Raw genomic sequence first — 72089 nt, forward strand, 5'->3', positions numbered from 1 at the left:
CATGAAAGAAGATGTTTGCAAAGAACAACGTTCAGCTGATACCACCAAGAAAGGCTGCCCTGGAGCAACATGTGAAGAGGGCAGTCTATCAGGGAGGATATGTGGGGCGCCAGATGCTGTTACCTGCACCAGAGTTGCCTTCACCAGACAACTGGGGTTGGACGAGGAACCAGGAAGGAATGTTGGAGCTATATTGGTCAGAACTACCCGAGGCCTCCCACACCTGCCATGAACTGGTATCATGCAGGTGCAAGAATAGCTGTGTGAAGTGCTGCAAGTGCAAAAAAAGCAGCGCTTGAATGCACTGCCGTGTGAAGGGGAGTGTTAACACAGTTAACTTTTCAAGTGAGATTGAGACGTTTGAGATCGAGAGCCAGTTGATAAGCAGTTACTTTTGTAAATAAAAAAACAATAAAAAAAACAATAACCTCTGTTGAAGTACTGAATTGTGTATTGTTTCCTGCAATCGCTGGTTCTAACCCTCGCCCAACAGAAGAGGGGTGTTTAAGTATAGATGTATACATAGTGTATAGATGAATAATGTCTCAAAATTGATTGGGAACTTAGTTTTTTCAACATGCATTGGTGACATCCGATATGTAAAATGGCATATCTTTGGTTCTATTGGGAAAAAAGTTCAATATTTTTTTTTGAGTCAGAGGTTACCAGCACATGACTCACCGCAGAGGCTCAGTCTTTACCACTGGCCCCATACAATATCGGCGATATCTTCTATCTGTCGATGGTACAGCCCATGGAGGGGCTTGGTTGCTTGGTCTTCCGTGATACATCCTCTTCTTCTTCCTCCACACTCTCTGTCTTCTGCTGCCTGGGGTACTCACTCAGCAGTTCATCCTGGGGGGAGGGGGGGCTTCTTTCTGATGTACTCATGGATATTCCTTGTTTCATCCTGGATAGTTGCCCTGACACTCACTAACCCTTGGCCCCCATCTTTCCGCTTATCGTACAGTCTCAGGCTGCTGGACTTAGGATGGAAGCCTACATGCATTGTGAGGAGTTTCCATGTTCTGATATACGTATATGTGCCCTTTATCTCCTCCCTTAGACAACTTATTATTCCAGCTGGGTATCTGATGACTGGTAGGGTATATGTGTTGATAACTTGGATCTTATTCTTCCCATTGAGCTGGCTCCTCAGGACCTGGAGGTATTTGGCTGTAGCTGACCTTTGGCTGTAGCTATCTTTCCATAGTGACCCCTCGTAGTCTAAATGATCCTGCTTCTCTATTGTTTTCTCTATGAAAGTTACTATTTGCAACGTTTCTCCTATCCATTGTCTATAGTGAGCAACATTTCCATTGTTGTTGTTCTGTGTAAATAGTTGTTGATCAGCACAGTCCTCTTGCCTTTTCTCGTTCGAGATAATTCTGATCTGATATCTTGTTATATAATTTCCTAAGTTAAGACAGTGTCTCATAAATACAATACACAGCCTTATGTTGTCATGCTACTCCTTCGCATCGAAAGGAGGCAGTTGAGATGCTTCAAGCATCTGATTATGATGCCTCCTGGGCACCTTCCTTTGGAGGTTTACCGGGCACGGCCAACTAGGAGGAGACCCCGGGGTAAACCCAGAACTCACCGGAGGGACTACATGTCCAATCTGGCCTGGGAACGCCTTGGGATCCCCCAGGATGAGCTGGAGGGCGGTGCTGGGGTGAGGGACGTCTGGAGTGCCCTACTTAGCTTGCTGCCACTGCGACCCTACACCGGAAAAGCGGCATGAGATGAGATTCCACGTTTTGTAGTCATTGTTACGTTTGTTAGATTAGCAATATACACTCACCAGCCACTTTATTAGGCACACCTGTCCAACTGCTCGTTAACGCAAATTTCCAATCCGCCAATCACATGGCAGCAGTCTCCTGGTGTACTGGCCTGTCTCCTGGTACCTCCTCCATGCTCTGGACACTGTGCTGGGAGACACATCAAATCTTCTTGCCACAGCACGCATTGATGTGCCATCCTGGATGAGCTGCACTACCTGAGCAACTTCTGTAGGTTGCAGATACCGCCTCATGCCACCTCTAGTGGTGAGGGCACTAGCAAAATGAAAAACTAACCAAAGATCGGCCAGAAAAGATGAGGACAGGCAAATGGTCTGTGGCCACCACCTGCAAATCCATTCCTTTTATAGGGGTTGTCTTGCAAATTGTCTAACTTCCACCTGGTGGAAATTAGACAATTTACCAACAGGTGAAATTGATTCACAAATCAGTGTTGCTTCCTAACTGGACAGGTTGATATCTCAAAAGTGTGATTGACTTGGAGCTACATTGCATTGCTTATGTGTTCCATTTTTTTTTGAGCAGTGTATGTTGTACATGATACCACGTTAAATGACCGCCGCTCTTTTACTAACGCGTTACCAACCGAGCTCGTCGTCTGGGATTAACAATGTTGTTTGTGTATGAAATCAAAATATGTTGTACAATGATACCACGTTGAATGACCACTGCTCTTATAGAGCGTTCATGCACAACACTGACAATAACACTCTGTATGTAACTAAAATATTACACACTAACTTTTTTCTTTTAGCCTATTTACATTTGAAGGCTAAGCACAGAAGTGGAAATTGTGTTCTCTGTTTGAATTGACAACCTGTTGTCGAGTTCATGTCAGACTGACGTGTGTGTGGGAGGGGGAGAGAGACGGAGAAATTAATATTACGGAGGGGTGTTGTTACTAACGTCATGGCACGCTTTTCTTACCAACCGAGTGGGTTTTATGGCAACTGGCATGCTCCTCTTACCTTAGGAAAGTGGCCCGACACTTCGATGCTTCTCTTCTGTGTTTGTGTTGTTGGAGTGAGTGTTGCGCTGTGCTGTGCTTCATCAGGAGAGTGAAGGCTGCGTCGGAAGCACGCATGTTGCGCAGCGGACTTTTTTTTTAATCGGCTGGCCGATGAAAATATGCCGATAACGATCATATGAAAAATGACAAATATCTAAGCCAATAATCGGCCAGACCGATAATCGGTCGATCCCTAGAATGGACATTTGGTGAAGGGTTTGAAACCACAAGGAAAGAAGAATTACAACTAATTCAAGATACCGTGGCCGTGAGTAAAGTTCAATTCTCAACTCTCCCTAAAGGTGCCGTCTGTTTTCAAGTGTTAGCGAGCGGACTAGCCCGACATCATTGAAAAAGGAAATATAGTTTCTTGCGGTTAGCCATGCTACTTTCTGAATTGTAATTATCAGCATCTGAATCATCACACCGTCATCACATTTAGCTATTTTAAGCCAGTTGGTGCATAAAGAATGGAGCACGGAGTTGAAGATTCAGCTAAAGTTGTGAAGCCAAGGGTGGTGAATTTCACTGCTAAGGCAGTGGAAGAAAGGTTGCAAGGGGCCGTTAGTGCATGGAAGGCCAAGCTCGCTAAGCTAACAGGTAAAATGAATCAGAGACACTGATTAATGGACAATGGTGATGATAATAGCTTAATATTAATTCAAACCAAATTAATGGTGGAGTTCAACAGGCTGCTTGGGGAGTTTTGTGATCTGCGTGTCAATGTTAAAGGGATATTTCAACAAACTTCTGAAGAAGAAATGAACAAAGATCAAGCTAACTGTTTTGAACCCAAGGCTGATGCCTTTAGGGATTTTGTAGTGAGGGCTAGGGATTGGGTAGATGAGGCTCATCTATGCATTGTAGAAGCTACAAAATGCAATGAATAGGTGTAGCCTTCAGATAGCGTATCCATGACGTCTTTCTCATTATTAAAACATGGTTCCAATGTAGCTTTTGCGCATTCTTCTCGTGCATCATCTTATTCTTCATCTACTCATCTAAAGACAGAATTGGAGTGAGTTACATTGCTGGCCAAAGCATCCGCTCTAAAACAGAGACAAATCTTAGAGGAACAGGAAGCTAAACTAAAAAGGGAAAGAGAGGGGCTGGGGATGCAAACTGCTTTAGCAGCATCTGATGCTAAAATTAAGCTCTTGAACGAGTTTGAAGGGTTTGCTATCTCATCCAGAGCATCAGTTCATTTTGGAATGAACTCGCACTTGTGTTCAAACAAATCTATAGAATTGCTAGCTCACAGGCAAGTAGAGTGTTCATCGCTCACAAACAGGCAAGTAGCGCATAGTAATGACCTTCTACACAATGTTCGAAGATCAACTGCTCCAACTACTCAGGCACGGGCAGAGACACCAGAGACTTTACAAGGTATTGCTGAAATGCTAGCTAAGCAGCAAAGACTAGCCATTTTGCCCCCTCAAAACATTCCTGTGTTTAAGGGAGACCCCCTAGAATATCGGCTTTTCTTAAGGGCATTCAAACATGGAGTAGAGGAAAAGACAGAAAGCAGTAAAGACCGGCTCTACTTTGTGGAGCAGTATACTAGCGGACAGCCCAGGGAGCTGATAAGGAGCTCTCTCCATATGGAATCAAGCATGGCTATCGTGAAGCCAAGATACTCCTGGAAGAACATTTCAGAAACGCTTACAAGATTTCAGTGGCATATATCAACAAGGCCCTGAACTGGCCTACCATCAAATCAGATGACGGGAAGCTCTCCATTCATTCGGTCTCTATCTCACAGGATGTCGTAATGATATCACTGATCTGGAGTACATGAAAGAGTTGGACAATGCAGCTAACATGCATGCAATCATTATCAAGCGCCCGTACAAGTTGAGGGAAAGGTGAAAAAGTGTGGTCTGTAGTATTCAGGACAGGGAAAATCACAGAGCCAAGTTCAGTGACCTTGTGGACTTTGTCAACAACCAAGCAAAGGAAGCCTTGCACCCATTATTCGGTGACATAAAGGACTTTGCCTCAAAGAGCCAAGCTAAAGGTCAACTGGATGAGAGGTTGCACGGGAGAAGTGGTAACAAGAGAGGTTTCATAAGCAGTGGTTTGGCCTGGATTCGCCTTTTCACAAAAGTAGCGAGGCGTCTCCTTCAAGACTGCCGGCCGGAGAGATGCAGTTGGCGAACACATGCAGTATGAGGGTGGGTGTTTGAAATAGAATAGGGAGCGATTGGCCACTAAATTGGGAGAAAAAGGGAAAAATCAGAAATAAGTTTATTAAAAAAAAAAGAGGTTTCACCACAGCCGCAACTATCGCCAGTAATCAAGCAGTGAGTTCCCAGTGTAAGTCAGAATGTAAAGTCACTGGCAGCCAAGTTTGAGTATTTCCCAAACCCTGTCTCTTCTGTCAGGGTGGAGAACATGCTATGGGATAGTACAAGAAGATGAAGAAGTCTCTTCATAAGGAGAAGATTGACTTCTTATGAACAAAAGGCCTGTTCTTCAGCTGCCTAAAACAGGGGCATGTGAGTAAATCATGTAAGGAGAAAATGAGCTGCCAAGTCTGCACACAGTCTCACCCTACAGTGTTACACATGAATTCCAAAAACAATGTTACGAACAAGGAGGTAGGACTTGAAGAGGAGTCATCCAAAGGTGAGGAAAGACTGTCCGAGTCAGTTGTAAGTGGGTTTGTGGGTACAGATACAATGACTTGTGGAGTGACAAGTGCTAAAAACACAGAGAGCATCTTAGCAATAGTTCCAGTTCAAGTCAAGACCAACAAGGGCCAAAGAGTGACAACAACTTACGCTCTCCTCGACCCTGGTAGTACTGCCTGCTTTTGTACGGAGGTACTAATGAAAGAACTCAACCTCTTAGGCAGAAAGACACGCATCTTATTAAAGACCATTGGGCAGAAAAAGTGGATGACTGTCTTAAATCAGTCCACTCAGAAGAAGAGGCAGTGTTGTTGTACCACACCTTGCGAGCTGTATGTGAAAAGGGCGGATTCAGGCTCACTAAGTGGGTAAGCAACAGCAGGGCCATGCTGCCTGCCATCCCAGAAAAGGAGAGGGCAACAGAGGTTAAAGACTTTGACCTGGATCAAGATGTGCTTGTCATAGAGTGAGCTTTGAGAGTTCACTGGTATATCCAGTCCAACAGCTTCAGGTTCAAGATCATCACACCAGACAAAGCACCCACCAGGAGAAATATCCTATCCATCAGTTCTGTTTACAATCCATTGGGTATCTTGGCACCAGTCATGCTCCCAGCAAAGGGAATCCTGCAAAGGCTCTGCAGATTAAAGCTAGGCTGGGATGTCCTGATACCTGATGAGTTTGCTCATGAGTGGTCTGCTTGGAGGACAGGGCTTCACCAGCTAGTGGACCTCAGTGTCACTAGGCGTGTCAAGTCCAGAGGCTTTGGTAAAGCAGTATTCAGCCAACTGCACCATTTCGCCGATGCTAGCAAAGAAGTTTATGGGACAGTTTGTTGTGGTTTCACCACCCCGAGCCACTCCTCCAGCTCAGATGCGCCGGGAACTTCCGAGCACTCGGCTCGCGCTCAGAGACGAGCACTGCGCTGCAGCAGGTGTTTGCCATCATCTATCAGGCACACCTGCAGCAATCAGGCCGCCCTCTACAAGCCTCCCAGAACGCCTCTCTGTGCTTCGACGTACTGCACCCTGCAGTAAAAGCTCTGACAAACCTATTCCAGTGATTCCTAGTAACTCATTTCTCGTGTCTATTCCCACCCTGTTTTGTTTCTCCCTGTGTCTAAATCCTGTGTTCCTGTTTTTCATCTCACTGTTTTTGTTTCCCTCAAGACCCTCCCTCCGCGACTTCCACGGCTCCCCACGTCTCACTCGCTCCTTGCCCCCGCGACAATCATGTTTCCCCGGACCCCTTCCAGCGATCTACCTCCACATCTCTCTCCCTTGACCCCTCCCTTCGGATTTGACTTCCTGGATCACGGACTCGAACTTCCTCGGACAACCCCTCACTCAACGGATTTGGACTTTGGTAGCCAGGTGCACGCACATCATCAAAACACCCCGCCAAACATATTTCCATTATTACACGTAGGTAAGATTTTGCAAGTTAGACACCAGCTTTCATTAGACACACGTGGTATAGCACATATCTCACAAACAGACCCCGCCATCTGCACCATACATTCCCCCCACCTTAGATTCCCGTTATTATTTTTTGGCAGTTTGTTTATTTTATCCTGCACTAAAATTGTCTTCGGGTTTCTCAGTACTCTGTGTCCGACTGCCTTTGGGTTTCGCTACACTGGTCTCTGATCTTCATTCGAGAGATGTAACACAGTTATTTGCATGCTAGTGAAGAACAGCAACAACAAAGTCCACTGTGCATTTTTCATGGGGAAGGCCAGAGTGGCTCCACTTAGGCCCATGACTATCCCTTGCATGGAGCTCACTGCAGCCACCATGGCTGCCCACATGGACACAACGCTGTGGGTGGAACTGCAGCTGAAACTCCAAGAGTCTGTGTTCTGGTCAGACAGCACAACTGTGCTGAAGAACATCAGAAACAGAAGAAGCAGATTCCACATTTTCGTTGCTAACTGAGTGGAGACTATCTTGAAGATCTCTAAACCATATCAGCGGAGATATGTTAATATCTCACAGAACCCTGCAGAGTGCAGACTAAAAGTCAAGGGAACTCAAGGCAGAGAAACTCATCCAAAGCCATACTTGGTTGCAGGGACCGGACTTTCTCACCAAGCCTACAGAAGACTGGCCCGAGAAACCGGACCACCCTGGGGACCTAACCACAGAGGACCCAGAGGTAAGGAACGCCATGGTCAGTGCTACTGCAGCTAAAGATCAAAGGGATGCAGTACTGGAGTTCATGCAGTACTTCTCCTGGCTTCACCTTAGGAAGGCGGTCGCTTTGATGCTTAAGGTTAAGAGCACTTTGCTGAGCCTGTGTCATGAGAGGAAGGACTTGGACGCTACTCCTTCTCCACTCAATGTCGATAAGGAGATAAGGAACTTCATTGCAAGTCTCTCGAGAGCAGACACTGCTCTCAAGAGACTTGCAGCTCACAGTGGCAGCTCACAGCGGGCAACCTTACAGAAACAGAGCAGGAGATCCTTTGCTATTGTCAAGGAGAGACATTCTCCATGGAAATCTCTGCACTTCAAAGGTGTGAGGCAGTGAAGAGAAGCAGTACCCTTTCAGGCTTAATCCAGTCCTCCAAGAGAGCATCCTCAGAGTAGGAGGAAGGCACAACAGGGCCGCTATGCCTGAAGAGTCAAAGCAGCCAGCGATCCTAGACAAGGATCTTCATGTCACAAAGTTTATCCTCAAAGAAATCCACAAGAACTTGGGTCACAGCGGTCGCAATCATGTGCTCTCCAAGTTGCGGTCCACGTATTGGATCCCCGGAGCAAACTCAGCTATAAGGAGAATGCTATCCAAGTGTCATGTTTGTTGACACTCACATAGAGCTCCAGGGCAACAACAGATGGCCGACCTACCTCGAGACAGAGTCCTGCCAGATGAGCCTCTATTTACCAACACTGGAGTAGACTACTTCGGCCTGTTCGAAGTAAAATGTGGAAGAAGTATGGTGAAAAGATACGGCATCATTTTTACATGCCTGGCAATCCATGCAATACATTTAGAGGTAGCGTCTTCACTGGATATGGACTTCTTCGTAAATGCTCTTCATCGTTTCATAGCTAGACGAGGCCAGGTAAAAATCATCCGCTCAGACAATGGAACAAACTTTGTTGGAGCCCAGCGTGAGCTGAAGAGAGCCATTGGAGAGTGGAATAGCTCCAAGATCGAGAACACTCTACATCAGAGTGGCATCCAGTGGATGTTTAATCCTCCCACTGGCTCCCACAATGGGGGGATCTGGGAGAGGTTGATCGGGTCTGTAAGGAAGATCCTGAGCACCACCCTTAAGTTACAGACACTCGACGAGGAGGGCCTACACACCGTGTTATGTGAGGCAGAGGCCATCATCAACAGTCGGCCTATAACCAAGGCGTCCAGTGATCCAAATGATCTGGAAGTGCTTGCCTGTAATCACCTCTTGCTCCTCAAGACCAAGCCATCTCTACCCCAGGCCTGCTCGATAAGCTGGATCTCTATGCAAGCAGGATATGGAAACAGATCTAGTATATGGCAGACATATTCAGGAAGCGATGGACAAGATACTATCTACCACAGCTGCAAGAGCACCACAAGCTGTCCCATCCATCTCGCAACTTCACCATTGGAGACATCATGTTGATCATCGACGACTCAACACCATGCAACTCCTGGGTCATGGCAAAGGTCATTCAGACAGTCCCAGACACGTTTGGACTGGTACGTCCAACCTTGGGGGTCATCTCGGGTCATTCTCTGTGTACACTTTGCATGTTCTCCCCGTGTCTGCGTGGGTTTCCTCCGGGTGCTTCGGTTTCCTCCCACAGTCCAAAGACAAGTAGGTCAGGTGAATTGGCATTACTAAATTGTCCCTGTGTGTGTGTGTGTGTGTGTGTGTGTGTGTGTGTGTGTGTGTGTGTGTGTGTGTGTCGGCCCTGTGTGATGACCTGGCAGCCTACCTAGGGTGTCTCACCACCTGCCGCCCAATGACTGCTGGCATAGTCTCCAACATCCCTGTGACCCTGAGAGCAGGATAAGTGGATCGGATAATGGGTGGACGTAGTACATGGGAGGATCAAGCTACTCCCCCCAGTTCCCCCTCCCCCTGAACAGTTGCCCCGAACGACCAGAGGAGGCGCCAGTGCAGCGAACAGGACAAATTGCCACATCCGGCTTCCCACCCGCAGACATGGCCAATTGTGTCTTGTAGGGACGCCCGACCAAGCTGGAGGTAACACGGGGTTTCAAACCGGCGATCCTTGTGTTGGTAGGCAACGGGATAAGACTGCTACGTTACCCGGATGCCCAAGATTTGACCTACATTTGTTTGTCCTTCTTAGGAGCAGTGAAAGAGTCATACATTCATGTCTTGTAATCCCCTCGGCAGGGCACAACAAAAGACCTAAGATATAAATCGCCCTGACATTTTTGTGGAAAACGAGGGGTCTACCTGCACCTGAGGATATATTAATTAATAGATGGTATTTTCCTATCATTTGTTTCACTAAAGCTCAAACCTGTGTGATTTTCATTAAATATATTATTATAAGTGTAATAAGTTCATTCATAAGGACCTTTTGTGAGATTCTACATTATCAGACATCAAGGACTGAGTTGATTTGAAAAATCTGACTGCAAAGTTATTTGCTTCAGTACAATTGGACTTCCATTTGTATTGCTGATTCAGTTAAGGGCTGGTGTTCATTGACAACTATAATTCCAGTATTGAGCACCACACATTGTTAAAATAAGATGAACATCGGGTTATAACATTTATTTGACAGCCAAAATGAACATGTAGCTTTTCTTCTAATATGTCGGTGTTTCTGTGGACCTAGCCACCGAGGATGCACAATCCAGTGCATTCTTAGTGCCACTCCCAAGCCCGGATAAATGGGGAGGGTTGCATCAGGAACGGCATCCGGCATAAAATCTTTGCCGAATCAAATATGTGAATCATAAATAACATTTCCATACCGGATCAGTCGAGGCCCGGTTACCAACGACCGCCACCAGTACTATAATCAGCAGGGTGCCTGTGGAAACTATGCTACTGTTGGGCAAAGGAGAAGGAGAGGGGGAATGCATTTCCAGAGACAGCGAGAGGAGGAAGGGTAGGAGTGTAGAGGTGAGAGTCGGAACTTTGAATGTTGACACTATGACTGGAGAGAGAGCTGGCTGATATGATGGAAAGAAGAACGGTAGGTATACTGTGTGTGCAAGAGACCAGATGGAAAGGGAGTAAGGCCAGGAGCATCGGAGGTGGGTTCAAAGTCTTCTACCATGGTGCGAATGGGAGGAGCAATTGGGTAGGGGTAATTCTAAAGGAAGAGTATGTCAAGAGTGTGCTGGAGGTGAAGAGAGTGTCAAACAAAGTGATGAGTATGAAGCTGGAAGTCGAAGGTGTTTTGATGAATGTTATCAGCGTATATGCCATGCAAGTTGGGTGTGGGATGGAAGAGAAAGAATAATTCTGGAGTGAGTTGGATGACGTGGTGGAGAGTGTACCCAAGGACGAGAGAATGGTGATTGGAGTGGACTTCAATGGGCATGTTGGTGAAGGGAACAGAGATGATGAAGAGGTGATGCATAAGTATGGTGTCAAGGAGAGAAATGTGGAAGGACAGGTGGTGGTGGATTTTGTGAAAAGGATGGAAATGGCTGTGGTGAATACATATTTCAAGAAGAGGGAGGAACACGGTGACGCATAAGAGTGGAGGAAAGTGCACACAGGTGGACTATATCTTATGTAGAAGGCACGATCTGAAAGGGATTGGAGACTGCAAGGTGGTGACAGGGGAGAATGTAGCTAGGCAGCATCGGATGGTGGTCTGTAGGATGAGTTTGGAGACCAAGAAGAAGAAGCGAGTGAAGGCAGTGCCGAAGATCAAATGGTGGAAATTGAAGAAGGAAGACCGTTGTGTGGAGTTCAGGGAGGTGTTAAGACAGGCACTGGGTGGTAGTGAAGAGTTGCCAGATGGCTGGGCAAGCACTGCAGAAATAGTGAGGGAGACAGCTAGGAAGGTACCTGGTGTGACATCAGGACAGAGGAAGGAAGGCAAGGAGACTTGATGGTGGAATGAGGAAGTACAGCAAAGTATACAGAGGAAGAGGTTGGCAAAGAGGAACTGGGATAGTCAAAGAAATTAATAAAGTAGACAGGTATACAAGGGGATGCAGCGTAAAGCGAAGAGAGAGGTGGCAAAAGCAAAGGAAAAGGTGTATGGTGAGTTGTATGACAGGTTAGACACTAAGGAAGGAGAAAAGGACATGTACCGATTGGCTAAACAGAGGGACCGAGCTGGGAAGGATGTGCAGCAAGTTAGGGCGATCAAGGATAGAGTTGGACATGTGCTGACAAGCGATGAGAGTGTGCTGAGAAGGTGGAAGGAGTACTCTGAGGGACTGATGAATGAAAAACATGAGAGAGAGAGAATGTCGGATGATGTGGGGAATGGGGATAGTGAATCAGGAAGTGCAGTGGATTAGCAAGGAGGAATTGAAGTGTGGAAAGGCAGTTGGTCCTGATGACATACCTGTAGAGGCATGAAGATGTTTAGGAGAGATGGCAGTTGAGTTTTTAACTAGATTGTTTAACACAATCTTGGAAAGTGAAAGGATGTCTGAGGATTAGAGAAGAATCATACTGGTACCAATTTTCAAGAACAACGATGATGTGCAGAGCTGTAGCAACTACAGAGGTATAAAGTTGATCAGCCACAGCATGAAGATTTGGGAAAGAGTAATAGAAGCTAGGTTAAGAGGAGAGGTGACGATTAGCGAGCAGAAGTATGGCTTCATGCCACGAAAGAGCATCACAGCTGTGATGTTTACTTTGAGAATGTTGATTGACAAGTATAGAGAAGGCCAGAAGGAGTTACATTGTGTCTTTGTAGATTTAGAGAAAGTGTAGCGTGGTTCTCTGCGTTGTGTAGTTTGAAAACATGTATATTGACAGCAGTGAATATACAGGTCTCCTTCCGTATACAGTGCCCACAACCATCTCTTTCAAAGTCCAGAGCAAAAGGGGTGACAAAACTTCACACACTCACGTAGTGAGTGTGACACTGAATTATTTTTTCTTTACAAGTTCTTTTTCTATTAACGTAATTGATACAAAACCCCTCTAAAACGGTGTACAAAGTAGCTTGCAATTCTCCTTTAGAATAAAGAAATAAAATAAAATCAAAATAACCCCCCATACCTGTATGAAAATAGTACACAGCAGTAAATATACAGGTCTCCTTCCGCATACACTGCCCAAAACCTGTAATTAATTCACCAACAACGCTATGTTCAGAACATGTGTGGGCAACAGCACACTCTAGTGGACATCCTAACAATACACTCCGACACTAGAACGACATGTGCGGGGAGTTACCATCACATTTTCTATACTTTATAGCCACGTAAATGAACAAACAGAATACTTGGTAATTGCAAGACAAAACACAAACTAGTTAACGGTTATTACCATTACCGTCGATGGTAAATGAGAAACAGGGTAATTTACCAAAAACTTAACAGCACACAGAACATATACCCTACCTATCAAAGTCCAGAGCGAAAGGGAACGCAACAGGCGTGAACGAAGAGCTTGTTCCACAACGGAAGAGTCCATTATATTACAGCTTCTTCATAACGCAACATATCAGCTTTAAAATGTTACGAACTGATTCTATCAACTTTATAATAACTTTCGAAATGGACTGTGACCATTACATATGTACTAGTGCGTTGTAAGAAGTTCAAATGAAACCAAGAAGTCACCCACATAAACAAAACCAGTTGGTATCGTCCTTTGCGGTAGAACTTCCGCTCTGTCACCTTTCACAATAAGAGACCAGTCATTCTCATAACGCATATCAAAATAACGACTCTGTCCACAATCTAGCGTAACAACATCTCTCTGCTACATCCGTCCTTATATTCTTTATTGTTAATTATCGTTTATATAATTCGATTTGTATTTGGTTGCTTGCTTGAATAAATCACATCATGCACGGCGCGCATACTGAAATTTCGCTATGTAGTCTATCTAGCCGTAACAACATCACTCTGCACCAAAAGCATATGAAATGGTGCCGAGAGAGTTTGTATGAAGAAGTCGGGAGTTGCAGAGAAGCATGTAGGAGTGGTGCAAGATATGTATGAGGGAAGTGTGACAATGGCGAGGTGTGCGGTTGGAATGACAGATGAGTTCAAGGTGGAGGTGAGATTACATCAAGGATCGGCTCTGAGCCCTTTCTTGTTTGCAACGGACAGGTTGACGGACGAGATCAGGCAGGAGTCTCTATAGACAATGATGTTTACAGATGACATTGTGATCTGTCGCGAGAGTAGGGTGCAGGTTGAGGAGAGCCTGGAGAGGTGGAGGTATGCACTGGAGAGAAGAGGAATGAAAGTCAGTAGGAGCAAGACGGAATACCTATGCGTGAACGAGAAGGAGGACAGTGGAATGGTGAGGATGCAAGGAGTAGAGGTCACAAAGGCGTATGAGTTTAAATACTTGGGGTCAACTGTTCAAAGTAACGGGGAGTGCAGGAAAGAGGTGAAGAAGGGAGTGCAGGCAGGGTGGAGTGGGTGGAGAAGAGTGTCAGGAGTGATTTGTGACAGAAGGGTACCAGCAAGAGTCAAAGGGAAGGTTTACAAGATGGTTGTGAGACCAGCTATGTTATATGGGTTGGAGACAGTGGTACTGATGAAAAGACAGGAGGCGGAGCTGGAGGTGGAAGAGTTGAAGATGCTAAGATTTTCATTAGGAGTGACGAAGAAGGACCGGATTAGGAATGATTATATTAGAGGGACAGCTCAGGTTGGACGGTTTGGAGAGAGGCAAGACTGATATGGTATGGACATGTGTGGAGGAGCGATGCTGGGTATATTGGGAGGAGGATGCTGAGTATGGAGCTGCCAGGGAAGAAGAAAAGAGGAAGGCCAAAGAGTAGCTTTATGGATGTGGTGAGGGAGGACATGCAGGTGGCTGGTGTGACAGAGGAAAAGATGCAGAAGACGGGAAGAAATGGAAACGGATGATCCGCTGTGGCGACCCCTAACGGGAGTAGCCGAAAGTAATAATAGTAGGTGTGGTCTAGAATAAACAAACCCTTTCAGAGCAACTGGGCCAAAAGAACCTTACCTGTTCAGTGGTATGAAACAAATTATTACTGGGAAAAACATTCATAGAAAACAAAAGGCAAAGGCAATCGTATCTTGACTGGTCACATCACTTGTAAGTTTCTATCAGAATGCAACTCTCCGAGCCAGACTGGAGGAGGAGTTTATTCATTTCACTCAAACATGTGATATCATGTTGCACATTAGTATTCCATACGTAGCTTCGCCCCTAGGCAGGCAATCACTTTGTCCACGTAAGTGGCACGTCTTGATGCATGCTCAAGGTCCAGGTAAGAACATCAAAGAGATCAGTTTACTGTTTATTTATTTATTATGATTCCCCCCCTCCATCCTTTTTTTTCCTCCCCAATTGAATTTGGCTGATTACCCCACTCTTCCGAGCCGCCCCGGTCCCTGCTCCACCTCCTCTGCCGATCCGGGGAGGGGGCTGCAGAATACCACATGCCCAGACCAATCGACCAGAGGAGGCGCTAGTGCAGTGACCAGGACGCCCGACCAAGCCGAAGGTAACACGGGATTCGAGCCGGCGATCCCTGTGTTGGTAGGCAACGGAATAAACCGCTACGCTATCCGGACGCCCAAGAGACCAGTTTAGACTGAAGAGGTCATTTAGATGAATGATGAAACGTATGTCAATAAACGTTGTATCCAGATGAACTGATTCAACCTTCTTTGAAATAAGAGACACGTTTTTTCAAATGGTTAATTTCTCTGTTTGGAATGGATTGCCTAATTTTAATAATCTTCCTTTAAAGCACCACGTAAAAATGAGCTTCACTTGTAATTGAAATAAAAAACAAAAAGGGAATCATCTGAAAGTCTTGAAGAGAAATGCAACCTTCGGGGTCATTATGTCGTAATCAGCTGGAATGAAAAGCAGCTGGCTCAGGCCTGTGCCGTTCTCATTGACCACTGAACAAAAATGAATACCAGCAATAATGAAATCCTTCTCGTGACTTTTATTTCAGTACCATTACTCTTTTTGACATTTGAAGTCAGCTGTTCTCAAAAAACATTTCACACTGAAGCTTATGATGGCAGTAGTAACAATAAGACAATTTGTCATGAAGGGAACATGTCTCTTTACATTCAAAAGGAGCCTTTTGCCCATCTTCCATTTGCCATTTATGTTCAAGGTAAGTCCACCGTATAGCTGAGTCATTGCTAACATTACACTGGAATTCAAATATCACTTCGTGTTAACAAACGCAGAATCGTGATTTGTTGTAACTTGTGAAACACTTCATGCCTTTTTTAACAATCGTTCAGATGAACACGGCAGATATTATCAAGCAGTGGCCATCGCTCAACAATGTCACTACCTCATAAGAGAATCTGAGAGATGGGTTATCATCACAGTTGCTTACCATGGCTGTTTCGTGAGTGAACAAGTAGGCAGAACACCTTTCTTTGTGTCTACTATTGGCTTTGGTGCAAACACAGACAAATAACCATATTTCTTAATTAGTTATCGTTTTCATTTAGCAGGGATACACTTCAACATTGACTGTTGTTATCTTGACAGTTACGGATAAGGGCAGGTTTCGGTTTATCAGGTCAGTTTCTCTGATCTGTAAAAGACAAATCAAAGGTAACAATCTTATATGAATAAGATACGCTATATGGGAAAAAGTATTGGGACACACCTTAATCATTGAATTCAGGTGTTTCATTCAGACCCATTGCCACAGGTGAATAAAATCAAGTAGCCATGCAGTCTGCATTTACAAACATTTGTGAAAGAATGAGTCGTTCTGAAGAGCCCAGTAAATTCAAGAGTGTTACTGTCATAGGAGGCCACCTTTGCAATAAGTCAGTTTGTAAAATGTATTCCCTGCTAAATATTCCACGGTCAACTAAGTGGTATTATTGAAAAGTGGAAGCTTTTAGGAACAACAGCAATTCAGCCACAAAGTGGCAGACCACGTAAAGTCACACAACGGGGTCAAAGAGTGCCGAGTTGCAAAGTGCGTAAAAATCGCCAACGCTCTGTTGACTCAATAACTGAAGAGTTCCAAACTTCCTCTGGCATTAACATCAGCACAAAAACTGTGCGCCGGGAGCTTCATGGAATCTGTTTCCATGGCCGAGCAGCTGCATGCAAGCCTTACATCACCAAGCACAACCCAAGCGTCAGATGGAGGAGGGATAATGGTATGGGGTTGATTTTCAGGGGTTGGGCTAGGCCCCTTAGTTCCAGTGAAGGGAAGTCTTAATGCTTCAGCATACCAAGACATTTTGGACAATTCTATGCTTCCAACTTTGTGGGAACAGTTTTGGGAGGGCCCTTTTCTGTTCCAGCATGACTGTGCCCGAGTGCACAAAGCAAGGTCCATTAAGACATAGTTGGGTGAGTTTGGTGTGGAAGAACTTGACTGGCCTGCACAGAGCCCAGACCTCAACCCCATCGAACACCTTTGGGATGAACTAGAATGGAAATTGTGAGACAGGTCTTCATGTCCAACATCAGTGCCAGACCTCACAAATGCTCTTCTGGATGAATGGGCAAAAATTCCCACAGACGCACTCCAAAATCTTGTGGAAAGCCTTCCCAGAAGAGTGGAAGCTGTTAGAGCTGCAAAGGGGTGACCAACTCCATATTAATGCCTATGGGATGTCATAAAAGCTCCTGCAGGTGTAATGGCCAGGCGTCCCAATACTTTTGTCCATATAGCGTAGCTCATGCTATCATGTTTAATGTGAAGATCAGAATTCGGTGCATAAGTCTCAGTTGTCCCAACAGAGGAAATCAAAAATGACAATCAAACACTCTCAAGAAAATATCCAGAGCTGTGTAATAAGGATGGATTCAATATTATCATCTCCCGGAATGCCACCGTCCCACCTCTGAACCTGGACACGGTATCGATCTCTAGTCAAAGCAGAAACTGTAAACCCAATACCAGATCTGCTGACACTGTTGGGTTCAACTTTCCATTTGGGGACTGTGGCACCCAGACTGAGGTAAAAAAAAAAAAAAAAAAAAAGTTGCTCAGCAAAAGATTACTGAACGTATTCTCTACATAACTATATCTGTGTGGCTAAATGGATATCTTTTTTCAGATAACAGATGGGAACATTACGTATTGGGTCAATATTGAAGCAGAGCACGTCTTGTACGAAGGTTCTGTATTCAGAGATGCTCCTTACCGGTAGAAATTACTATTATCAGCGTATGTTCTTTCATAGTTTTATAAAAGGAAACTGAGCCTGCAAATTTACAAATTGTATTTTGTCTTTTGTTAGACTTACTGTGAGTTGCAGTTTTGCACTGGCCAGAACGTCTCAATTGGATATGAAGATTTTGCAAGAAAAAACACAGTACTATACAGCATTGAAGAGTGAGGGAGTACTGAGAGCTGAACTAAGGTTTGCTAAAGGTCAGGCTTGCTTGCATTTTTTTATTTTCATTCCCCCACAAATCTACAGAAGTGTAATTAGTATGCGTATGATTGCCTCTCCATCCACGTAGATTTTGTCACAACCTTTTAAACAGTTGAACTCACTTTCCATAGCACCATGCATGCATGGAGAAAAAAGATTTTTTTTTTCTCCATGCATGGAGAAAAACATATTTCTTGGCCAAAAATACCTTGATGGATATGTATGGCCAAGAAATATGTCGCAAGCCTCTTTTTTTCTGCAGATTCCTCCTACCAGGACTTCTACTCTTCTCACAGTCCTACAGTAGTACTGGAGCTGAGCCAGCCTGTGTATGTAGAAGTCAGTGTTATGAAACATGAAGATGAGGACCTGGTGCTCCTGCTGGACGACTGCTGGGCCACACCAACTCAAAACCCAGACGACCTCCATAAATGGGACCTGCTCATCAAAGGGTGACCTCACTTGAAAATAATTTGGATCATGCTGTTTTTTTAACACATTATTGCTTAGTGAAACAAATATGTTGTCATCTGCACCGTGATGAGAGAGCGGAACGATTGACAGTTCCATCTTTTTATTTCCAATCTAGGTGTCCCTTTGATGGAGATGGCCACAGGACTGTTTTGTTAGCAATTGTGCCTAGGAAGGAGCTCAAGTATCCATCTCTTCACAAACGGTTTGTGGTCAAGATGTTCTCATTTGTGAAGCCCCCTGAGTTTAAAAGCCAGGTAGGTTGTAATAAAGATAAACAATGTCAGGTGGTATTCAGTAGAACCTGTGTAATTGCTCCGGTATTCAGCGAGAAATTACTATATTTTTGGAATTACCTATTTTGAGAGGACAGAGCCTGATGAGAACCCACTGTATTTACAATATTTTCTTCTACAGGTATATTTTCATTGCAATACAGAGTTCTGCAAAGGGGCCAGTTGCTCACAAACCTGTAACGATAGTGAGTTTGTCTATATTTTCTCACTTTAAACTAAAACGACCAAGGCTGTCATTTTTACGGTTTTGGATTTTCTAATAACTGGGGGGGGGGGTACAGGCCTGCCGCTCCCTCAATGCTCCTAAATTGCATATATTTGCATTAAAATTAGTTTTAGATCAATTGCACAAATAAATTATAAGATCTACCTAAAACGACCATGAGCCGTCGTAATTTGCGTGCGATCATGCGGGTCATGTCACTATTTATGACGTCGCATCATTTACTTCACGAAGTTAATTGCTTTGTCCTATAGCGTTCTCCAATGCAGAGTAATAGTCAAATTTTTATTTTTGATTATGACTACCACCGACGCATTGCAGTATTTACAGGCGTTGGACAGCGGCGATTTTAAATTGTTTGAAAAATACTATTAAAGTTGTTAAAAGGTTAATTTCGGTGTCAGTCGTTTCTTAACAGACATGCTGACATATTGTAGCGAATTCGGGGGAGCAGCCCGGCTACCGCCGCAGCCGGGACGCGAACCCGAGTCTCCTGCTCCACGGGCGACAACGTTAACCGGTCGGCTAAGGGTCCGACCGGTTAGCCGAGGGCTAACGTGAGCGGCGGATGCCGAGCTGCCCCCCGAATTCGCTACATTGGTGTCAGAAGTGGGATGGTGAGATCGCGAAGGACTGTGAGGCCGTTGGAAGCGTTTCCCGGAGGATGTGGGGGGGGGGGGTAGTGTAACGTACACAAATAAGTAGACACGGGTCGGACCATTTAGTCGACTGGTTAACGTTGTCGCCCATGGTGCGGGAGACTCGGGTTCGCGTCCCGGCTGCGGCGATTCCTGACTGCCCTCTGAATTCACTACAATATGCAATGCATTAATGTCTCAATTGGGTATTTATCTTGACAACCGTTGTGATGTAGTTTGTGTTTGTCTGTTCTGGACACTTCCCTAGGGTGCCGTTAGAGAGTGCCAGTGTTTATATATTGGGCATCACTATTTCCGGGTTGTCTTATTCTCCACTCTCTGGAATAAAGTCGGATCACAGCACAATGAAAGTGCGCTTCACTCCTGTTATTTTATTACGTACTTCAAGTTTAGTACAGAGAAGTCGGTGACTTCCATCTGAGAATCTAACAAATTTTCGATGAGTACGGTACACCTGGCGTTCCCTACAACGCTGTGGTAACGAAGAATCCGCGTTAGCAAGTTGGCAACGTGTGGCTAGGTTAACAGTGCTAGTTATCAGTGCTGGTATCATTTCAGAGAAGAGATGGCGGGGATCATCGGGCATATTGATGCCTTTGACGAGGCGGCGGAGCAGTGGTCAACATGTGGAGAAGTTTGAGAGGTTTTTGTGCTGGCAAATGGGATTAAGGGGGAGAAGAAGCTGTCGGGGTTTTTTTTTTAAGTGTGATCGGGCCGACAATTTATGGACTATTGCGCAGCTTAATTGCCCCAGACAAGGCAGGAGGGAAAACATATGATCAGACATTGTGGTCGCCGAAAGATATCGCTTTCACAAAAGGAACCAAGCGGAGGGGGAAACAATAGCACAGTATATTGCTGATATAAAAAAAAAACTGGCGGAGCACTGTGAGTTTGGGGCTTATTTACATGATGCACTGAGGGACAGGTTTGTTTGTGGCCTCAACAGCGAATCCATTCAGAAGAATCTGTTAACGGAGCCTGCCCTCTCCTACCAGAGAGCACGGTGGCAAGGGAGTCCCAGCAGCTCAGCGGCTCCTTGAAAGTGAATGCCATGTTTCTTCCAGTCACTCCGGGGAGGAGTTGCACTTGATGTGGCAGGACAAATCATACTTAAAGTGACTGTTTCTACAAAGATCGGCTCTTCCACCACTGCGGTAAGAAAGGCCACATTTCGCACACATGCAGAGAGAGCAAGCAGGGAAATAAGGCAAGTAACACAATGTTGAAAATAAAAGGGCAGAAAGGGAAAGATCGTTCCAAGAGACAGTTAAATAAATTGGACACCAGTGCCAAGCCGAGTGACACTGATACTGACTCAGACGCTGAATTAGCCCTGCACAAGGTAGATATAGCTGTGAGTGAAAATGTCATACAGCAGGACAATCCAACCTATTCAGTAATGTGGGTCAGGCCAGAAGTAGAGGGGCTAACAACAGAGATGGAACTAGACACTGGTGCAGTAGTCTCTGTTATTTCAGAAGAGTTGTACAAAGCAAAATTCAGCCACATTACCCTGCGCAACACCCACATCCTGCTGTAAGCCTACTCAGGTCAAGTGATCCCCAATGTTGGGGTCCTGAAAGTTAAGGTGCAGATAAACAAACAAAGAGCACGACTCCCCCTATATGTGGTGAATGTAATGCACCACACTGGGAGTGGCTAGGAAGATTGAGACCGAACTGGAAAGCCGTAGAAACTGTCAGATCCATACATCACATGCGGGGAGACACATTGGAAGCCGTGCTACACCGACATGCAGATTTATTCGAAGATGAACTGGGAACTCTGAAAGGCTGTGAAGTAGCACTGACACTGAAGCCAGAACATCAACCGAAGTTCTGTCAGGCTTATGTGGTCCCATATGCACTCAGGCCCAAAGTGGAAGCAGAACTGGAGCGCCTGCAACAACTAGGTGTTATTTCCCCAGTGCAATTCAGTGAGTGGGCCACCCCCATTGTGCCGATCATGAAGAAAAAGGGGGATGTATGCATCTGCGGGGATTTTAAGGTAACTCTCAACCCCGCCCTTTGTGCTGAACATTATCCTATTCCACGGATAGAAGATCTGTTTGCTTCCCTGGCAGGGGGGGGCAGCGTTTCAGTAAACTGGATCTCTCCTATGCTTACCTGCAGGTTCCAGTTCAGGAGGGCTCTCGCAGTTACCTTACCATCACCACACATAAGGGAATGTTCCACTAAAACCGACTGCCATTTTGAACAACGTCAGCTCCATCAATCTTCCAAAGAGTAATGGACCAAGTTCTTCAGGGGCTTCCCAATGTGCACTGTTTTCTGTACGACATTTCAGTGACTGGACGGGATGATGCTGATTATCTAAAAAAACTTGGAGACAGTGCTGAATCGCTTGGAGAACTTTGGCCTCCGGGTGCAGAAGAAAAAGTGTGAGTTTTTCAGGAACTCACTGGAATATCTGGAACACACCATCGACACCACAGGCCTCCACAAATCCCCAGAAAAACTCAGGGCTTTTGCCAAGGCCCCTGCCCCAACGAATGTAAGCCAACTCCGCTCCTTTCAAGGACTGATAAATTATTATGGCAGATTCGTCCCAAACATGGCAACAACACTCAGCCCCCTGTACAAACTACTGCATGCAGGGGCACAGTGGGAGTGGTCCCCAGAGCATGAGAAAGCGTTCTGCTCGACAAAAGAACAGCTCCTCTCTGAGAGTGTTAACTCATTATGACCCCCAACTGCCAATTGTACTGGCATGTGATGCCTCGCCGTACAGAGTGGGCATGGTGATTTCTCATGTGATGCCTGGTGGTAAAGAGAGGCCCATAGCATTCGCCTCCAGAACCTTGAGCAAAGCTGAGCAAAATTATGCTCAAATTGAACGGGAGGCCTTATGGATCATATTTGGTGTATGCAATTTTTTTGTGTATCTGTTTGGGTGCCATTTCACCCTTCTCACGGACCACCAGCCACTGATGACAATATTGAGACCCAGTAAAGCCATCCCGTCTATGGCAGCTGCAAGGCCGCAGCGAAATGGAAATGTGGATGGCCTCTCACGCCTGCCATTGCAGGTGGATCACAAGGACAAACCAGGTTCTGTGGATATCGTGCTGTTACACCACCTGGAATCCATGCCTGTGTGCAGCACAGATATTCGCAAAGAAACAAGGTATGACCCAGTGCTCTCTCACATGATGTACATGGTCTTGTCAGGGCAGTTTCCAGTAGTCAAGGAACGGGATGATGCACTGATGCCCTATTGCTCAAGGAGAGGAGCTCACTGTGGTTCTAGGGTGCCTTCTGTGGGGCAACCAGGTTCTTGTACCCCCAAAGTTGATACCACAACTGCTGAAAGAGCCGCATGTGGGGCACCCGGGACTGGTTAAAATGAAAGCCGTTGCTCGCGGCTACTTCTGGTGGCCGGGGATTGACACTCAGATTGAACAGCAGGCCAAAGTGTGGCATTCGTGCCAGCACAACCAGAAGTCTCCCGTCCTCTCCCCGCTTCACTTGTGGCCGGGCATGCCGTGGCAGAGGGTACATGTGGATTTTGCTGGGCCGATAGAGGGGCATGTGTTGCTAGTGGTGGTTGATGCTCACTTGAAGTGGCCAGAAGTGGAACTGATCGATTCCACCACAAGCTCAAAGACTATTCAGGCTTTAAGGGGGTTGTTCAGCTGTCATGGCCTGCCTGAGGTTTTGGTCAGCGACAATGGTCCGCAATTCACCTCGAGGGATTTTGCGGATTTTCTCAAAGCATATGGGGTGAAACACGTGCGCTCTGCACCCTTTCACCCAGCCACAAACAGATTGGCGGAATATTTTGTGCAGACACTTAGCGGTCGTTGAAAGCTTCCAGGGGGCAGACCATGCTGCGACATCAACTGGATTCGTTCCTGCTCAGCTATAGAAATGCTCCCCATGCCACAACGAATGAGTCTCCAGCCATGCTCTTCCTTCGCCATCGGCTCTGCTCCTGCTTCGACCTCCTCAAGCCAACTGTGGTGGCCATGGAGGGTAAGGCACAGACAGGCTGAGAGGGCCGCAGGGCCCCATTCGCCAAGGACAAAGACTTCATGCTGTGGGACTCTGTTCTGGTGCGTGATTATAGTAGATGGCGGGAGGAGAAGTGGATGCTGGGTGTGATGGTGTCTCAGGCAGGGCCAGTGTTTTATATGGTAGATGTGGGGTCAGGGCTACACTGGAAACACCACACAGATAGATGAGGACCTGTGACCCGGAAATGCTCACGTGTGGAGAGCCATCAGAACCTGTCTCATTGGAGCAAACAGCTACTGCCCCCACGAAAGATCCAGTGCCAATTCCCCCAGCAGGTAGGCAGGATCCCTCCCTCCAAGAGTCACTCAGTCCCACAAACGGAGCCAGTAAACTCAGGGCCAACAGAAGTATCAGTTGAGGCTGATGCTCCCCCATAGACTGTACCCTCAGAGACTGATAGGAGGTACCCTATCAGTGAAGAGAAAACCCCCAGACCGCCTCAATCTGTAATGGACTTTGGTTTAAAGGGGCACTCGCCACATTAGGTTAGTTATTGAGTTGGGCAGTTTACCACAGCTCACCCAGGTTGTGTAACATGTGCCAGTCCTGTTTTTTTTTAATGCAAGTGATAGTAGGATGTTTTGAGTTATGTTATCTGTTTTAAGTATTCCGTGTTTTTCTGCAGGAATATTCGGGTGTTATTCAGGACATATAAATAGGCATCCAGGTTTTTTGGGGAACTCCGAGCTAAATAAGTGGGGAGGAGATGTAATGTATTTTGTGTTTGCTCTGGTCACTTCCCTAGGGTGCTGTTAGAGGGCGCCAGTGTTTATTATTGGGCATCACTGTTTCCAGGTTGTCTTATTCTGCACTCTCTCTCTGAAATAAAGTCGGATCACAGCACAATGAAAGTCCGCTTCGCTCCTGTTATTTTATTACGTACTTCAAGTTTAGTACAAAGAAGTCGGTGACTTCCATCTGTGAATCGAACAATCGTGATCTTGAAAATCCATGGGCGGTCATTTGATGGCCCATGGTTTTTAAGTTCCGATCGTTGTTTGGGACTGTTTGCATGGTTATTTTCTTTTTTTTTTATTTTAAGTTTCACGAGGCATGAGTTGTTACCTCAAGTGAAGGAGTTCAAGTATCTTGGGGTCTTGAACACGAGTGAGGGTAGGATGGAGCAGGAGATTGACAAGGCGGATTGGTGCAGCATCAGCAGTAAGGCGAACGTTGTACCGGACCGTTGTGGCGAAGAAGGAGCTGAGCCGGAAGGCACAGCTGAGCCAGAAGGCACAACTCTAAATTTACTAGTCAGTCTTCGTTCCAGTCCTCACCTATGGTCATGAGCTTTGGGTAGTGACTGAAATGGTGAGATCGCGGATACAAGCGGCTGAAATCGAGTTTCCTCCGTAGGGTGTCAGTGCTCAGCCTTAGAGATAGGGTGAGGAGCTCGGACATCCGGAGGGAGCTTGGAGTAGAGCCGCTACTCCTTCGCATCGAAAGGAGGCAGTTGAGATGCTTCAAGCATCTGATTATGATGCCTCCTGGGCACCTTCCTTTGGAGGTTTACCGGACACGGCCAACTAGGAGGAGACCCCGGGGTAAACCCAGAACTCACCGGAGGGATTACATGTCCAATCTGGCCTGGGAACGCCTTGGGATCCCCCAGGATGAGCTGGAGGGTGGTGCTGGGGTGAGGGACGTCTGGAGTGCCCTACTTAGCTTGCTGCCACCACGACCCTACACCGGAAAAGCGGCATGTGATGAGATTCCACGTTTTGTAGTCATTGTTACATTTGTTAGATTAGCAATATACACTCACCGGCCACTTTATTAGGCACACCTGTCCAACTGCTCGTTAACGCAAATTTCCAATCAGCCAATCACATGGCAGCAACTCAATGCATTTAGGCATGTAGACATGGTCAAGAGGATCTGCTGCAGTTCAAACCGAGCATCAGAATGGGGAAGAAAGGTGATTTAAGTTACTTTGAACGTGGCATGGTTGTTGGTGCCAGACGGGCTGGTCTGAGTATTTCAGAAACTGCTGATCTACTGGGATTTTCACGCACAACCATCTCTAGGGTTTACAGAGAATGGTCCGAAAAAGAGAAAATATCCAGTGAGCGGCAGTTCTGTGGGCGAAAATGCCTTGTTGATGCCAGAGGTCGGAGGAGAAAGGCCAGACTGGTTCGAGCTGACAGAAAGGCAACAGTAACTCAAATAACCACTCATTACAACCGAGGTATGCAGAAGAGCATCTCTGAACGCACAACACGTCGAACCTTGAGGCAGATGGGCTACAGCAGCAGAAGACCACACCGGGTGCCACTCCTGTCAGCTAAGAACAGGAAACTGAGGCTACAATTCGCACAGGCTCACCAAAATTGGACAATAGAAGATTGGAAAAACGTTGCCTGGTCTGATGAGTCTCGATTTCTGCTGCGACATTCGGATGGTAGGGTCAGAATTTGGCGTCAACAACATGAAAGCATGGATCCATCCTGCCTTGTATTAACAGTTCAGGCTGGTGGTGGTGGTGTAATGGTGTGGGGGATATTTTCTTGGCACACTTTTGGCCCCTTAGTACCAATTGAGCATCGTGTCAACACCACAGCCTACCTGAGTATTGTTGCTGACCATGTCCATCCCTTTATGACCACAGTGTTCCCATCTTCTGATGGCTACTTCCAGCAGGATAATGCGCCATGTCATAAAGCTCGAATCATCTCAGACTGGTTTCTTGAACATGACAATGAGTTCACTGTACTCAAATGGCCTCCACAGTCACCAGATCTCGATCCAATAGAGCACCTTTGGGATGTGGTGGACCGGGAGATTCGCATCATGGATGTGCAGCCGACAAGTCTGCAGCAACTGCGTGATGCTATCATGTCAATATGGACCAAACTCTCTAAGGAATGTTTCCAGTACCTTGTTGATTCTATGCCACGAAGGATTAAGGCAGCTCTGAAGGCAAAAGGGGGTCCAACCTGGTACTAGCAAGGTGTACCTAATAAAGTGGCCAGTGAGTGTATGTTTTCCGTTTTGTTTTTCAGGTAATATTTTCAATTTTGCTATTCAAGTTCGACCGTGTCTCTGAAGTCTAAATTGTTTAAAAATAGTATTATAGTTGTTAAAATTTTAATTTTGGTGTCAGTTTTTTCCTAACAGACATACAAACATATTGTAACGTGCATGGATAAGTAGACACGTTAGTCCTTGACTAACGGGTCGGACCCTTTAACGTTGTCACTTGTGGTGTGGGAGCCACGGGTTCGCGTCCCGGCTGTGGCGGTTCCCGGGCTGCCCCCTGAATTCGCTACAATGGTGTCAGAAGTGGGATGGTGAGACTGTGTGGTCATCGACATCCCGAAGGAGGGGGGGGGTAGTGTAACGTGCATGGATAAGTAGACACGTTGGTCCTTGACTAACGGGTCGGACCCTTTAGTCGACTGGTTAACGTTGTCGCTTATCCATGCACGTTACATTAGCTCCCTCCTTCGGGAAGCGCATCCCCGCGCTTCAGCATATCCGCTCCCTCACACCTCGGGGCGCACACGCTTCCGCTGACCTCACAGTCTCATCATCCCACTTCTGACACCAATGTAGCGAATTCAGGGGGCAGTCCGGGAACCGCCACAGACGGGACGCGAACCCGTGTCTCCCGCTCCGCAAGCGACAACGTTAACCCGTTGACTAACGGGTCGGACCCTTTGGTCGACTGGTTAACGTTGTCGCTTGCAGAGTGAGAGATACGGGTTTGCGTCCTGCCTGTGGCGACGGTTCCCAGACTGCCCCCCCGAATTCGCTACATTGGTGTCAGAAGTGGGATGATGAGACCGTGAGGTTATCGGAAGCGCATGCGCCCAGAGGCGTGAGGGAGGTGATATGCTGAAGCGCGGGGACGCGCTTCCCGAATGAGGGGGCTTAGTGTAACATGCATGGATAAGTAGACACGTTGGTCCTTGGCTAACGGGTCCGACCCTTTAGTCGATCGGTTAACGTTGTCGCTTAAGGAGCGGGAGACACGGGTTCGCGTCCCGTCTGTGGCGGTACCCGGACTGCCCCCCGAATTCGCTACATTGGTGTCAGAAGTGGGATGATGAGACCGTAAGGTCATCGGAAGCGCGTGCGCCCAGAGGCGTGAGAGAAGTGATATGCTGAAGCGCGGGGAAGTGTAACGTGCATGGATAAGTAGACACGTTGGTGCTTGACTAACGGGTCGGACCCTTTAGTCGACTGGTTAACGTTGTCCTTGCGGAGTGAGAGATACGGGCTCGCGCCCCTGCTGGGGCGGTTCCCGGCTTCCCCCTGAATTCACTACAATATGCAATGCATTAATATTTCAATTGGGTATTTATCTTGACAGAATGTAGAGTATAATATATAGAATATAGATAAACCGGCGGTCATTTTGACGGCCCACGGTCGTTTTAGGGGGAATGAAATCCCAGTCTTTGTCACAGTGATTCATGCACACTAAGTTTCTTCATAATGGATTTCTCATTAGACCATGTGTTCCATTCTCGAAAAACTTTTTTATGTGAATGTGAGCCTTACACATTTTGTTCTATTTGTCCTAGGTCGGCAGAGAATGGGGAGAATGAAACCATGGCAAGGACGCAAAAATCTTAATGTAGTCTCTAGTGGACCTCTCATCTTTATAGTTTAAGTACTCTCAGAGACACGCGTGGTTGTTTTACCACTGTTTTGTTTAGAAACTTGGAAAAAAATGTCATCTGTGGCTTTGAAAAATAAATTACTGTATATGCACCAAAAATAACATACTTTAACTAATTTCAAACAACATGTTCGTAATATTTGCACCACTGCTCAAATAAAGCTTAAGGTTCCATTTGCAACGATGAAATCTAGGATTGGCCTTTTTCAACCAAGTCTAAGTTGACATTTTAGTATTCATATTTGCCTGATGGTTAAATTATTTACCCTGTCGGAATCGGTAAAGCATATGATTCGAATTCAAGCTGTGCCACAGGCAACAGTCATGATAACCTATTTTTCTATAAAGTTCTGCTTTGAGTTCACACCATACGCTCCAGTTATCATAACCTACTGAAATGCTCAAAAACATAGATCAAAACCGAGACTATATATTTGAGAAATTATGAAAGGAATTTTTAATACTCAGACAATATTTGAACGAGAATAAAATTGTAGCCAGTTTAATTTTTCTTTTTATATTTCAATTGATCAATTAATTATACTCGGTCTGTTCTAAAAAAAATAAGATTTTTATTTGTGAGGCCATGAGTAAGAGGAAATGACAAGAAATGAATGCTGAGATACGACTGCGACGATGTAAAAGGAATAGCAAAATAAATGGTAAATAATGTAACGTGCATGGATAAGTAGACACGTTGGTCCTTGACTGACGGGTCGGACCCTTTAGTCGACTGGTTAACGTTGTTGCCCGCGGTGCAGGAGATACGGGTTCGCGTCATTCATTCATTCATTCATTCATTCATCTTCAGCCGCTTCTCTGGGGTCGCGTCGCGGCGCCAGCAACCTAAGTAGGGCGCTCCAGACGCCCCTCACCCCAGCAACGCCCTCCAGCTCCTCCTGTGGGATCCCAAAAGGCGTTCCCAGGCCAGATTGGACATGTTAGTCCCTCCAGCGAGTTCTGAGTCTACCCCGGGGTCTCCTCCCAGTTGGCCGTGCCCGGAAAACCTCCAATCGAAGGTGTCCAGGAGGCATCCTGATCAGATGCCCGAACCACCTCAACTGTCTCCTTTCGACGCGAAGGGGCAGCGGCACTACTCAGAGCTCCCTCCGGGTGTACGAGCTCGTCACCCTGTCTCCAAGACTGAGCCCAGACACCCTAAGGAGCAAACTCATTTCAGCCGCTTGTATCCGCGATCTCACCCTTTCGGTCACTACCCAAAACTTTTGACCATAGGTGAGGTTTGGAACGAAGACTGACTGGTAAATTGAAAGCTTTGCCTTCCGGCTCAGCTCCCTCTTCACCACAACAGTCCGGTACAACGTCCGCATTACTGTTGGTGCTGCACCAATCCGCCTGTCGATCTCCCGCTCTGGCCTACCCTCACTCATGAACAAGACCCCGAGATACTTGAACTCCTTCACTTGAGGCAGCTCATCCCCAACCCGGAGGGAGCAATCCCTAATTTTCCGGTAGGGAACCATGGACTCAGACTTGGAGGTGCTGACTCTCATCCCGGCCATTTCACACTCAGCTGCACGTTAAATATACTGATACAACATGAACAGTTGTAAACATCATTTATGTAGTCAATGACTATTTACATGATCACGGAAATGACGAACTGCACATAGTGGGACGGATTTTGGGGGCGGGCTTAGAGTCACATGATCCATCCTCACCAACTGAAATGCGAAATTGTTTGGCAACACGGAAGTTAGCTGTCCTTATGTCGTTCCTGTGAGTCAAAGCTACACGAGTTGGGAAATGGCAGTGTTTATACATGCATATTCTTATAAGGGCATTTATTGCATATAGTTTGATATAGTCTATGAGCTAAGATATCGGTCAGACTGTACTGCACATCGTTAGTCTTGCGTTTTTTTGTCTTTTTTTAATTTTTCTATTTTTGCCTCGTAGTAGTTGTACGTTTTGGTAAAGCCTCGCGCTGACTTTAACAACCAGGAATGATGTCAAAATCAACCAAGTGGGACAGAAACGATTCGGATGAATCAAAAAACCTACCGATTTATCAACACAAGACCAAGCTCATTCAGGCCGTCAAAGACGGCACATTCCTTGTTGTAACTGGAGAGACTGGGAGTGGGAAAACTACACAACTTCCACAATATTTGCACGAAGCAGGTAAGATAATAATTCTCTACGTGTCGAATAAAACAAGATGAACAAATGGGCAAGAAAAGTGCCGCGGTTATTCGCAATGTTGCTGTCTTGCTTGTTTAGGTTATTGGGGAGCTGGTAAAATTGGCGTCACCCAGCCCAGGCGGGTGGCAGCTATCACAGTGGCTCAGAGAGTGGCCAAGGAGATGAGATGTACCGTTGGAAGAGAGGTTGGCTACCAAGTACGCTTTGATGACTGCACATCTCAGGTGAGAAAAGGAACAACCAACGCAGTATTTTATTTTTGTGTCTTGAACATTTCATATGAAACAGTTTGGACTAAATCTATGTTAACCTTGTTGCATCCAGGACACGGTAGTGAAGTACATGACAGACGGCTGTTTACTCAGAGAAATCCTGGCAGACCCTGGGCTTTCACAGTATAGTGTTGTGATTTTGGATGAAGTCCACGAACGGAGTCTCAATACAGTAAGTTCACCAAGAAGCAAATTCATGAGATTGATGGTACAATAATAGCATCCGTAATGTCTTAGGTTGACCATGATATGTTTGAAGTATGTCAGTTTCCCGGATGGGCAACATTCATTCTTTCCAGGCTATCACTCAGTGACATCAATGAACGGATGTCTGATTCATGTATGTTGTCATGAAAAAGTAATGTCAGAAATGCAGGGTCTAACTGATGTCAGTCCAGGAGAATGACGTGCTGTTTTATTAACATTCTAAACTTAAGGAAGCCAGTTCTGCAGGGTCGGTTGCACAACATTGCCACTGGAGATGATAGGGATACCGTGTTATTTTGAAGAATGCTTTAACAGGTTAAATGCTATTTGACACACAGGGTATGACCATGGATTCTCTGAAATGGATTCTCTGGATGTACTTGTAAAAAAAAAAAAAGGAGGGGGAAAATGCAGAACGACACAAGTAATTCTTAACAATTCTTATGTTTTAGGATATTCTCCTCGGTTTATTGAAGAAAGCCTTTTCCAACCCTAAAAAGGGCACTGAAGGCCGCTCACGCCCACTGAAAGTTGTGGTGATGTCAGCCACCTTGGAAACTGATAAACTTTCTGCCTTCCTTGGCCACTGCCCTGTCTTTACTATTCCTGGGAGGACCTTCCCTGTCAAATGCAAGTTTGGCTCTGCCATTGGTCCCAAAGACAAGGACAGCTCCAGCTATGTTAAAGAGGTGGGTTGTGGCTTTTTGTTTATTAACTGAGAAAGAGAACACCATTCAGTTGGTTTTAGAATTCAAGAATCAACAGTGGTTCGCATGTTCAAGATGGTTAGATTATTTGGTGCATTATCACCTTTTTATTCAACAGGTTGTGAAGGTGGCTCTTGATGTGCACACCAGTGAAGTAGCTGGGGATATTCTTGTGTTTTTAACAGGTAAGAAATATCATTATCTTAAGATCTCTTGAAAGCATTTACGAAGCTTGACTAAATCCAATTTAATAAAACAAAAACCCATCCATGTTTGACAGGTCAGTCAGAGATAGAGAAAGCCTGTGACATGCTGTATGAGAAGGCAGAAGCCATAGACTACCGCTATGATGTACAGGACCAAACTGTGGATGGTCTTCTTATTTTGCCCTTATACGGAGCCATGCCCACTGGTGAATACAAAAGAGCAACACTTGAAGCTGATTTTGAACTTTCCTCATAGCACCACTGCAATGCTGTAAAGGAAAAGTCAAATGGTGTGTTAACAATCATTTGTGCTGTCCTTATAGATCAACAAAGGCAGATCTTTCAGCCTCCTCCTCCTGGCATAAGAAAGTGTGTGGTAGCTACCAACATCGCAGCAACATCTCTTACTATCAATGGCATTAAGTATGTCAGGCCTGTAGTTGTTATTACTAAGTTTTGTTTATAACAAATTATTATCACTACTAGAAGTTTCTATTATGGCTGTGAAGACAAGCATCTCAACAGCAATGCTGTTTTTCTCACAGGTACATTATTGATAGCGGGTTTGTGAAACAGCTCAACCATAAATCGAGGGTAGGCATGGATATCTTGGAGGTGGTGCCTATTTCAAAGTGAGTGTCAGAAAAAAACTGTACCATTACACACATTTAATTTGACTTTATGAAATAATATGATAAAAAAAATATTTTCTGACATTCATGTCAATAAGCAAGAAAGGTGCTAAGGCATGGATTTGGATAATTTTGTGATAAGGAGTGAGGCACAGCAGAGAGCAGGCAGAGCTGGGAGAACTTCAGCGGGGAAATGCTTTCGAATCTACAACAAGGAATTCTGGGAGAAGTGCATGCCAGAATATACTGTCCCAGAAATCCAGAGGACCAGCCTCACTGCAGTAGTACTCACACTCAAGTGCCTGGGAGTTCATGATGTCATCAGGTGAATGGGTATATGTTTGCTGTGTAGCTGAATGTGTTCAAACCTTTTGTTCAATATATTTCTAGTCGCTTTTTTTTTTTTTAGATATGGCTATTATTTTCAAAAGATTGCTTTCCATATCTTGGAAATAAATGGCCAGTGCTTGATAAATAACTTTTTTTTTTAGGTTCCCGTACCTGGACCATCCAGAGGAGAGGTTTATCCTAGAAGCGCTGAAACAACTCTACCAATTCGATGCCATTGATAGGTGAGTAATGGCACACCTGGACCTAATCCTGACTTTCAGTTGTACAAATCCAAATGTATTAAGAATTTGAATTTCCTGTCCTCTGTCTGTTTGGCATTTGGGTACAGGAGAGGTAAAGTGACTCAGTTGGGGGAGCTGATGGTTGAGTTCCCCCTCCATCCAGGGCTCGCCAGGGCCTTACTCAAAGCAGCTTCTTACGGCTGCCATGACCTGCTTCTCCCAGTAGCTGCCATGCTGTCTGTTGAAAACATCTTTATTCGGCCAGGTGTGCAGCTGTTCATCTTTTTAATAAGGTTTAAAAAAAACATTTAAACTTTATCCTCACTGCATGTTTGTCCATCTAATTAAAAATGCATTATTTTTCAGTATGACTTGTGCATGTGGTCCGTTCAAGTCAACATCTTTGACATTTATAATTTCGTTGTCACTCAGCTCATTATGCTGAGCAACCTTCAGGTACAATAAATACATTAATGGAAGAAATAATGATAAATAGATAAATTGATATACAAGTAAACAATTGTATATTAAAAATTATATATCACAAGATTTGTGAGGAGCCAAATGAGGCATTTAGGTGGATTAAAAAAACATCTAGAACCGAAAATAAGTAAAAATTCCTGTGTCATTTGAAAAAAAATTTCCCGAAATATTGTCAACAAAGCACATAATCATTTAAAGAATAATTCAGAATATATCTCCTGTCATTGAAGTATAATCAACAGAAGGAAAGAGAACACGACGTTTTCAGTTATAGGTATATACAAGAGAAGTGTCCTATTCAACTTGAAAATACATTTAGATGAGATTGGTAAGTTGAAGTCCTGAAGAGTTGCGTTTTCAGTTTACTATGCTTTGACTGACTATTCTTCAGGCCACCCAGAGAAGCAGAATGAGGCAGATGAGAAGCACAGGCAGCTGGCTGCCGAGGCAGGCAGTGTTAATGACTTTGCCACACTACTCAATGTGTTTCAGCTGTGTAAATTAAGGTACTGTATTTCACCCATTATAGTTGATAGATGATGCTTGGTCTTTTTGTTTTTATTTTTTGTAAACGCCATAAGCAATGAGTGATGGAAATATATCCAGTCTCCTTTTTGGTTTGTGTGCTGCTATTAGATAAACTTTGTAAGATAGATCAACTATATTAATTCCCCATTGGAGGGTTATCTTTATGCATGCTCAATAATCCAGGTAAGGAAAACACAGGAAGTTGAATCAGTTCATCTGGACACAGTTTATTAAAAGAAATGTTTCATCACTCATCTAAGTGACTAACAGTCACTTGGATGAGTGATGAAACGTTCCTCCCACTAAATGCTGTGTCCAGATGAACCGATTCACCTTTCTGTGACATAGGGGGGACTGGTTTAGCAAACCACACATAAAAACAATGGACACATGGAAACGCCAAATTACAGACCATTAAAACCGATAAAACATTGTATTCCACAGAGGCGTTGATGATAATTACCTAAAATTAAAGCCTGTGAAAGGCAAAAGTATATCATTATTCACGTGATTCATGACTTCTTCAGGGACAAAAGACTTAAAAATGTCTGGAATATTATGGCGTTACTAACTGGTCACTAAATGTGTTTACTGGTCACTATGTGTTACTTTTTGCTTTAAAAATCAGACATGTTATTACTTCTGGTGCATGCATCAAATATACACTACCGTTCAAAAGTTTGGGATCACCCAAACAATTTCGTGTTTTCCATGAAAAGTCACACTTATTCACCACCATATGTTGTGAAATGAATAGAAAATAGAGTCAAGACATTGACAAGGTTAGAAATAATGATTTGTATTTGAAATAAGATTTTTTTTACATCAAACTTTGCTTTCGTCAAAGAATCCTCCATTTGCAGCAATTACAGCATTGCAGACCTTTGGCATTCTAGCTGTTAATTTGTTGAGGTAATCTGGAGAAATTGCACCCCACGCTTCCAGAAGCAGCTCCCACAAGTTGGATTGGTTGGATGGGCACTTCTTTGAGCAGATTGAGTTTCTGGAGCATCACATTTGTGGGGTCAATTAAACGCTCAAAATGGCCAGAAAAAGAGAACTTTCATCTGAAACTCGACAGTCTATTCTTGTTCTTAGAAATGAAGGCTATTCCATGCGAGAAATTGCTAAGAAATTGAAGATTTCCTACACCGGTGTGTACTACTCCCTTCAGAGGACAGCACAAACAGGCTCTAACAGGTACTATTTAATGAAGATGCCAGTTGGGGACCTGTGAGGCGTCTGTTTCTCAAACTAGAGACTCTAATGTACTTATCTTCTTGCTCAGTTGTGCAACGCGGCCTCCCACTTCTTTTTCTACTCTGGTTAGAGCCTGTTTGTGCTGTCCTCTGAAGGGAGTAGTACACACCGGTGTAGGAAATCTTCAATTTCTTAGCAATTTCTCGCATGGAATAGCCTTCATTTCTAAGAACAAGAATAGACTGTCGAGTTTCAGATGAAAGTTCTCTTTTTCTGGCCATTTTGAGCGTTTAATTGACCCCACAAATGTGATGCTCCAGAAACTCAATCTGCTCAAAGAAGTGCCCATCCAACCAATCCAACTTGTGGGAGCTGCTTCTGGAAGCGTGGGGTGCAATTTCTCCAGATTACCTCAACAAATTAACAGCTAGAATGCCAAAGGTCTGCAATGCTGTAATTGCTGCAAATGGAGGATTCTTTGACGAAAGCAAAGTTTGATGTAAAAAAAATCTTATTTCAAATACAAATCATTATTTCTAACCTTGTCAATGTCTTGACTCTATTTTCTATTCATTTCACAACATATGGTGGTGAATAAGTGTGACTTTTCATGGAAAACACAAAATTGTTTGGGTGATCCCAAACTTTTGAACGGTAGTGTAAATGTCATAATTAATCCTTATCCTTATTTGTGCATTCTGCAGTGGTTTTCCCTCAACATGGTGTAAAGATAATTGGATCCACTGGAGGGCACTCAAGACAGCATTCAGTGTGGAGACTCAGCTCCGAGAGATCCTCCTTCGACTCCAACAGGTAGCTGACAGTCCTTAGACTTTTATTCCTGGAAGCTTGTCATGTATCCAAGAGATATAAATATTAAACAACATTCATAACATAATGGTTATCTTGTTTTGCCACTGGTTGTGATAGATATCCAAAGGAATTGAATTGAGTGCAACTGGACTTGGTATATATCCAGTTGCACTCGATTCAATTCCTTTGGATAACCATGACCTGGATGAATGAGAACATTCACAGACATGTTGTGATAGATGGGTTGTCTCCTCTGTTGGTTAGGCTAGCCCCACACTTGCATACATGGGAGTGGAGTTCTTTGCAGTTATTTGTAGTTAAACATTGAGCATAGTCATTTTCTCTCCTTTTTTATCAAACACTTCTTTTTTTTTCTACTGTTGTTTATAATTGTGTTGAAATAAGCTCATGGATGCATCCTGTTTCCTTACAGAAGAGAGATTTCCCATCAGAAGTGTTTACTGGAAATAAGAGTGAACTCTTCAGACAATGTCTCTGCACAGGATACTTCACTAATGTTGCCAGAAGGTAGAAATTAAAGTTGATAATCAAAAATATTCACTCACATTTCACTTTTACATTCCTTTAACAATTATTGTTTTGCATTATGGCCTATTTTCTGGTCATGAATAATGGTTTACTAATGTTTCATATGCCACTTGGTAGGTCTGTCGGAAAAGTGTTTTGCACAATGGATGGTCATGGATCCATGGTTCATATTCATCCGTCATCATCGGTAAATGTGCATCTATTAATTTTTTAAAATAAAATTTGATTTCTGAACAAGACACTTTAAAGGGTAGTTTTGATATTTTTAAACCTATGCCCCATTTTTCCATCATTTGGGGTCTAAATGACTAATAGGGACAAATTCTTTTGGAATTGGTTTAGTATTGAGTGAGAATGCTTAATCTGGCAGCTGCGAAAGAGGCTGCAATGTAATCTGCCGGGGCAAGTGCACCCACTAAAAGTGCTCGTTTTTGCCACTGATAAACTCAGATTGTCTGACAACATTACTGAAAGGATCCCTACAGAGATAGACCTTTTTCTTTACATTTGCTTCTTCCAGTCTCTGTTGTAACGTCCCTGCTACTGCTGCTGCTATTTACACATGGGGCTTTGGTTTTGGATGCTTACAAAACAAGAAGTCATGCCGAATTTAATCAGAGCTGAGGTAGCATAGCCTGAAACAGGGAAACTGCTAGCAATGATTTATTTCCAAATTCATGGCTGAATATTCATAGCTGAGTATTTGGCTAATTTCGGCAATGTGGATGAGGCATTTGAACTTGATGGCCACCCATATATATGTGTGTGTGTGTGTGTGTGTCTATACAGTTAGTTTCCAAGAACCAGGAAGAGAGGCAAGCAGCCATATCACGGGCATGATGTAGACAGTCTGTAACTACTTCGCTAGGATGTGTAGATCGAAGAAAGTGCACGCAGTTGATGACGATGATGTCACAGATCAGAGACCAAGTCTGGTTGTTGGTGTAGTGCAAATGCAGCCGCAGATGGATGAATGGACAGTTGAATTGAAAATGGCATGCAAATGTGTAAAATTTAAACTGGACACTGGTGTGCAAGCCAACATAATTACTTACAGCCTGCTGCAGAGAATTGGGAAAAAGAATGTATTTAGACACAAAAATATGAAGCTGTCTACATAGACAGGAGACAAAATACCTGTGAAAGGAAAGTGTAACTTGACAGTAAAATCCATTCATCCATCCATCCATTATCTGAACCGCTTATCCTGCTCTCAGGGTCACAGGGCTGCTGGAGCCTATTCCAGCAGTCATTGGGCGGCAGGCGGGGAGACACCCTGGACAGGCCGGCAGGCCATCACAGGGCACGTGTAGTGGAATTCATTGTGGTAAAGACAGATGCTAAACCAATCTTCGGAATTCATGCATGTGAGGAAATGAGGCTCATCCAGAGAATGATGGTATTGAATAAAAGTGAACATTGGATTGTTAGATTGTTGTCAGATAGTGCCTTGAACATCATCCACTTCATTTTTATCATTTTCAAATATGTTCTATTAAATATATGTTCATTTGAAGGCAGCCTTGTGTTGGGGTTAGTGTTGCTGTAAATTTTGGCACATTTTTTACATTTTACTGCAACTGAATATTGGCCACAAATATCGGCTGTCGGCCTCCATAACATTAACTCCATAACTACATTCTCTCAACTGCAGAACATCCATCTGGTTCTGCTGATGTGCGGTGTAATAATGTGCACTGCAAAGGTGTACTTATGCAAAGGAATACAGACATTCTGCGGTTGAGAGAATGTAGGTCCATATGGGAGGGTTTTGTCCGTGTCCCATTCCTCAACTTCCGTGCTGGCTACTCCTGCTGAATCTCCAAACTGGGAGCGCACAGACTCCCATCTACTGCAGGTAATACACTTATTATTGATAAGTACCTCATGCAACCCCACTTCAAAAAACCCGAGCTATCGCTTTAAAGATGAGAGAAAGGGAACATAATTACACTAATGTACATATTTCCATTCAGTTCAGTCAAAGCCTGCTGGGAGCACTTTAACCAATTTATGTGGACTTAATATTATAATTATTCAGTTTGATCAGTTTACTTCCTGCTGTCCATGCTGTTTAATTCATTCCATTTTCATGTTTTGGAAATTATTTGTTTTTAATTAAAAAAATAATTCCACTCAGATTGTTATCTAGTGCCTTGAACATCATGCATATTTTTTAAAGTATTTTCTGTTTTGCACAAAATTCAATCAAACATATGTTCATTTAAAGACAGCCTTGTGTTGGGGTGTGTGTTGCTGTAAATTCTGGCACAATTTTTTTTTTTTTACATTTACTGCAACTGAATATCGCCCCCAAATATCGGTTATCTGCCGCCATAACTTAACAATAATTGATATCGGTATCGGCCCTGAAAAAAACGTATTGGTCGACTCCTAGTCGACAGTAACCATTTTGACTAGCATGATTATGCTACTGCCGGCCAAAGAAGCTGGTTCACCCTCCTCTGCCTGTTGCCCCTCTCTCTCTTTGTCAACTTGAATTTCTAGGGGCTCTTCATCCATATACTTTAAAATAAATACAGGCAGCCATCAAATTCAAATGCCTCACCCACATTGTCGAAATAAGTTATTGCTAGCAGTTGAGGAAGGCCAAAGAGGAGGTTTATGGATGTTGTGATAGAGGACATGCAGGTGGCTGGTGGGACAGGGGACGATGCAGAGGACAGGAAAAAATGGAAACGGATGGTCCACTGTGGCGACCTGTAACAGGAGCAGCCGAAAGTAGTAATAGTTCCTCTATGTCTCAGGCTATTCGACCTCAAATGAATGGTCAGCTCTGATAAGATTTGGCATGACTTCTTCTTTTGCAAACATCTGAAACCCTCTTTTGCAAACATCCAAAACCACGCCTCACAAATAGTAGCAGCAGTAAAAGGGATGTTACAGTAGAGACTGGACGATGCGAAACATAAAGAAAAATTGTGTATCTCTGTAGGCATCTTCTCCATAATGTTGTTGGACACTTATAATAACAATCTGAGCCTGTTTGTGGAAAAAAACAAGCCCTTTTTAGTGGACATACTTTGACGGGCACACTTTCTCCGGCAGAAAACATTGCAGCCCATTTTGTAGCTGCCAGCTGAAGCGGTCTCACTCAATACTGGACCAATTCCAAAAAAATGTTTGTATTAGTCATTTAGACCCCAAATGATGGAAAAATAGGGCCCAGGTTTGGAAATACTGGAATTACCCTTTAACTTAATTTGAACCCAGGGAAGTGTCCTCCCTTCCAATTTTTCTCCTTGATGTTTTTTTCCCTCGTCTCCCTCAAGCTATTTGATCAGGAGGCGGAGTTGGACTGGATCATCTTCAATGATGTGCTGGTGACCTCTAGGGTTTACATCAGGACGGTGTGCCCCATTCGTTATGAGTGGGTGAAAAGCCTATTGCCCAAGCTCTATGAGGTAGACGTCTATGAGCTGAGCAGTGTGGCGAGGGAAGAGGTGACTGATGAGGAGGTGGCAAAATGGGAGACCAGGGAGACAGCAAAAAGACAAACAGGTTTGAAATAACTTATTAAAGTGATGCTGAAGTGTGGTAGGACCTTGGGTTGTGTAGTTACCTGGCCATGGTCTGAGTCCAAATAATCACAAAATGTCTTCAATAGTCGCTCCGTGCACCCAAGATGGACAATTTTCAATACTGGCTTTTCTTCTCTGTCCATTAACTTCCATTGCATGGCAAATCAGTTCTCAAAATCAAACCTTATCACATAGATGATTGCAAACAAAGCGGATTCTGGCAGTTTATTCAATAACAAGCCCTATCGCTCATGTTTTAGGAAAATTAAATGTCTTTGTCCTATGTCATTGTACCATGTGAAATTGAAAGCAGATCTGGTGGGAATTGGTGATTGTTGCTCATGTAAGAATGGTCCAAATCTCCATACCTACTTCTGAATCCAGTATTTTTGATGGTAAACAAACAGAACAGATGTTATCTTGCTAGCATCAACATACTCCATAGCTTGCTAAGAACATTTGATTGTTTTCTTTATATTTTCTTTATACAAAACCACCATGTTTGAGGGAGACTTTTAGAGGAGCATGAGGAATATACAGTAGTTGCTGTGTATCTTTTTGAGCTAGAATAGTCAATTTAAGTCAAGTCAATTTTATTTGTATAGCCCAATATCACAAATTACAAGTTTGCGTCAGGGGGCTTTACAGCAACACAACATCCTGTCCTTAAACCCTCACATTGGATAGGGAATAACTCCCTAAGAAAAACCTTTAATGGGGAGAGAGAGAAAAAAGGAAGAAACCTCAGGGAGAGCAACACAGGAGGGATCTCTCTCCTAAGATGGACAGCATGCAATGGATGAACATGCAATGGATGAATGAATACTCAGACAAAGAGCTGCAGGAGTGCGAAGCATCAAGAGCAGATCATCTGGAGCAGCCTACCATTCCAGCCGACCCAAACTGTCCCCAGATACCTTTAATGGAGGGCAGCTGATGGAGCAGCTGTAGCCATTGTATCACTATACCATCAGAGAACCAGTTTCTCTGTTGTAGAGTGGATGTTTGTAGAAGTAAAACTGAGATATGGAGACAGAAGAGGAAAGAGAGCTATGTCTAACAAAGCATCCAGACTTCCAGCTCCATATATACCCTGGTGTGCTAGACACATTCCTCTGTATGCCCAGAATCAACTGGAAGAGGAACTTCAGGCCCTCTGGACCCAATGGTCAGGAACAAGCCATATCTTACCCCAATGAATGTGACATAGCCACCCTATCATCATGTAGGCTAGATATTGATTGTAATCAAGCAAAAATAACAATACTGTAGGAATACATGTGTACGATAATGCTTTCACAACAACGCCATACTCCATAATTGTTACGCTTTTTGGCCTTCAGAACAACATGAATTCATGTGGGCATGGTTTCTGCAAGAGGCTGGATGTGTTGGGCAGAATTGTTGCACCATATGGGAATGAGTACATTGCACATTTGCTGCAAATTGAATGGGCTGCAAAAAACCCTTTCCACCTTATCTCAAAGATGTTTGGTAAGGTTAAGATCTGGGGACTGCAGGCCACCGAAGCAATGAAAACTTTGTCATGTTCCTGGAACCATTCGGCGAAGATGCGTGCCTTGTGACACGGTGCATTCATATGTTGGAAGTGTCCATGCGAGTGTGAATAAACTATACTTGGTCAGCAACAACGTTCAGATACCTTTGGTGTTCACACAATCTTCAGTGGGTATCAGGGGCCCTATTGTGCTGCAATAAAAGATTCCCCACACCATCACACTGCCACTATCTTCTTTTACTATGGACAACAAACAGGATGGCTACTTGAACTCATGTTGCTTGTGCCAAATTCTTATCCTTCCATGAGCATGATGCAAAAGAAACCAGAATTTGTCAAGCCAGGCAACTTTTTTTTTTCCACTCAACGGTCTAGTTTTGATGCTCGAATGTCAATGGGTTTGAGGTTTCTGGTTCTCCTCCTGTTAGACTGTGCCAGCCATTTCTTCTTTAAACCTCAAAAACAATGGAGGAAGATAAAAAGACAGCAAACACCCTCATGTTACAATTACAATTAGTTTGTAGACATGAAAAACGGGGAAAAAACAGCAGATTTACTATTTAATGATAGTTACTATATAAGCTTGATTGGTGATAGTTGATCAACATGTTGACTCACTCCTTAAGGTGTGCCATGGATTGAACTGATGCGTTCTGTGCTTGTAGTTCTCCTGCATCCACTTGCTTATCAAGGGAGAGCTGTCAGTGGTGAGGACTTCAGCTTCAAACTTGAATAGGAAACTTATTCACGTTTTCTTGATTTTTAAAAAAAAAAATTTTTTTTAACCTGGATTAATGAGCAATATCCATGCCCTGCTACTTAAAATATGGGGGGGGAAATGAAATCCCTGTGCAACTTAGGAATGCGCTCATTGTCTCTATTTTTAAGAAAGGAGACGAAGCTGAGTGTGGAAAATACCGTGGCATTTCCTTGCTTTTCACCACAGGGAAAGCCTTGGCTAGGGTCTTGGCCAATAGACTCCTCCCAGTATTAGAGGAAATTCTGCCAGAATCCCAGAGCGGTTTTCATCCTAACAGAGGCACCATGGACATGATTTTTACTGATCACCAACTCCAAGAAAAAGCCCAGGAACCGAATCAACCATTGTACATGGCTTTCATAAACTTAACCAAAGCTTTGGCTAGTTCTCTCAAAAATAGTCTGCCCTGACAAATATATCAGAGTACTACGACTACTACATGATAATATGTCAGCTAGAGTACTCAGCAGTTATGGAGACGAGACGAAGTCCTTCAAGGTCCACACAGGAGTTAAACAAGGCTGTGTCATTGCCCCAACCTTGTTTTATGTCTTCATTGCCACCATCCTCTTCCTCATGGATCCCAATCTGCCTCAGGGAGTCAAAATCTTTTACAGGACTGATGAGAATCTTCTGAATATTAACAGATTCACGGCTAAAGGTAAACCCACCACTACAGCCATCATACGTAGAGGTGCAGTACGCCGATGACAATGTCATAGTGTCCCTCGTAGAAGAGGAACTACAGAGTATACTGGACGCCTTTGCAAAGACATACAAGCAGCTTGGCCTGGTAATTAACATAAAGACCCATATCCTCTACCAACCCCCATCTAACAGAAATATGCCTGCTCTGCCTCCATCCAACTCTGTAGACAACACCAGACTTGAAAATGTGAAACACTTCCCCTATCTTGGCAGCCTTCTCTCCTCCAAAGCCAACATTGACATTGAAATAAACCATTGTCTCAGGTGTGCCAGCCAGGGCTTCTCAAGTTTGAGTAAAAGGGCTTTTGAAAACTGCGACCTTCAGGTCAGAACAAAAATTCTGGTGTACAGAGCAGTAGTGCTGCCCACTGTACTGTGTGGTTCAGAAACCTGGACCACATATAGCAGGCACCTGAAGGCACTCAAGGCATACCAACAGCGATGCCTCAGGAAGATCCTTAAGATTAGCTGGAAGGATAACCGCACCAACTTCAGTGTCCTTGAGGAGGCCAGCATGCCTACTATAACTGCCACCATCACACAACATCAGATGAGATGGACTGGCCATGTCCTCCCCATGTCTGACTCTCGCCTCCTGAAACAAGTCCTTTACTCTCAGCTCATGATAGGACGCCGTGCCCCGGGAGAACAAAATAAGTGATATGAAGATAACATCAAGGCCCACATCAAAAGGTTTGGCATTGACCTTAACACCTGGGAATAAGCAGCAAAAAACAGGGAGGTCCGGAGACTGGCTGTCCGTGAGGGTGTTCTGCTGAAAACAAGCGCAGACTCAGAAAGGAATTGCCAGATAACAGAAAGGCTTAAACCACATCCTCAACCACTTCTTCACACACCCGTGCCCATATTGCCCCAAAATATGTGGTTCCAGGATCGGCCTCTACACCCACCTGAAGATCCACAAGGACCTAGAAGGAGGATAGTCATACTCAACCTTGAGTGACCGCCGATGATGATGATTAGCTAGTAGAGTGATACTGTTCAAATGGAAGGAGGCTTCCCCTCCTACTTTTGGATGTTGGATTGTAGAGGTTATGCAGTCATTGAAATGAGAAAAGATTAGATATACCACGAGAGGATCTATATCCAAATTCCACTCAACATGGAAGCACTTTTTAGACTTTGTGGAGGAGTTAAATGCTCGGTTGGTGGCTTGGGTCGATGGGCTTGCAATCTAGTTTTCAACGCTTTCTCTTCTATTCTCCTCTTCCCCTTTGCTTCTTTATTTAGTTTTATTTTTTCCTTTTTGTTCATTTAATTGATGCTTGTTACTTGTTTGTTAGTTTTTGTTATGGTTTAATCTAATTCATTATTTTGGGTGGCATGCCAGGTGGGGTGGGAGTGTGGTGGGGGGACGTTGTATGGGTCTGTGGGAAGGGTGGGTGGGCAGTGGGGGGTTAGTTGTGTTTTGAAAATTGAAAATAAATGTTGTTTAAAAAACTTATTAGCAAACACCTGCACAGCAGTATGATAATCTGAAATGTACACAATCCCTTCTACCTACCTTACACAGTCTGCAACAAGGCTAATCCCATAATATGTCCCTGACATGGATGGGCATGAATATGCCCTTGATGAAGGGATCTCTTTGGCCACAAGACTTCTCAACACAAATGATGCCAGAGTGGAAACCTCAGATATGATTTTAGGATCGGGGATTTCCTGAAATGAGCAGTCATTTTCAAAACACAGGCATGATAAGATCACAACAACAAAAAACAAAAAAACAGCCAGTATTCTTTTTTTTCTCTTTTGAATGTTTTTTCTATAAAATAAAATACAACATACATACACCAATAGGGACATGAAATATTTCACAAACCCATCAAACTCTATAGAATCAAAGAGGATAAGAATTAAAAATTAAAACACAAGTGGACAAGACAGAACATAGTGAGGTAACCTGTAGGCTTTGGCATGGCTTCCAGCCTCCAGACCCCCCCACCAAATCAAAGAAATCAAACAAAAAATACACAAATACCATACACACTACACTATTTAACCAAAATCCAACATCACCCTCCCTCCTTCCCCAATCACAATAAAAGTGCTCCCCTCCACAAATCCACTAATAAACTCTTCTTCTCTAAAATAACTATACAACATATTAACATCTCTTTGCATTATACTTCTAAAAATATTCCACACCTCAGCTTTCCTCTTTTCATAATGGGCTATATTCCTGCTTAGCTTGACAGCAAACCTTGCATGGCTTAAAACATAATTGAATAACTTAACATTACATTCGTTATTTAATATTAAGCTAAGAGTAGATGGTTGAATCATGAAAAATGTGAGTGCAGTTGTGAAAATTATCATAGCTAGAAAGCAAACACAGGCTCATTCTCTAAAATAACTAGGCTACATAAATACCTGTGGTTTGGCAAAGTCCTGTGGAGGAGGAGTTGGATGTGGGATGGCCTCATTCTGCTATGGACAGAAAGGATGGGCTGTAGGCAAAGCAGGTTTGAAATGGAATGAACTGAAGTAAAACTCACAGCTAGATCTACGTAAATAGTTTTACAAAATACTTTATGCGAAGAGGTGAAGTTGGTGGTGGGCTGATGCTATAGTGTGATCCTAATGTGGATGGATGTGATCATGCCCCTGTCGAAGAGGTATTTTTGGCAGCAGGATATTTTAGGAACAGATTGGGATCATCAGTAGTTTCTGTTGAATTGCCTGCAATGAAATAAGCAAGATAACACATAAAAACATGCAATTGAAAATACTAAAAGCAACCATAAACATTTATAAGCTGTGTATTACTGCAATACCATGCTGTTATAAACCATTATAAAAAACCAATAAGCTCAGACTATCAAAGGTGAAACTCAATGGATCAATAAAACATAATGGATGAAAAATAAAAACAGACTGTGTAATTCTGTTTCAGTAAGTCCATCATCAGTGGACATGTTGATGGGAGACAGTGGACTGGTGAGGATGCAAGGAGTAGAGGTGATGAAGGTGTATGAGTTTAAATACTTGGGGTCAACGGTCCAAAGTAACGGGGAGAGCAGAAGAGAGGTGAAGAAGAGAGTGCAGGTAGGGTGAAGTTGGTGGAGAAGAGTGTCAGGAGTGATATGTGACTGAAGGGTACCAGCAAGAGTTAAAGGGAAGGTTTACAAGATGGTTGTGAGACCAGCTGTGTTATATGGTTTGGAGACAGTGGCACTGACGAAAAGACAGGAGGCGGAGCTGGAAGTGGCAGAGTTGAAGATGCTAAGATTTTCATTGGGAGTGACAAAGAAGGACAGAATTAGGAATGAGTATATTAGAGGGACATCTCAGGTTGGATGGTTTTGAGACAAAGCAAAAGAGGCAAGATTGAGATGGTTTGGACATGTGTGGAGGAGAGATGCTGGGTATACTGGGAGAAGGATGCTGAATATGGAGCTGCCAGGGAAGAGGAAAAGAGGAAGCTCAAAGAGGAGGTTTATGGATGTGGTGAGAAGACATGCAGTTGGCTGGCGTGACTGAGGAAGATGCAGAGGACAGGAAGAGATGGAAATGGATGAGCCGCTGTGGCGACCCCTAATGGGAGCAGCCGAAAGTGTTAGTAGTAGTAAGTCAGGGCTTCCAGATGGTGACTAAAATGGTCACCAGTGTGACTAACTTTTTAATTTTGCGACCATTTTTTTTCTGCCTGTCGCCAGTGACCACCATTACCATCCTACGCACAGTCAGACAGAAGTGAGTATACCGCGCAGTTTGTTATTCCCTCTAAACAATGGGCCTCATTCATCAATCGTTCATACATACAAATTTGTTTTTACACACCCATGGAATGTTTTGGCCCTGAAGTTTGTCTCAGAGACCAGTGTAGAACCTGGTTAACCCCTGAATTTAGACATCAATTGGCCAACTCTGATGTTGTTGCAAGCCTGGGTGATTGCTCGTTGCTAGAAATGATAATAGATGTTAGGGGGAAGGAATTACAAATAACCATCAGGCTTTGCTACTGACTGTCAGACAACATTGAGAGCTAAAAAAAAATTCCACAGGTGTGGAAAAACAAATTGGTACATACAAACTAGGGCATTCACGATTGCTCCATTTTAGCAGTCGTCAACTACTCCCAAAAAGTAGTGAAGTTGTAGATTAATCGCAGGAGATTTTTTCCCCCCATAACAATGATCAATTCTCGTCAAAAAGGTCTCAAATGCCACCAGTAAAGTGTTGACTAATGTAGGTGGGACCTACCTCAGGGTAGATGAAATAGCAGAGTCCTTGATTGGCTCTGAGAGGCTGTTTACAAATGAGCCACAATCTGATTAGACTAAATCCCTAGCATGCGTTTCTGAGCTGGCGTGTTTGACTGCATTAACAACGTGGCTGCTTTCTTCCAGGTGTTTTGGTTTAATTAATGACTGTGTTAAAGCAACATTATTCAACTTTTTTACCTTAAAATAACAGCTTCAAAATCATTTCGATGGCACACTGACTTGTAATAGGTAGAATGGTGCCTCTTTCATTCCCACTTAGTGCCCCGAATGCCTGTTTTTGCACTCTGTAACTTTGGTTGAGTGGGTCCGATCTCCCCTGAGCGATATTTTTTTTTATACGATGGCAAAGTCAGTGTGCCATCGAAATCATTTTAAGGTAAAAAAAGGGAACCCAGCCTATGGGGATGCACAAACCAGTGCCTTCTTAGTGCTGGTCCCAAACCTGGATAAATGGGGAGGCTTGCGTCAGGAAGGTTATCCAGAAAAAACCTTTGCCAAATCCAATATGCGGCTCATATATCAGATAACATAAAACACACAACATTAATCACATATTTTAAAAGCAATTCTGAAGAGGTGAGTTTTGATTAATGATTTGGATGTGGACAAATCATGATGGCCTGGTGGCCTGTCCAGGGTGTCTCCCCGCCTCCTGCCCAATGGCTGCTGGGATAGGCTCCAGCATCCCTGCAACCCTGAGAACAGGATAAGTGGTTTGGATAATGGATGAATGGATGGATTTGAACGTGGACAGATCGGTACAGTCTCTATGTTTAGGGAGAGTTCCAGAGGGAGGGGGCAGCTATGGCGAGGACTCTGTCCCTTCAAGTCTGGTGCTTGGTCCTGTGTGGTGGAGACAGAGCAGAGTTCTGCATGTATTGAAGTTTGTTTAGGACTTTTAATGATGAGCCATAGAGAATGCTGTTGCCGTAGTCAATTCTGGGTGTGATAAAGGCATGGATCAAGGTTTCAGAAGCAGAGGAGAGTGATGGCGGAGAACAGCTATGTTTTTAGATGGAAAAAGGCAGTTCTGGTGATTTGATTGACATGTTGATCAAAGGAAAGGTTGTTGTCGAAAATGATTCCAAGGTTGTGCATGTGTGGGGAGGGAGACAGTGGAGTAATCAATGGTGAGCCAGAAGTTGTGAGTGATTTTTTTTTTTTAATACATGGTTTTTAACCTGTAGATGAAAACAAACTCAGTAAAATGGTCTAGGGTTTAGTTTCTCTTAAAGAGATACTTTTATGCTGTTTCTGAGCACATTTTTAACACGGGTGGTTTGAATTACAATGGAAAGGTAGGTGTGGTTTTATGATTTCATAGCTATTGGCTACTGAAATTCAGGACGGTCGTGTGGATGTGGCTGGGTGAGCTAAACACGGGGTAAACCGCTTGCCGTAGAAAAACGAGGAATTCACTGGTGACAGCCCCCTTCCTGCTGTGTCGTCACTTTACAACAACAACAAAAAAAAGATGAGCGACGAGACCACCGACAGCAACTTTGAGGTTGAGGAAGTGGAAGACGATTCCTCTTTCTCAGTGGAAGTTGACTACTCGCCTGATGAATATGTTGCTCAGCCAATACAGCCATATTCCTTCGAACCAAAAGGGTGCATCTCCGCTTTTATAGCGTCCCACTGCGGACACGCCTTCTGTGCTAATGTTAATTTGTGACGTGGCAAGTTGCCACATTTTCGCCAACCAGAAATCAGTTACTCGACCGCCGATATCTCTCGTCTAGTGATTTTAGGGCTACCATCTGTCTCATCGATCACATCCACACTCTTTACATCGATTAACAGGGAAAGTCGGATTTTGATGCAAGTATCTCCTTACAAAACTATACACAAAAAATAATGTGACCAGCTATATTTTTATATAGGTTTACCTTTTTATTCAAGGCACTTTTCCTACACCTAGCACCATTAGAAAATAGCCCAGTTAGGTTTGGAATCCATCCAGTCTAGTGCAACACTGGTATTTGGGCTGGCTAAAGGTGGGAATGGGAAAATGACATTTTGCAAAGATTCAACTTTAGATTTGACTCAGCCTATAGGCTCATGACAAGTATTTCTTTCATTATCGGCACATTTTCACTTGAAGGCAGTCTTATAGTACTCCCTTATTAAAATACATTGTCAAACATTTTGATTTTAACTCTATAACAAATATAAAACTGGAAAATAAAAGGTAAAAAATAAATAGTAATATACAGCAGCTCATTTCAATTTGATTTCCACAGAGAAGGCACTGCCTGCCCTGACTGCATATTGTGGATGGGGCAACTGATAATAAACATCTTTCCACTCATGATAGTGGCTTTACATTGGCTTACCATCAAGTTTAGGATTCATTTTAAGGTTTTTTTTTCACATATAGAGCCCTGCATGGTCAGGCACCTGTGTACATCTGTGACCTGCTCCATCTTTACATCACCAGTAGGTCGCTTGGGTCTTCTGACCAGGGCTTACTGGATGTCCTTCACTCTCGACTGAAAACAAAAAGTGATCATGCCTTTTAAGTTGTGGCTCCAACACTGTGGAACCACTCTACCTTTAGACACATGATCTGTGGTCTCTGTTGATGCCTTTAAAACACAGTTGAAGACCCATTTATTCAAACTGGGTTTTGTCTCACCTCATGCTGTCTAGTGTTTGTAATTTTGTGATTTTAAGGTCTTTTGTTGCTTATGTTTTATTGTTTGTTTCTTTTTTAATGTTTTATGGTCTTATTTTTTTAACAATTTCATCTTGTGAAGCACTTTGTGACCTTGCTCTGTGAAAGATGCAATACAAAATAAAATTTACTTTGCAAAGTGCTTTGGTTGATGCATTCACCCAATGGTATAAATTAGGTTAGAATTTCATTTCAGATCTTTTTAGTGTTTTAAAGTGAAGATAAGGCTAAGATTTGCCTTTACATTGTTGCATGTTGTGCTGTTAACTAACGAGCTTGTTCTTTTTTCAGAGGGGTCAACTGAGGATGCCATGAAGAAGCTTGAGAAGCGAAACAACGATAGCAGTGTTAGTGATGCCCGTGCTCGGTACTTGCAGCGAAAGCAAGCGAGACAACAAAGTAAATTGGTATGACGGAGAAGAACTTGGGACTCAAATTATCAGGGTGCTGTTCAGAGGACATTGACAATATATAAAAAAAAATTATTCAAGATTTGATCTGGAAAAAAAAGTGTGAATAAAGATTTATTTTTGCATTTCTGACATTACTTGTCACTTAATCCTCACATGATGTGCTTTTTTTTTACCACGCAGGTGCAGTGGTCCTTTTGTAGTCTCATATGTGCTGTTTGTATTCCCATGGTGGTGATGGAGAAGCAACGACCCTTCGATCTATTGTTTCTTAAATGGGTTCATTGCTCAAGGCTTTGTATAAAACGATTTCAGATTAAATTATGTGTCAGCTCCACTGCAGTGGAGACATTTTGTTAGGCCTCAAAGGCTTCATGTACACCACTATATGCAAATAGTCCTGTTTATATGTATTTCTGCAGTCAGTATTATTGCAGTAAAGGATTTGTATTAAGACACTGATATTTTCATGTGTGTGTGGTTTTGTTTTTTTCCTGATTTATTGGAAATGTGATAAAAGGCATAGGCTACATTGTACAGGTGTATGCATACGGACAAAAATGGATGGATTCTTCAAAGCTGACAGAGGTCAAATGAGTTTACACCACTTACTGGGGAAGTGAGGCACTTCAGAGACTTGGCAGAACTTTTAAGCTTGCTATTTAGGAAGAAAACGCGTCAAAGGGAATTTAGGAGGCTGGATTGCAAAAAAAAAAATCAGTGCCAGCTTGGGCTACAATTGCTTCTATTACTGACAACCAATGTGTCAACGCCCACATACACACTGAACACAAGTAGTCCACTGCTAAGTTATGGAAGTGTGAGAGCAGTTTATATATGTATGTTGCTTACTTTTAATCTTTGACCACAGATCAGCTATGCTATGGTTACATTTTCTGAATGGGTGTCTGGGGGCTCATGAGTAGCAGGACAATGGTGGTGTTAAAAATGCCTCTTCTTATGCCAAATGTTAAGGGCCTGATAACAGAGGGAGGTGTGAAAACCCTTTGAGTGTCCTGGCAGAAGATGAGGACAAAGGGAGGTGATCTCTTGGAACAGTAAACAAGTTCTGTTACCCAGCAGGAGGGCAGTTCACCAAGATAAGTTGTCTCCTCCAAGATAGGATGAGGGAGAGACTCTAAGTATGCACCATTGTGGTGGAAACTACCTCCTCTTCACGTTAAAGGAGACTGGGTACATGTCAATGTGATCAAAACAGTGGACATTCTACTGCATGGTATAAAGATGGTGCGCTCTGAGATTGGGGCACACACAAGCAACTGAGCTTGTGCGTCTGTTGATTGAATATAAATTATGTGACAATACTGTAAGATGTGTTTTCCTCGCTCATTTAATGTCAGAGTGTCATTAAATAATTGCCATGACAATTTGGGGGCTCACCCGGAAATCCTAACTCATACTCTTCTTTTACTCACTGCACAGATTAAATCTGGCCGGCCAGCCTGGTGAAGGGATTGAAAAATAGCCTAAAACCTAGGAAGTCTACCTCCTCTGAGGACAGCTCATAGCCGACTCCTGGGGTTGAGAAGAGACTGTTGTAAGATTGTAGAGAACGCAGAGGAGGTTTCTATAAGACAACAGGTGAAGCAGTGCTTCACCAAAAAAAACCCAAAAAAAACCCCAAACAAACAAACAAACAGAAAACATAACACACATATCACATAAAACAACTTTTTAGATGCCAACATTTCATTAGAATGATTATTCCCTCTGAATCAAAAAAAGTGTCACTGTTAAAAAGTGTCGTGGGTATTGTGTAACACAGCGCCCTCTTCAGGTGACAGGGGAGTATTCCGCTTCACTAACCCAATGTAAGCGAATTTAAGTTGAAATAGTACCTTACACGTTGATGATTGGACAGTTATAGTTTATGACGCGTTTTAATGCCCACCGTATGCTTGACTTGTTCTCCAATCTTCATCATACCTTTTAGTATTCGAAGCACGGTGAAAGGTAAGAAAGGTAAGAAAAAGAGATTAGCCCAAGAGTGATTACTATAGTAGTTTTTGGTGGTCCTTGTATATATATATATATATGTGTGTGTGTGTGTGTGTGTGTGTGTGTGTAACCCATATGATATATAGGGCTACTAATAGTCATTGATTTAGAGGTGTAGTGACATGCCGCCCCTTAAGGGGCGCACTATGCAACTCGCTAGGGTAGAGACCGCTACACGCAGTCGTCATTTTTTTCCCTCTTTACTTTTTGTGATCATCCTGGAAATTGTGCTCTTGAACCGGCGACTGAATTTCATTATACGTAGCCTCAGAAGGTTAAGAGTATTGACATTTTTTGATTCTGAAAAGTGTTATGTATAATCAGAATCTCATCTGTGAGTTTACGAGACGAAGGTCTGTCGAGTTTCAAGTATTTGGAACTCCGGTGAGTAAAGCACGTTTTTGTGTCTGTGAATGTTCTCATTCATCCAGGTCATGGTTATCCAAAGGAATTGAATCGAGTGCAACTGGACTTGGTATATACCCGTGAAAACGTTTCGCCTCTCATCCAAGAGGCTTCATCAGTTCGTGCCTTTCTGACTAGACCAAGCTAGTCTGACTGGCTGGTGATGAAACTCAGATATTTATCCTCTTTGAAGTCGTTATCAGAGCTAATGATGTCCATGGCTCTTTGTGTTCCGATGTTTAGCAACGCCCGTCGTTATCAGAGCTATTGATATGAGTGGCTCTTTGTGATCCGATGTTAAGCAGCGACGGTCGTTGGGGGTGTTAGTTTCGACTTCGTTAGAGCTCCATTCAGTGGTCATGAGTCGTTGGAGCCGTTAGTGACCGACTGTTGTTCTTGGAGGCTAAGCTTCTTGAGCCTCCTGGGTAGAGATGAAAGGACGGCATTGTAAGTGGGAGATAGGTGGTGTCACAGACCTCCTCCTCTGTTGAGGGAGGGTTTTTCCAATTTCGCATGGATGGCTTCCTTCACCCCTCTTTCAAACCATCTATCTCCCCTGTCCAAAATGTGTGCGTTGCTGTCCTCGAAGGAGTGTGTCTTCTGCTTTAAGTGTAGATAAACTGCTGAGTCTTGTCCTGAGAAGTTTGGCCTTCTGTGTTGGGCCATCCGTTTGTGTAGTGGTTGTTTGGTTTCTCCTATGTATAGGTCAGTGCAATCCTCATTGCATTGTACAGCATACACCAGATTGCTTTTTTGGGTGTGTGGTACACTGTCTTTGGGATGAACCAGTCTTTGTCGGAGTGTGTTGCTGGGTTTGAAGTATACCGGGATGCGGTGTTTGTTAAACATTCTCCTGAGTTTCTCGGAGACCCCAGAAACATACGGGATGACTATGTTATTCCTTCTGTTCCTTTTCTCCTCATCGCTCACCCGGTTGGTCGTTTTGGGACGTGTTGCAGTTTTCACAAAGGTCCAACTGGGGTAGCCGCAGGTTATTAAAGCACCCCTCAGGTGTTTGTGTTCCTCTCGTTGGGCCTTAGTGCTGCTGGGCACATTGTCAGCTCTGTGTTGCAAAGTTCTGATGACGCTCGGTTTGTGTTTCAGCGGGTGGTGTGAGTCGAAAAGTAGATATTGGTCTGTGTGTGTAGGTTTCCTGTAAACCCCAATGTGGAGGCTCCTGTCTTCCCCAATGTGGACGTCACAGTCCAACAAGGGCAAACTGTTGTTCTTTACATCTTCCCTTGTGAACTTAATGTTCTTGTCCACTGAGTTGATGTGTTTGGTAAACGCTTGCACCTCTTGTGTTTGGATTTTGACCCATGTGTCGTCCACATATCTGAACCAGTGGCTCGGGGTGTTCCTCTGAAGGAGTTCAGGGCCCTGTGTTCTACCTCAGGGCCCTGAGGACTTACACCACAACCGAGGAACCCATGGATCTGGGATTTCATACTGGTCATATTGGTAATCGATACCAAACGAACCGATCATGTGTTGTGAACAAAAAGTATTGTAGCATTCACCACTATTAAAGAACGCACACGGACGTGACTTATAACCAAGCATTGCTTTTATTTGTGGCTGTTGTTGGCTAGAGCCATACCGTAGAGACCACCATGATCATATAGCGAGCTCACAGGTCATCTCTCTCCTACATAGTCCCATCCCACTAACTAACCTTTGACCTGGCAACAGTGTACCACCCCCCCCCGAACTGTAAAATATCTCCCAACCGTATACAATTAATACTTATACCCCCATGGTGAACCTGAACACACTTATTAAAGTCCTCAACCCTGAGGGAAAAGTCTCTAAACCTCAGCCGAATTCTCCACCGCCACTTGGGTCACCCCGTAGGCATACTGTCCCCTGATCCGTCCCCCCTCAGTCGGGGTTGCCCTGCCCCCCAAGGAGGTAAGCTGGGCACTGGGGGAGCAGATTGGGTCCAACTTATTGCGGTTAAACTGCTCCACTAACCCGTCACTCTGGAGGTGGAGGGGTGATGTGCGAGTCTTAGCGAGTCCCAACCACTCACACATGGTGGAGAAAACCCTGGATTCCAAATTTATTCCCTGGTTATGGATGGATTATGGATGGACTCCGGGACCCCAGCTTGCTAAACATTCCCTCAACCAGGGCATGAATGACGGTCTCGGCCTCCTGGTCTGGCAGTGCACAGGCATCTGGACATTTAGTGAAGTAGTCCACAGCAGTTAGTATGAAGTGGTTCCCTCGTACTATGCATGGGAATAGCCCCACAATGTCAACACCCACCCGCTGCATGGGCTCCCCCACTAGAAGCTGCTGTAGCTCAGCCCTTAACTGGCCCTGTAGCCCTTTGCAAGCTGTGCAGAAGTTGCAGCGTCTGCAAAAGTCATCAATGTCCCTCCTCAGACATCCCCAGTAGAAGGCTTGGCGCAGCCAGCGGAGTGTCTTCATAACCCCAAAGTGACCCGAGCCTGCAGAGTCATGCATGGCTTGTGAGAACTGCCTCCTGCATCCCCTGGGCACCACCTCTTCTCTCCAGTTGCTGGCTCCACCCAGGCTCGTTGAAGGACCCCATCTAACAGCTGCAGAATCTTGAATTTGAACCATAGCCCTTTTGTCCATGGAGAGAGAGCCGCCAGCTCCTCCCATGGGGGTCACTGCTGCTCACCCACCCACACCATCACAGGCTGCAGGTCCCGGTCCTGTCTCTGCTCTGTGGACCAGTCCATAATATCTACCACTCGCAGGTCTCTACTCACCAGTATGGCCACCCCGCACACTTCTCTGTCCTGCCCGTCTGCCCCCAGGACCAGCTCATGTTCCCTGGCTTCGCTACAGTCACAATACCGAAAGCCCTCTGAGCTGCATGGCCGACAAGACAGTGTGTCTGCATTGCCATGCCATTCTCCTGTATGGTGGGTTATGGTGAACTCACAGCACTGCAACTCCTCCAACCAACAAGCCAACTGACCCTCTGGCTCATTGAATGGCATCAGCCACTGAAAAGAGGCATGTGTGTTTGGCGAAAGACTGGCCACACAGGTAATACTTAAAGTGATACTGACATCAAAATCTGAAAATTCCTATTGATAGGCTATGTTCCGAGTTGGAATGTGACCACAGAGAAATTCAGTCGCCAAAACAGCGCATCTGGGGCCACTCGAGAGAGATCTGTGATTGACTGTAGATGGTGTCCAATGACAAATTGTGCCAGTGGATACATAGACACCAGTCAATTTACATATAGGGTGTGTCTGTAGCAAAATGCTATAAAACCACTGAGAAGCCGTTCTTTCACCCCCTCCTGCTAGCTACTTGGCTCAATTTTGTGCTATTTTGCTGAGACTTTATTATCGATCTGGCTATGATGTATTGCTATCTATCTATCTATCTATCTATCTATCTATCTATCTATCTATCTATCTATCTATCTATCTATCTATCTATCTATCTATCTATCTATCTATCTATCTATCTATCTATCTATCTATCTATCTATCTATCTATCTATCTATCTATCTATCTATCTAACAGTTATTTGTATCATCAAACATATTATTCGCCAAGTTGTATTGTACTGCCATGCGGTAGGCCTACCACCTTTTTTTCTATGGCAAGTGACAAGCGGTACCGAGCCCCACCCACACGAACATCCAGGAAGACAGTAGCCAATAGCTTTGAATTCATAAAACCACACATTACATTACATTGCATTACAGTCATTTAGCCAACGCTTTTATCCAAAGTGACTTACAATAAGTGCATTTAACATAGGAAATCAGGAGAACTACAAGTCATCAGAGGTCATAAGTGCATCTTCTCTCTAAACAAGCATCTAAGAGCAAAACCAGTGTTAAAGTAAAAGCGCAAGAAAGATTTTTTTTTAAATGAGTGAATACAATAAGTGCTAAGAGCAAGTAACAGGGTAGTAGTTCTTGAAGAGGTGAGTTTTCAACCTGCGCCGAAAGATGGGCAGCGACTCCACTGTCCTGACATCAGTGGGGAGTTCATTCCACCACTGTGGGGCCAGGACAGAAAAGAGCAGCAACCTGGTCGATCGGCAGCAGGGGCCTCTGAGCGGCAGGGCAACCAGGCAGCACGAGGCAGCAGAGTGAAGTGGTCGGGCGGGGGTGTAGGGTTCGACCATGGCCTGGAGATAGGAAGGAGCTGTTCCTTTCACTGCCCTGTAGGCTAGCACCAGAGTCTTCAACTGGATGCGAGCAGCTACTGGGAGCCAGTGTAGGGACATGAGAAGGGGAGTTGTGCTGGAGAATTTAGGATGGTTGAACACCAGACGAGCTGCAGCTTTCTGAACAAGCTCCAGAGATCTAATGGCTGACGCTGGGGCACCAGCAAGGAGGGAGTTGCCGTAGTCCAGCCGGGAGATGACCAGGGCCTGGATGAGCGCCTGTGCCATCTCGTCTGTGAGGAATGGGCGAATCCTCCTGATGTTATAGAGGAGAAATCTGCAGGAGCCAGCAACCGATGCAACGTTTGCAGCAAATGACAGTTGGTCGTCCAGGATCACACCCAGATTCCTCACAGTCCAAGTTGGCGTCACCACAGTGTTGTCAATGGTGATGGCCAGGTCTCGGTGCGGGCAACCTTTCCCCGGAAGGAACATCAGCTGTGTCTTGTCCAGACTGAGCTTCAGGTGGTGTGTCGCCATCCACTCCGAGATGTCAGTGAAGCACGCAGCAATGCGTGTCTCTACTTGTGCATCAGAGGGAGGAAAGGACAAGATCAGCTGGGTGTCATCAGCATAACAATAGTAAGAGAAGTCATGCGAGCGAATAACAAAACCCAGGGATGTCACACCTATTTCCGGTTATGATTCAAACTCCTAATGTTAAAATAATGTGTTCAGAAAGGACATGTCAGTCTCTCTTTAAGGTTGGATGACAAAGAATCCTGCCAGCAGCTCCCTGCGAGTGACACTATACTGCCGATCAGCTTTGCTCAGTGCTTTGCTGTAATAGGCCACAACTTTTTCTCCATCTGGCCACACCTGTGATGGCACCATGCCTACCCCCTCCCTGCTCGCATCAGTGTCCAGGACGAATAAATGGGGGTTGGGGGTGCCCAGGTTGGTTTGTTTGTGTGGTTATTTTCCCAGAAACTTTTTTGGCGTATGTGCCAGGCGAGCAATTGTCATAAACAGGCGCCATTTTTAGATCCGGCATCCTCTACTATAATACATCTTTCTTTTTTTTTCTTTTGTTTTTTTTACAACTTTTTTCTTTATTGAACAATAGAACATTTTACACAAAAAAAACAAAAAAACCACAGGTATATAATATTAGCACATATCAGGTTCAATATAATTATACAACTACATCAAAAGAATACAATAAGGGTATCAGACAGTTACAGAGATAAATAAATGATAATAATATAATAAAAACAAAGAACAGACATACAACAAAACAAAACCAGGGTACATACACTACCGTTCAAAAGTTTGGGATCACCCAAACAATTTTGTGTTTTCCATGAAAAGTCACACTTATTCACCACCATATGTTGTGAAATGAATAGAAAATAGAGTCAAGACATTGACAAGGTTAGAAATAATGATTTGTATTTGAAATAAGATTTTTTTTACATCAAACTTTGCTTTCGTCAAAGAATCCTCCATTTGCAGCAATTACAGCATTGCAGACCTTTGGCATTCTAGCTGTTAATTTGTTGAGGTAATCTGGAGAAATTGCACCCCACGCTTCCAGAAGCAGCTCCCACAAGTTGGATTGGTTGGATGGGCATTTCTTTGAGCAGATTGAGTTTCTGGAGCATCACATTTATGGGGTCAATTAAACGCTCAAAATGGCCAGAAAAAGAGAACTTTCATCTGAAACTCGACAGTCTATTCTTGTTCTTAGAAATGAAGGCTATTCCATGCGAGAAATTGCTAAGAAATTGAAGATTTCCTACACCGGTGTGTACTACTCCCTTCAGAGGACAGCACAAACAGGCTCTAACCAGAGTAGAAAAAGAAGTGGGAGGCCGCGTTGCACAACTGAGCAAGAAGATAAGTACATTAGAGTCTCTAGTTTGAGAAACAGACGCCTCACAGGTCCCCAACTGGCATCTTCATTAAATAGTACCTGTTAGAGCCTGTTTGTGCTGTCCTCTGAAGGGAGTAGTACACACCGGTGTAGGAAATCTTCAATTTCTTAGCAATTTCTCGCATGGAATAGCCTTCATTTCTAAGAACAAGAATAGACTGTCGAGTTTCAGATGAAAGTTCTCTTTTTCTGGCCATTTTGAGCGTTTAATTGACCCCACAAATGTGATGCTCCAGAAACTCAATCTGCTCAAAGAAGTGCCCATCCAACCAATCCAACTTGTGGGAGCTGCCTCTGGAAGCGTGGGGTGCAATTTCTCCAGATTACCTCAACAAATTAACAGCTAGAATGCCAAAGGTCTGCAATGCTGTAATTGCTGCAAATGGAGGATTCTTTGACGAAAGCAAAGTTTGATGTAAAAAAAATCTTATTTCAAATACAAATCATTATTTCTAACCTTGTCAATGTCTTGACTCTATTTTCTATTCATTTCACAACATATGGTGGTGAATAAGTATGACTTTTCATGGAAAACACGAAATTGTTTGGGTGATCCCAAACTTTTGAACGGTAGTGTATGTACAAATCTAAACTAATCAGACAGAGGTTTCAGGCAAAAAAGTTTCATAATAATTCAACAGCTTATTACCTTTTTTGTGGTTTCCAAGGCTGAGAGATTTAAGTAAAGAGTTCGGTTCTCGGAGAAAAGGAGCGATCTTAGGTAGTGATTTAGAGAATTTGTTTGTTAATAAAAATGTTTGCATATAAAATAACAAAATTAATCAGATATTCAAGAGCACCATCTTGTGGACTATCATAGTAACAGATAACATCTCCAATTTTTACTCTAAAGGAGTAAAAAAAGTTTACAGCCATACTCCAGTGGTGCTCCCCTGACACTGGGTTTGTTAACCCTCAACCCCAGCACCTGTAATGAGAATCTGAATTAACCGGTGTAAACACAACCTGGTTAGCACACCTAGATCTTATAAAGCCCTTCACAAACGGGCTCCTCCATACCTCACCGACCTCCCCTCCCCCTACCAACCCTCTCGGTCCCTCAGATCCACCTCAGCCTCCCTTTTCTCTACCTCAGGTCCAACCTCCGCGGCTTTGGTGACTGAGCCTTCTCCAGGGCAGCTCCAAGGCTCTGGAACTCACTCCCCCAAATCATTAGAGACTCAGAATCCCTCCCACTCTTCCAATCCCGTCTCAAGACACACCTCTTCTCCATTGTCTTCTCGTACCCCCCCCCCCCCGTCCTCTCATCCACCCCTAATCTGAGGCAGACTAAGGACCGAGCACTCGACCTGCTCCCTCCCTCAACTCCCTCCTCAACTCCCTCCCCAAGCACATCAGACACTGCTGTGATCTGCCCACATTTAAGTCATTAAACAGGACTCACCTCTTCAGACTTCATCTGTGATTTATGTGATTTATGATGTTAGTTTTTCTTTCCCTTTTGTATGTGTTTAAGTGGGAGAGTACTGCTGGCGTCTTGTGTGGCTGCCACTTCTCCCTCTCGTAGCCCCCCTTCCCATCCACCCCTGTATGTCTGTATTATGTTTATCTGTTGTCTTTTTTCACCCTGTTTATTGTAAAGCGACTTGAGTATTAAAAAAGTGCTATATAAGTTTAATTTATTATTATTATTATTATTATTATTATTATTAGATCTGCTTCGTGTTTCCATCTGTATGATGATATAAATCTTGATGTATAACCATGGGTCTGATCAGTATGGCAGTCTTATTGCACTCTGTATTTTAAAAATGTTCTCCTGATACCACTCATTTTAGGGTGTGTCCATAATTTAAATGAGTCCATTTAAACCGGCTCATGGAGGGGAGACAGCAGTATGAGAATAAATCCACACATCAGACGAACTGTTGGGATAATTTGCATACCTGGACTATGTGTGTGTATGTGTGTTAGAGAGAAACAATACTTCCTCTCTACTTGCAATAAATCCTATGAATATACAGGATGAGGAAGATGATATCGTGTTTGACTCAACCTACACTTTCTGTTTATTGAGTGAAAAAACACCCACTCCATTGATACTCAGCCATAGAGTGAATATCAGTGAGAGAGGTACCAGCTGAACTCCACCATCTGTTTACTAGGAGCAATTTGATGCCTGTTCTGTTCCAGTTTCCTTCCAAAAAGGGACTGTTCATATGGGATATCCCTACCAATCACCCCAACAGGTTAACCAGTCATGTCTGGACTTCAATGGCAAGACTATGGATTATGATGGCAGTAATGATGATGTTTGAAGCAAACAGATGGACAGTGATAATGGCGTTGATGTCAAGAGTAAACAAAGGACAATTGAGAAAGTAACTTGCTGACACTGTGACTGACTTTTGATGAGGGCTAAACAAAGGCAAAGCGATTTACAAAAAATAAACAAAAAAACAAAAACAAAAAAACACCCAACTCAGAATCGTCAGTCGACTCAGAGGAGGTGCTAATTGTTTGAAACGGTAGTCATGCACAGTGCCCATGACAAAGCATTGTTAAATTCTCCAGTTTACAGAGCAAATAATGTAATACTTGTCCTCTTTCATTTTATAAATGCTTTATGGCACAAGTCCTAAATCAACAGAAACTCAATCATCATGAAACAAATGATTGGATTTCCAAATTCAACTTTTGGGGGCTGTTTTCTTTTTCATATTAGCACCGATTTTAGTTTCAGAATTAAAACAATAGGGGGGGGTTACAACAGATCTCCTGGCCCTCTTTGCTACAGATCATTCCCCCAAATAAGGCCACAAACTTGGTAAAAGTGTGAAAAGGATACCCAAATAGGAGTCATGAGAGTTCCACACATCCTGTGACAATTTCTTTTCAGTGCCGTTTTTTTCCCCCCCTCTGGTTATGAAAAATGTGACTTTGTTTTTAGAGAGCAGACACAGAACTGAGTCCTAATGCCCCCTAGTGGTAACAGCCATCCATAAACCATGAAATTGGCAAAGTGACCATTTATTGACCCAGTAATGAATTTATATTTATGGAAATATTTTTTGGTCCAGGCGTTGATCATGTTGAATATTCAGCTGTCAGGCAAAAGGAAGAGGAAGGCCAAAGAGGAGGTTTATGGATGTGGTGAGGGAAGACATGGCTGGTGTGACAGAGGAACATGCAGAAGACAGGAAGAAATGGAAACGGATGATCCGGGAGCAGCCGAAAGTAGTAGTAGCAGTAGTAGTAGTAGAAGTAGTAGTAGTGGTAGTAGTCCAGGCCTTGATCTATGACTACTTTCGGCTGTTCCCGTTAGGGGTCGCCACAGCGGATCATCTGTTTCAATTTCTTTCTGTCTTCTGCGTCTTCCTCTGTCACACCAGCCATCTGCATGTCTTCCCTCACCACATCCATAAACCTCCTCTTTGGTCTTCCTCTTTTCCTCTACCCTGGCAGCTCCATATTCAGCATTCTTCTCTCAATATACCCAGCATCTCTCCTCCACACATGTCCAAGCCATCTCAATCTTGCCTCTCTTGCTTTGTCTCCAAACCGTCCAACTTGAGCGGTCCCTCTAATATAATCGTTCCTAATCCTGTCCTTCTTCGTCACTCCCAGTGAAAATCTTAGCATCTTCAACTCTGCCACCTCCAGCTCCGCCTCCTGTCTTTTCATCAGTGCCACTGTCTCCAAACCACATAACATAGCTGGTCTCACAACCATCTTGTAAACCTTCCCTTTAACTCTTGCTGGTACCGTTCTGTCACAAATTACTCCTGACACTCTTCTCCACCCACTCCACCCTGCCTGCACTCCCTTTTTCACCTCTCTCCTGCACTCCCCGTTACTTTGGACAGTTGACCCCAAGTATTTAAACTCATATGCCTTTGTCACCTCCACTCCTTGCATCCTGACCATTCCACTGTCCTCCCTCTCTTTCATGCATTGGTATTCCATCTTGCTCCTACTGACTTTCATTCCTCTTCTCTCCAATGCATACCTCCACCTCTCCAGGCTCTCCTCAACCTGCACCCTACTCTCGCTACAGATCACGATGTCATCTGTGAATATCATCGTCCATGGAGACTCATGCCTGATCTTGTCCGTCAACCTGTCCATCCCCATTGCAAACAAGAAAGGGCTCAGAGCTGATCCTTGATGTAATCCCACCTCCACGTTGAACCCATCTGTCATTCCAACTGCACACCTCACCATTGTCACACTTCCCTCATACATATCCTGCACCACACCTACATACTTCTCTGCTGCTCCCGACTTCCTCATACAGTACCACACCCCCTCTCTCGGCACCCTGTCATATGCTTTCTCTAAATCTACAAAAACACAATGTAACTCCTTCTGGCCTTCTCTATACTTCTCAACCAACATTCTCAAAGCAAACATTGCATCTGTGGTGCTCTTTCATGGCATAAAACCATACTGCTGCTCACTAATTGTCACCTCTCCTCTTAACCTAGCTTCTATTACTCTTTCCCATATCTTCATGCTGTGGCTGATCAACTTTATACCTTCGTAGTTGCTACAGTTCTGCACATCGCCCTTGTTCTTGAAAATCGGTACCAGCATGCTTCTTCTCCACTCCTCAGGCATCCTCTCACTTTCCAACATTGTGTTAAACAATCTAGTTAAAAACCCCAGTGACATCTCTCCTAAACATCGCCATACCTCCACAGGTATGTCATCAGGACCAACTGCCTTTCCACTCTTCATCCTCTTCATAGCTGCCCTCACCTCCTCCTTGCTAATCCACTGAACTTCCTGATTCACTATCCCTACATCATCCAACCTTCTCTCTTTCCCATTTTCTTCATTCATCAGCCCCTCAAAGTACGCCTTCCACTTTCTCAGCACACTTTCCTCCCTTGTCAGCACATTTCCATCTCTATCCTTGATCACCCTAACTTGCTGCACATCCTTCGTAGGTCGGTCCCTCTGTCTAGCCAATCGGTACAAGTCCTTTTCTCCTTCCTTAGTGTCTAACCTGTCATACAACTCAACATATGCCTTTTCCTTTGCCTTTGCCACCTCTCTCTTTGCTTTACGCTGCATCTCCTTGTACTCCTGTCTACTTTATTAATTTCTCTGACTATCCCACTTCTTCTTTGCCAACCTCTTCCTCTGTATAATTTGCTGTACTTCCTCATTCAACCACCAAGTCTCCTTGTCTTCCTTCCTCTGTCCTGATGACACACCAAGTACTTTCCTAGCTGTCTCCCTCACTATTTCTGCAGTGCTTGCCCAGCCATCTGGCAACTCTTCACTACCACCCAGTGCCTGTCTCAACTCCTGCCTGAACTCCACACAACAGTCTTCCTTCTTCAACTTCCACCATTTGATCTTCAGCTCTGCCTTAACTCGCTTCCTCTTCTTGGTCTCCAAAGTCATCCTACAGACCACCGTCCGATGTTGCCTAGCTACATTCTCCCGTATCACCACCTTGCAGTCTCCAATCCCTTTCAGATTGCGCCTTCTACATAAGATATAGTCCACCTGTGTGCACTTTCCTCCACTCTTGTACGTCACCCTGTGTTCCTCCATCTTCTTGAAATATGTATTCACCACAGCCATTTCCATCCTTTTCGCAAAATCCACCACCATGGGTCCTTCCACATTTCTCTCCTTGACACCATACCACCTCCTCATCACCTCTGTTCCCTTCACCAACATGTCCATTGAAGTCTGCTCCAATCACCACTCTCTCCTCCTTGGGTACCCTCTCCACCACGTCATCCAACTCACTCCAGAATTCTTCTTTCTCGTCCATCTCACACCCAACTTGCAGGGCATATGCGCTGATAAAATTCAACAATACACCTTCGATTTCCAGCTTCATACTCATCACTCTGTCTGACACTCTCTTCACCTCCAGCATCTCAGGATGCTACGCAAAACCACAAACTCAAAATATCTTGATGTGTGAAAGAGAAGGCTCAGCTTTGTGTCATTTATTCACTTTTACCTTTGATATTTGTTCATTCGGAACAGCGTTTGTTTAACCTAGCAAAATCCTCGTTCCCAAGACACAACATGACCGCGCGTAGAGTGCTCGTACACAGCCGTGACGTCATGCAGAAAAAAAAGAAGATTTGTATGGGCTTTTTCTCGGCTTTGGAATTTTTTTTAAAGATTAAAACCCCATGGCTTAAAAATATACAATACAAAGAGTAATAATTGACCATGATTATAGCTGCAGATGTCCTGTCAACAGTTTTACAGGTGTCTCTTTTACAATGGTGGTCTATGGGTGTAGTGTTGGATGGTGCACAATCACCAAGAGGCAAGAGGCAGTAAAGAGTGAAGTTAAATATTTGGGAATCATAATTACAAAGGATAAAAATATTAGGGAAACATCTAATGTGGTAAATAATATACAGAACTGTAGAATTACTATTAATAGTTGGCTCCAAAGAGACATCCATTTTTGGACGCATTTTACTTACCAAGATGGAGAGTTTATCTAGACTCATCTATCCAGCCTATTCATTAGATATACCTGATGAATTAATCAAGAAAATTAATCAAGATAACTTCAACTTTATTTGGACAAATAAGCATCATTATTTAAGGAGAGGTGATATTGTGAAATCTGTTGAGGAAGGAGGTCTAAATGCAATTGACTTTGATCCAATTAATGGTACCATCAAACTAAAATGGTTACAAAGTTTTGTTAAAAAATGTGCTCCTCCGTTATTAGAAATTGATATACAAGCATAACTTGACCCCACACACAGCCCCAATATGGAATAATAGATGCATATTAATCAAGAGAAAATCTTTCTATTACAAAGACTGGATGGGGAACGGTATCTGGTCCATGATGCATCTATTGGATAGTCGTGGAAATTGGAAATTGCTTAACATATGATGCTTTCATTGGAAAATACAATCTGGTTTGTACTAATAAACAATACAACACAGTAATCAAGGCAATTCCACAAGCAATGATTATTTTAATCAAAGGCGTGCTGACTTACTCTGTGGTTATTCCACAAATGCCTACTTTAGTCATAGATGGATGTAGTTTTTTAGATAAAAAATGCAATAATAAATTATTCAGGACTAATCTCACCTCAATTTGTTTCTCTTCACCCTTGACGAGGAATTTTTTGTTCAAAGAATACACCAGAAATTGTATAATTAAGATAAGAACCAGTTACCTTTCCTTTCCAATCCCACCCAAGGCTAAAGAAGTTCACTTTAAAATGTTGACCGAGATCTACCCGTGCAATGACTTCTTATACCAAAGGTTTAATTTAGATTTAAATAGTTGCACTTTCTGTAACGCAGACATTGAAACAATAGAACATCTTTTGTTTTTTGTTTTTTTGTTTTTTTCCTCGTGTAGCTTAATTAGGGCCTTTTGGGATGCTTTTCAAAATTGGATAACCCACAATGATCAAATTACTCAGATTTTAACAGAGGAAAATATAAAATTTGGTTTACAATTGGAGGACAAGAAAACAGAATTTGGGAATAATAATTTAATTATGTTGGCTAAATTTTTCATACACAAATGTCGCCTTTTAAAAATGATTCCAATATTTGCTGCATATCAAAATGAGATAAGACTGTATAAAATATGTAAAATGTTGTAAAACTCAAAAAGTCTTATGTCTTTATCAGTATCTATGTACCTTAAGTCCTGATTGACCGCTTGCTTTTTTCTTTTCTGTTTTTGTAATTTATTTTTTGTTACGATTATGCTCGCTCAGTTTCTTTTATTTGTTGTAAAAGATATTCTCTTGAATATGATCTGCTTTGTTGATTGTATAATATTGACAATAACAAACAAAACTCAAGGATCATGTAGGCAGTCATCATTACATTCTCTCTTCACGTAAAAACAGGAAACAGCATATTAACATAGCACCACCTAGTGGTGCAAGAGGGTAACATGAATATCAACATAAACTGAAACGCAACATCTCCTCTCTGTAACAGAATGTCACTGCCAAACCAGCATCAGTAAGACTCTGTAATCACTGCTTATTATTTTCCAAAGACGACTAACATTAGGTAACTAACAAAACACTTAATATAATAAGAGTTATAATAAGATGGTGGCGCGCTGGACGCAGCGGCTACTGCGGCTCCCTGTTCAGTGCTTTGTTTTCTTTGTTATTTATATGTTAGTTTTTATTTATTTATTTATTTACAAGTGTACGTCATAAGCTCTTCTACAGCCGTCAGGAACTTTTAAACCTCAGAACAGATTACTCCCTTCCCTCTACCATCACGGACATTTTCCCAACGATATTATCCGCTCAGCGGTCTTGCAGTGGAAACGCTGCCCCCGTCGGCAACGTAAACAATTGGCTAATGTCCGATCGTTAGCTATCAAAATGGACGAGATAAGACTCAGGCTGTCCTCTCAGAAAAGGCTGGAGAACTGCTGGCTGCTGATGTTTACAGAGACTTGGCTCAACAACAACAGCCGACTCGGCAGTCGAGTTAGCGGGCTGCACAGCCTTCCATGCTGACAGGACAATGGACTCCGGCAAGATCCGCGGAGGAGGTTTGAGTATTTATGTCAATAACTCATGGCGCAACAATATTAAGATCGTTGAAAGGCATTACTCTGCTGATCTCGAGCTCCTTATGATTCAGTGGAGGCCTTTTTACCTGCCCATGGAGCTAACGGCCATTACCATCGCCGCTGTATACGTCCCCCCACATGCTGATGCTAAGGTAGCACTTAAGCAGCTACAATGTGCCATCAGCAGACAACAGACCAAACACCCGGACAATGCCTTTATCATAGGTGGTGATTTTAATCAGGCTAACCTCAGGGCTGTATTGCCCAAATTCCATCAGCATGTCTCCTGCCCCACTAGGAGACCAAACACCCATCACCATCTCTATACAAGCATTAAGGACTCATACAAAGCTGCTTCCTGCCCCCACCTGGGGCATTCTGACCACCTCTGCCTGTTCCTGGTCCTAGCCTACAAACCCCTAATAAAATGGGTCAAGCCAGCAGTAAAGACTACCACTGTCTGGCCAGATGGAGCAGTGTCTGAACTCCAAGACTATTTCAACAACACAGACTGGAGTATTTCTGCACATTCAACTACCCATGGCTCCCATATAGACATTAATGAACAGACATCTGCCATACTATCCTACATTAACTTTGGCACTGAGAGTGTCACCACAAAAAAATAAGCCGCACCTTTCCAAACCAGAAAGCCTGGATGACCAGTGAGGTCCGGCAGCTGCTGAAAGTCCGAGATGCAGTGTTCAAGTCAGGTAACTGTGAGGCCTACAGCGCAGCCAGATCCAACCTCAAAAAGGGCATCAGAACAGCCAAACATTAATATTCCCTACGAATAGAGGACCACTTTCACAGTAACTCCGATCCCCGGTGAATGTGGCAAGGCGTTCAGTCTATCACAGACTACAAAAGCTCCAATCGCAGTCCCACTGTCCATGATGCCTCCCTGCCAGACGAGCTAAATCATTTCTATGCCCGCTTCGACAAGGACAATACTGACCCAGCCATAAAAATCCCCAGCTACCCAGAAAGCCAAGTGCTCACTCTATTGATCGCAGAGGTCAGAGAATCACTGCGCAGAGTGAACACACGGAAGGTTCGCCGGACCAGACGGCATACCAGGTCGGGTCCTCTGGGAATGTGCCGACCAGCTGGCTGAGGTCTTCACAACTATATTTAACCTCTCACTGTCCCAACCCATAGTCCCGGCATGCTTTAAGACCACCTCTATCATTCCTGTCTCCAAGAAATCAACATCCACATGTCTGAATGACTACCGACCCATAGCACTCACCCCCATTGCCATGAAGTGCTTTGAGAGACTGGTTCTGGCTCACATCAAAAACATTACCTCCCCCACACACACACACACACACACACACACACATTCGACCCACATCAGTTCGCCTACCATCCCAAAAGGTCTACTGAGGATGCCATTGCCACTGCCCTGCACTTTGCTCTGACCGACCTTGAATTTAACAACACATACATCCAGATGCTTTTTATAGATTATAGCTCTGCCTTTAACACTATCATCCCCGCCAAACTAACCACCAAACTCCTCTCCCTTGGCCTCAACCCCTCCCTCTGTAACTGGACCCTGGACTTCATGACCAACAGACCTCAGTCTGTTAGGTTCGGTGACCACACCTCCTCCACCCTGACCCTCAGCACAGGTGCCCCTCAAGGCTGTGTCCTGAGCCCCCTCCTTTTCTCCCTCTTTACCCTCGACTGCCTGCCAACTTACCCTTCAAATGTTATAGTTAAGTTTGCAGATGACACCACAGTCATTGGCTGTATTACCAACAATGACGAGACAGCCTACAGGGATGAGATTGAGATCAATGTGCAGAAGATGAAGGAGCTGATTGTGAACTTCAGGAGGTCTAGAAGCTGCAGCCACTCCCCCATACACATCAATGGGGTGGAAGCAGAGCGTGTTTCCAGCTTTAAATTCATTAGAGTCCACATCAGCGAGGAACTTTCCTCAACATCAGACACCCAGGCCCTTGTGAAAAAGGCCCAGCAACGCCGCATTTCCCGAGGAGGCTGAGAATCGCCTGTCTATCCCCCAAAATTCTCACCAACTTCTACCACTGCACCATAGAGAGCATCCTGACCAGCTGCATCTCAGTATGGTACAGCAACTGCACCTCAGTAGACCAGAAAGCTCTGCAGTGGGTCGTCAAGACAGCCGAGCATATCACCGGTACCCAGCTCCCAGCCATAAAAGACATTTATCACAAACGCTGCTTTCGAAGGGGCCTCAGCATCAACAGAGATCCCACCCACCCCAACGATGGACTGTTTTCACCCCTGCGCTCTGGGAGGCGCTACAGGAGCCTCAGAGCCTGCACTACCAGGCTCAACAACAACTTCTTTCCCCAAGCTGTTGCCCACCTGAACCTGGCTACCCCCTGAATGTCTGTGGATATTTTTAAATATTTTGTACTCTTGCTCTTTTTTTAACTTATTTTTATCTTTTGGTCTTCATTTGTGTATATCTTATAGTGTTTGCTGTGTTTGTCTACGTCTGTCTTGCGCTGTTTGGTGAAGCCGCAGTCCTTATTTCATTTTTAACATGTGCCTGCACATTGTTTTTAATGACAATAAATTGAATTGAATTGAATTGAATTAATGGTATGTAAACAATATATCTTAACATCTCTAACCCTACAATAACATTACGTTTCATTTACCATTTTTTTCTGATACTATCGATCTCTATAGGCCATGGTCAATTCTTCAAAACCAGAGTATAAATCAAATAAAGATTTGTCAACAGTATGTTTCCCTTTTCACAGGCTTGCTTGTAATATTATTTTTTCTCTTTCCCATGCCTTTTTCTAGCCATCCAATGGCTTAAACTTACAGTCAAACGTTCAGTACGGGACATAGTCCTTATGCCAACTAGGCTTGTTTCTTGCACGTGAATGGATGTGGGGAGTGTGCGTGTGATGTGATTTTGGAGCAGGATTGTTGACAGGTTCATACTCAGCTGCAGCAGGGAAGGGAGCCAAGTAGGATGCATTCCATTTTTTTCCATCACTAAGCAAGAGGGTGCTTGTGCCTACCTTCTTTTCCACAGTCACTGGTCCACTGAATCTCGGGTGTGCTTTGGGAATGTGGTGAGGTATTCTTATCCTAACCCTCTCTCCCCCCTGAAAGAGAAGTGCGCATGCGCCACAATTGGAGTCAGTGTGGCGCTTCATCTTGACCTGTTTTTCTTGGACCATTCTGTGCACAGAGTCACCCTGTGCTGTCAAAGCAGGTTGCAGGGGCAGTATGTCCGGTTTTATGCACGTTCTTCTGCCATAAAGCAGTTCAAGTGGTGAGACGGCAGTAGTGGTGTGTGGAATGGCCTTGTAGACTTGTAGCCAATCCAACACAGCCTCTTTCCATGGACGTGTTGGATTGGCTACAAGTCTACTATCTGGCGACCAACCATTGACTGCTTGATTGCAGTCTGAATGCAGCTCTTCAGAACAAGGAGGAAACGTTCAGTGGGCCTGTTGGCCACCGGATAGTAGACTGATACCCAACTATGGAGGATGCCCCTTTTCTCAAGAAACTCAGCGAAGGCTGCCAACGTGAATTGAGCTCCATTGTCTGTAACGATGCTTTCTGAGTCACCGTGACTGCTAAAAACAGAGGTAAGAAACTGCATTACGTCAGCAGTTGTTGCAGTGTGGGAAAAGGCCAACTCAGGCCACTTGGAGTAGTAGTCCATCAGCGTAATAGCATAATGGCAGGCAGGCACAGCTGTCTCAAAAGGCCTTGCTATGTCAAGACCTACCTTTTTCCATGGGCCATCTGGCAGAGGTACTGGTTGTAGAGGTACAGAACGAGGCTTAACTTAATGCACAAAGTCCTTTGCACAGCCGATGGCAGGGGCAGTAGGAACAGTGAGAGCAGTGGTCATCACCGGAGCAGATGCAGCTGGATCAGAAGAGGGAAGGACGGTATTTTCACTAATACAGAGTAGTAGAGCAGTCATCAGGTCTATCCTGAGCAGTGGGGTTCCTTTATCCACTACAAAGAATGTGGCAGGGGCAGTAATGTCATCTCTGCTCACTTGAGCCTGTAAGCACGCCAGAACAGGTATGCAAGACTGGCTGTATGACACAAGGCAAACAGCAAGTGCAGACAGTGGTGTGGTACTGAAGTACTTGTCGTAGGTAGAGTGTGGCATTATGGATACTGCTGAACCTGTATCCACAACTAGTTCAATTTCCTGGGCAGGAGTAGTTGGTGTGTGGACATGTACATTCCACAGAATTTTCTTTGGAGCATAGTCAGCATCATTTAGAGCACTGTCAGTTCAGGGAGTTCAACCTCATGCACAGGCTGGGTTTGAGCAGATCTGCAGACACGAGCAATCATTGCAAGTGGCATTTGCAGCTGGGCATTGTGGAGTTAGCCAAGTGACTGTCAGAGCCGCATCTGAAGCGGGAGCGGGGTGATGCAAGCTGTGAAGTAGTAGGTGGCCCAGTTGAGTGGGAGGGCTGTCTGTCCCGCTTCCTAAAGGCACGTGACCTCGACTGTACAGCCTGTACTGGGACACTGTGGTCTGGTGCCATTGCTTTAGCTTGTTCAGCAGCAGATTCAATCTGTGTTGCTATAGTGATAGTGTAAAAAAGGCTCCGACATTTATAGGTGCCCGCC

General features: G+C 44.0%; 1 protein-coding gene across 1 annotated transcript; it reads left to right on the forward strand.

Annotated features, from left to right (window-relative positions):
- The first annotated feature begins 30013 nt into the window (after positions 1–30013).
- Positions 30014–50788, forward strand: dhx40 (DEAH (Asp-Glu-Ala-His) box polypeptide 40). The gene is made up of 17 exons (XM_056283297.1): positions 30014–30406; positions 30506–30651; positions 30752–30871; positions 31359–31595; positions 31732–31798; positions 31894–32025; positions 32143–32242; positions 32365–32451; positions 32594–32776; positions 32943–33023; positions 33131–33288; positions 33898–34012; positions 35939–36047; positions 36481–36575; positions 36714–36783; positions 39890–40118; positions 50344–50788. The coding sequence occupies exons 1-17, from the start codon at positions 30229–30231 to the stop codon at positions 50463–50465; spliced, it is 2229 nt and encodes a 742-aa protein (XP_056139272.1). The 5' UTR covers positions 30014–30228; the 3' UTR covers positions 50466–50788.
- The last annotated feature ends 21301 nt before the right edge of the window (positions 50789–72089 follow it).

Source organism: Lampris incognitus, chromosome 7 (assembly GCF_029633865.1).
Source record: "Lampris incognitus isolate fLamInc1 chromosome 7, fLamInc1.hap2, whole genome shotgun sequence".
NCBI classification, from domain to species: Eukaryota; Metazoa; Chordata; class Actinopteri; order Lampriformes; family Lampridae; genus Lampris; species Lampris incognitus.

Bases quoted from the DNA above. Each gene is read 5' to 3' on its own strand.
- dhx40 (XM_056283297.1), top strand. From the start codon at position 30,229: ATGATGTCAAAATCAACCAAGTGGGACAGAAACGATTCGGATGAATCA. The intron at 32,452-32,593 runs GTGAGTGTCAGA...TTTTGTGATAAG, and splicing joins GAGGTGGTGCCTATTTCAAA to GAGTGAGGCACAGCAGAGAG. The intron at 36,784-39,889 runs GTAAATGTGCAT...GTCTCCCTCAAG, and splicing joins ATATTCATCCGTCATCATCG to CTATTTGATCAGGAGGCGGA.